The sequence below is a fragment of the Musca autumnalis genome, unplaced genomic scaffold, assembly GCF_047663935.1.
Source record: "Musca autumnalis isolate F117 unplaced genomic scaffold, ASM4766393v1 scaffold_3, whole genome shotgun sequence".
NCBI lineage: Eukaryota > Metazoa > Arthropoda > Insecta > Diptera > Muscidae > Musca > Musca autumnalis.
Window position 1 is genome coordinate 14,884,335 of NW_027411866.1, and position 60,926 is coordinate 14,945,260.

Consider the following 60,926-nt stretch of genomic DNA (forward strand, 5'->3'; position numbering starts at 1 on the left):
TATTCTGGGATCATTTTCGCTTTGTGGCTTTATCACCCCTAATACATCATATTAGAGGATTGGTGCGAATGGAAAAAATATTCTACATTGAATTTCAATATAGGTCACCAAACACAAGAAGTCGCTAGATGTAATAAATATCCATGAAAATATGTCAAACTATTTTGATGTTAAACAAGGAAAAAAATATGGAAACATTTTTAGGGTTATGTTTACAATTGCGCTAAAATTTTTCACAATTCTTTACTTTAGAGTAAAGGTACCAAAGAGAAAGTTGTTCTATGTCAAATTTCACTATAAGTCACCGAAGGCGGGAAACCGGTAGATATTCTAAATGCCCCCGTTAATATCGAATACTATTTGTGCTTAACATTTGTTTGTTTGTTCTGGGATCATTTTCGAATTGTGCCAATTTCACCCCTAATTTATAATATTAGGAGATTGGTATCAATGGAAAAAATATTCTACATTGAATTCCAATATAGGTCACCAAATACAAGAAGCCGCTAGATGTTATATATATCCATAAAAATATCAGAAAGAATGTTGATGTAAAACAAGGAAGAAATTTGCTGCAATTTTTTGGGGTTATGTTCACAATTTCCCCAAATTGTTGCACAATTCTTTATTTTAAAAGAAAGGTACCAAAGAGAAAATTGTTCTGTATTAAATATAGCTATAGCTCACCGAAAAAAGGAATTCGTTAGATATCATATATTTCCTATAAATATCGAATACTATTTGTGATTAAAATTTTTTGTTTATTTTGTGGTCATTTTCGCTTTGTGACTTTATCACCCCTAATACATCATATTAGAGGATTGGTGCCAATGGAAAAAATATTCTACATTGAATTTCAATATAGCGGGAAACCGGTAGATATTCTGTATGCCCCACATAATATCGAATACTATTCGTGATTAACATTTTTTTTGTTTATTCTGGGATTATTTTCGAATTGTGCCAATTTCACCCCTAATTTATAATATTAGGAGATTGGTATCAATGGAAAAAATATTCTAGATTGAATTTCAATATAGGTCACCAAACACAAGAAGTCGCCAGATGTAATAAATACCCATGAAAATATGTCAAACTATTTTGATAAAACAAGGAAAAAATTATGGAAACATTTTTAGGGTTATGTTTACAATTGCGCTAAAATTGTCCACAATTCTTTACTTTAGAGAAAAGGTACCAAAGAGAAAGTTGTTCTATATCAAATTTCACTATAAGTCACCGAAGGCGGGAAACCGGTAGATATTCTATATGCCCCTGTTAATATCGAATACTATTTGTGATTAACATATTTTTTTGTATATTCTGGGATCATTTTCGAATTATGCCAATTTCACCCCTAATTTATAATATTAGGAGATTAGTATCAATGGAAAAAATATTCTAGATTGAATTTCAATATAGGTCAACAAACACAAGAAGTTGTGAGATGTTATATATATCCATGAAAATATCAGAAAGAATGTTGATGTAAAACAAGGAATTTTTAGGGTTATGTTCACAATATCCCCAAATTGTTGCACAATTCTTTATTTTAAAGGAAAGGGGGTCCCAAAGAGAAAATTATTCTGTATTAAATTTAGCTATAGTCATATATCATATATCTCCTATAAATATCGAATACTTTTTGTGATTAACATTTTTTGTTTATTTTGAGGTCATTTTCGAATTGTGGCTTTATCACCCCTAATACATCACATTAGAGGATTGGTGTCAATGGAAAAAATATTCTACACTGAATTTCAATATAGGTCACCAAACACATGAAATCGCTTGATGTAATAGATATCCATGAAAATACGTCAAACACTGTTGATGCAAAACAAGTAAAAAAATTATGGAAACATTTTTAGGGTTATGTTTACAATTGCGCTAAAATGTTCCACAATTCTTTACTTTACAGGAAAGGTACCAAAGAGAAAGTTGTTCTATATCAAATTTCACTATAAGTTACCGAAGGCGGGAAACCATTAGATATTCTATATGCCCCTGTTAATATCGAATACTATTTGCGATTAACATTTTTTTTTTGTTTATTCTGGGATCATTTTCGAATTATGCCATTTTCACCCCTAATTTTTAATATTAGGAGATTGGTATCAATGGAAAAAATATTCTAGATTGAATTTCAATATAGGTCACCAAACACAAGAAGTCGCTAGATGTTATATATATCCATGAAAATATGTCAAATTATTTTGATATAAAACAAGGAAAGACATCAAATTTTTAGGGTTATGTTAAAAATTGCGCACAAAAATTTTCACAATTCTTTATTTAAGAGGAAAATTGCTAAAAAGAAAATTGTTCTACATCAAATTTCACTATTATTCGCTGAAGAAGGGAAACCGGTATATAAAAAATATTTCGCTATAAATATCGAATACTATTTATTTGTTACTAATTTTTTTTTTTTTTGGGACTATTTTCGAATTGTGCCTCTATTACCTCGAATACTTCATGTTAGGAGATTGTTGCCAATGGAAAACATTTCCTACATTAAATTTCAATATAGGTAACCAAACACAAAAAGTCCCTAGATATAGTATATATTCATGAAACTATCACAAACTATTTGGTTATAAAATAAAAACGAGATTTGCCAATAATGGAGGTTATGTTCAACAGTTCCTTACTTTAGAGAAAATTTAGCAAAGAGAAAATTGTTCTACATCAAATTTCGCTATATGTCGCCGAAGACGGGAAAGCGGTAGATATAGCATATGCCCCTATAAATATCAAAACGGCACATTTGAGCATTTTTAAAGCAGGTAAAAAGCAATCACTGTATCACTTTTATTTCTGGTGCATTTAGTTGCATTTTCGAGGAGCAATGCGTGAGTGTGCAGCTGAAATATTTTACAAAGAATCTGACGATAGGCTGACTTCCGAAGCCTATGTGTTAATCTTTGTTTTGTTTATTTTGGGTTTTAGGACAAATCTTGGGGGGATATGTTTGCAATTTCCCTAAAATCTTCCAAAATTCTTTATTTTAGAGGAAACATGTCAAAGAGAAAATTGTTCTGCATCCAATTTCATTATAAGACACCGAAGGCGGGAACCCGGTAGATATATATATTCTCTAAAAATATCGAAAACTGTTTGTGATTAAGATTTTTTGTTTATTTTGGGGTAATTTTTGAATTGTGGTTTTATCATCCCTAATTCATCATATTAGAGGATTGGTGCCAACGGAAAAAATATTCCTCATTGAATTTCATTGTAGGTCACCGAACACAAGAAATCACTATATATAACATATGTATATGCAAGAAAATAACACAAACAGAAAATTAAGGAAAAATTTTGGGGTTATGTTACTGAAACTTGTACCACAAGATAATCTTAGTGTCCTTATAGGAACAATATACGGATGGAAAAAGAAAAATAAATTAGTTCAAGAGAAAGGAAAGAATCAAATTGTCGAAGATAAGGAAAGTTAGAAAACTAAATATTACTTCGGAATTATAACAGAAGGATGTGTTCAAAATCATTTTAAATTTTGTTTTAAATTTTGTGTAAAATTCTACTAAAACTATTGGAATAATAATTTTTTAAGTTTTTTTTTCTGTCAGAGAATTGTAGAGGGATTCAAAAATTCCTTGTGATTCTTAGTCTTTAGCTACAGAGTTCAGTACGGGGATCATTGAAGGAAGGCCTTGGGTATCTGTTGCAGAAATTGTTTGTACCCCCACCAAAAAGTAGGGTATATACCGCCTCCAATAATATTCTACGTAAAATTTTACGCCATTACTCCCCAAATAGGCTAAAATTAGCGAACAAAATAAAATTCCTTTTTTGAGGTTAGTTTTGATCTTTTGTCGTTTTGTGCAGTTTTCATCCGTAAAAATGCATTGTAGGGTGTTAGTGGAAAAAATACTCTTCACAACTGAATCCTTATAATGCAATTTCTGTATCAATTGGGGCATATAAAGAGAAATAACTAATAGAATTTGCTGCACAATTTCAAGTGCTATATTTTTATATCTGCGGACCCAGTGTATTCATAGGCTGATATTGAAATTTAATGCAGAATATTCTACTCCTTAATATCAAGGATCTAAAATGAAGAATTATTGTAGATTTAGGCAAAAATGAAAACATAACCATAAAATTGCTATAAATCTGTTCTTTATTTTATATCCATATTGTAAGTGGTATTTTCCGTAATACTTGTTATGTATAGAGATTTCTTGTGTTCGCTGACCTATAGTAAAATTTGTCGTAGAACAATTTTTCCATTGGTACCATTTGTCTAAAATGAAGGATTAGGAGTGATATTGGCCCATATCGAAAATTGTTCAAAAATAACCCTACAATTTTGTCACATTCGATATTTTTATGCTTAATATTATATCTACAGATTTGTTTTGTTTGGAGACTTGTGGTGAAATTTGATGTAGAATCTTTTTGCCATTGACACCAAACTCCTAAAATGAAGTATGCGAAAATAGTCCAAACATTGGCCAAAGGAATATATACGCCCAGTATTGCTATCTGTATTTTATTGGTATATACCGAATCTAGAGACTTTTTGTGTTTGGTGGCCTATAGTAAAATTTTGTGAAGAATAAATTTCTCTTTGACACATTTTCAATAAAACTAAGAATTATGTTAGATTTTGGCAAAAACGAAAACATAACCCTAAAATTGTTATAAATCTCTTCTTTATTTTATATCCAATATGGTAAGTGGTTTTATTTGTTGTCCTTTTGCTATTGCTTTTAATAACCTACCCATTTACGAGTCATCAACTGTTAATGAAATCACAATTTTGTTTTAGTTATAGGTTATGTTGAGGTTATGGCCTAGAAAAAGGTTGCTTAAAATTTGTATAACTTGATAATAAGGTTGACTTGAATATTGCTTGAAAAAATGATATGAAAAAACAAACCAACTGAAATTAAGACAATGGTCATTGCTTTATTGTAATTACTTAATGTTATATACCAACTATATATAAAATTCCCTAAGAACTCCAATATATAAATATACAAAATAAATTAAATTAAGATCATGTATCAAAAAATTTTTTTCATACACCTGATACTCAATTAACTGCTTTTTAATCGTTTTTTTTTAAATAAAACATAAATTGGTTTATTCTGAACTTAAATTAAAGTTTTGAGGTGGAAAGACAAAACTTGCGGGAATTTGTAATCAAAATAAAACATATTTTTAATATATACAATTTATTACTTATTATTTAAGTAATAATTAAAATACAAACATTGTTTTTGTTTTTATTGTTTCAACAAAATTGTTATTTTAACATCAAATATTTTTTGCTATAAATTATTTGTATTTTGCTATAAATTATTTGTATTATTTGTACTTTAAACATTTGTATAAATTATTTTTAATTATTATATTTGTTTAGCTGTTTTGTTTTTAAATTACATCATCATCGTCATCATTCTCCCTTTCTTTACGCCAAATAAGTCATCCACAATTCTTGTGTAAATACAATATTTCTTTAGTTTTTTTTTTTTTTCTAATTCTTAGCCTTGTTCATAAATACTCATAACGTTTATTTTTGATTTAATATAAGAACAAACAACAAACACATTATTCAAACAAACAATAAACTATTTTATAAGTAAAAAATCCATACAATAAGAGAAAAATATTATAAACTACATATTGTAATGTTTTATAAAATTTCAAACAATTTAGCATACATGTAAAAATGCCTTACAAGATATTAAAAAGTATATAAACAAAACATTGTATATTCACTTTTTCATTAAATTTATATCAGAAAAAAAAAACACATATAAACCAAATAATCCTTTTTCATTTAGATTATAAATAAACTAATAAAATAAATGTATAAACAATAAATAAATAAATATTTATTAACTTGAGTTAATGGAATCTTTAATGAAAATATAAAACTGCTATAAGAATAAAAAATTAAAAATATATATTTTTTAATTTATACTTCCTTTTTTTAGTCAGGAAAACCACTATGACCATTGTGGGTATAATGACAAATTTTGTTCAAGGGCTTTTTTGTGGGGTGGGGTAAAAAGGTTTTCTATGGTTAGGAGGCCATCGAAGATTTTCTTGGCTTAAGGACTGAACACGATCTTTGCGATTTCTGTGGACAGAAGATATCTGTGGCCATTTTGTGGATGGATGGCTAGATGGTCATTTAAGACCTTTTGGGGCTAGGTCACCGTCTAGATATGAGTTAAACCTTTCAGACACATTTAACGTTATATCTTTGTTCACTGTTGTTTTAGCTTATTTTTGAGATGACATGTCTGCAGCCAAATTGAATGAGGATTATTTTCGTAGAGAACTTCCTTCAATGTCCTTTTCGTCCCTTATTTTAAAAGCCTCAATAAAAGTACCAAAAGATGACGTTTTTCAGCTTCGAAATGTTCTGCAAAAATGTCGCTCAGAAAATTTTAGGTACGGCTCTCATTGACAACTAATCGACTTTGTCGCTGATGGTGATGATGAGATTTGTGGTATTGCTAGTTGGATTAGAGAGCGTGATTGCTTTGCTGAAAGTAGATAGTAGAAAAGAAAAATTTCGTAGTTATGTACCTTAGCCAAGGCAGGATAAGTGATTGACATAGTTAAGTAGGATAATGGGATCTATGTTAGATGGGAAGGTTAGAGACTTCTTGTTTGTAATTAGGGGCACCTACAAAGTAGATGTTCGAGAGTTGCTATCTCCTCTAAATCTTCACATAGCCTGTAGTAGTCAATGCCAGTGTCATCTCATTTTGAAGTTAGAGGTCACAATCTGCAACGACCCGTTGTCGTGATCCATAACTTGTCGAGGTGGTCACGGGGTGTATGAGGGAAGTTTCCCTTGTCCCGTCTGGGATGTTTGTGGAACAATTAAAAAAAGTTGTGATGAAAATGTCGGGTTTTTTGCAAAAATTAGTTGGTCGACTTGTTAAATTTATAAATAAAAAATAAAACGCCTGTTAGACTATGAACTTATACTATGATTTAAACTGTCAATCCCATACAATATCCGTCAAATAAAATCCAGTGGATTTAGAACTACGATTTATTTGACGTACATACATATATACTATGGAATTGACATTTGAAATCGATTGGATTTATAAGTCTAAACGTACTATTGGGCCCTTTATTACATGTGCTCTTTTACTATCTAATGGATTCAAAAATGTAAAATAAACTAACTTGGAGGCATTAAAAATATAATTTTCAAATTGAAAGTTAATGACATGAAGCTCCTCCCTGAAATTCCATCATCACTTTTAACTTTAAGTTAACCGGAACGCATAAATCTGTTCGGTAAATCCAAACTATAACAAAAGAAGACTTATAATAATGGGGGTAACCCTGCGTTTACAAAAGACAGGACAGTTGACTTCATGTATTGATTGTCAAAAACCCAAAACTTGCCTCTGTGACGTAGGCGTCCAGACAACTGCAAAAACAGTTGTAAAATTATGAATAAAATCATAGATTTCCTTTTGTTTTCCGTTCACATATTTTGTTTTTGTACCTATTCTTTTGTTTTCAACACATTTAAATTATCATCTCACTTCTTTTTTCACAAAATGTCAAAAATTTGTTAACCCTACTGTCTATGAAAAAATGATGGACAGCTGGGAGACGAACGACAAATGTACATATGTATGTGTTAGTAAATCAGAGTTGCATTTGAAGACAAACTGTCTGGTGTAAACGCCTAGTTAGTTCAACAATAATAACCAAAAGAATAATTAACATGTAATGCAAGGTGTCAAGAAAATGTTTTCAAAATGTAATTAAGTCCCAATTTACATTGGGCGAGTTTACTTGCGGCAATTGTCATTTTGTAGGAGAGAGAGGTGAGGCACATGGTAACCCTTTGCCTCTCAGCACCCTCTCTCACCTACAAACTGACAATTGCCGCAAGTAAACTCGCCCAATGTAAATTGGGACTAAGGTTCGTTCCAAAATACCCCATGTTTTCCGTAAATGCTTAAAAATTATTACATTTTATGAATTTTATTCTTAATAAGGATTAACTACTAACAAGCACAGCTGCCAGATTTGACGATTTATCGTCATTTTTGTTGTAAAGTATGAATTTGTAAAAACTTAGTTGATTTTAAAAATGAATTGTTAAACAATAATCACAATAATCGTTATTTTTGAACGTAGAAATTTTGCCAGAACATATATTTTAGCTTTATGTGCCAGATTTCATCAATGGTTACGATATGTTTGGGTGCATATGCAAAGGAATTTTTAACTAGAACCAAACTGAATTCAACAAGCTAAATATGTATGTATCCAGAACCTGCAACAATCTCCTATTTTTTGGTAAATTTATAAAGGAACAAAAAGTCAAAATTTCAACAATAGTGGATTCTGTTCTGGGCAATTAACTGTGTTATATTGAGCTTTGTGCAGACATTTGAAAAGTTTAATAGGTTTGGTTTTGAAAATAGTTTTATTGATTTTTCGACATCCTTAACGAACTTTCACATTTTGTCAACAAGAAGGAAAAGCAAAAATTGGATTCAGAATTTCGTGAACTAAAGCTTTTGGATTTTGAGGAAATGTTTGAAAATAATGAAGAAGATTTATTTCGCATTTTAATATATGATTTGGAACGTGTTGATGGTTCACATGTTTTTTCCTATAATAACAAATTTTTTAAAGAAAATAATGATAGGTATTACCACGTTCGCCAACAAATGTTAAACGTGTTTTCAGCCAAGTATATCTTCACAAAACGAAATATGTATCGAACTTCTTTTCATAAGGATTCAATGTGGAGTTTACTTAACAAAATAAATTGTTTGACACATTGATTAAACACGACTTGTTAAGAATGTTAACTCAAATATTTATTTACAAAATCGTTTAATTAATCATTTAATTTAATACCCATTTGAAGTAAAAATAAGTTTACTAACTCGAATAGCCATTTAATGTTTATTTTATTTAAAATTATATTTAAATATAACTTAATATTACCATTTTAATTTTTGACGATTTTGTAAAATAGATTTGACGATTTTAATTTTAAAAATCGTCATTTTGACGATTTTCCATAAAAATAATCTGGCAGCCCTGCTAACAAGTATAAACAATATGTGTGTTCGTTTACTCAAAATTTGTACGAATTGTTACTGGATGTTGTTCGTTTACTCTACAGTACAATAAAAAAGACAAGAAGTTACTGGACTTGTACAAATTTGTACAAATTATCGAGTAAACGAACACACCTAATATTAGGTATGTCCCAATTTACATTAGGCGAGTTTACTTGCGGCAATTGTCAGTTTGATGGAGAGAGAGGTGAGGCATATGGTAACCCTTTGCCTCTCAGCCCCCTCTCTCACCTACAAACTGACAACTGCCGCAAGTAAACTCGCCTAATGTAAATTGGGACTATGGAATATCTCTACTAAGAGGGTTACCATATGGACCAAGGGGATACCAGACATGTAAACAATAGGTCTGTACGATAACCCAAAAGTTTGTACAAATTTGCACAAACTTTTACAAAATGCTGTTCGATAACAAACTTGTTCAGTAAAAGAGAATTGAGAAGTCGTGCAAGTAGTTGCAAGAACTTGCAAAAACTTTTTACTTGCAAAGTTATCGAACAGGCATAATGTCCTATGGGTTTACCAGGAATGACTGCCATCAATTACAATAAATATTACCTATAGCAGAACTCGATCAGGAGGGTTGCCAGATCTACGAAAACATAACACCTTCCATTACATGTTAATAGGTCTGTACGATAACCCAAAAGTTTGTACAAATTTGTACAAACTTTTACAAAATGCTGTTCGATAACAAACTTGTAAAGTAAAAGAGAGCGAATTTGGAGAGAATTTTGGAGAGTTTTTGCAAGCAAAATTTTGCTTGTAAGAATTTGCAAGTTTGATCAGCTGATTTAAATTCGTATGTTTTGTGGCGGACTTTGCAAATTGCAATTCTGGCAAAAACATAAACAAACATTTGAGCTGTGTTCCTTTACTTACCTGAGGTTACCATTTTTACCATTTGTTAACATTTTTAACCTGCAAAGCGTTCCTTAACCCCAAAAAGTGGTAAAACTGGCAGCAATTTTTAAGAGAGTGAGAGAGGAGGGAGCGCACATATGCCTTTCTCTTCTACCACAGGCTACCAGAAAAATTTCTGCAGGTAATTTTTCGACTTTTGTTTGACGATTATTTCACAATAAAGAAAAAAATGGACGAAAAACAGAAGAGAAAGTAGAACGCTGACAAAACTAAATTAAAAACTGTGAAATAAAAGACGAAAATTGATTTTTTATGTTTCTTTTTGACATTGCTACCAGATCTACCATTTTTCCGTTCCTTTACTTTTCTGGTAAAAATGTCCATGAGAGAGCATTTTTGAGAAATTTTGACACTTTTCTCTTTTACCACTTTTAGCATTAAAAAAGTAAAGGAACAAAGCTAATATTACCTACAGCAGAACTCGATCAGGAGGGTTGCCAGAACTTCGAAAACATGACACCTTGCATTACATGTTAATTATTCTTTTGGTTATTATTAACTCTGTTCTTTACGTGCAAGAATCTTCAAGTTCTACCACTTTTTACTCGAAAAGCGTTATTTTTCTTCAGACATCATACAATTCATATGAGTGCACTTTACAACTTATACTACTTTTGCCGGTTTTACCACTTTCAAAAGTAAAGGAACAGACCAATTGTTGAACTAAGTGGGTTAATGTTTTATTTATCCATTCAATTTGGTCTTAAACAAGTCGACATTTTTATCACAATTATTTGTCATTTTTTACTAATTAATGCATGAAAGTGTTCCTTCACCTTCTAGCCCTTCACCGGCTTAGCCACCACCTATGTTTTCATCCGGTCAAAACACACAAGAATTTCGTTTATCAGCAGAAGCAACATTTTAACATACACAGTGGATTTCAACTGTCAATTCCAATAGGGGATTTAATTTGACATATGCTAAGTTTACATTTACGAAATCCACTCGATTTCAACTGTCAATTCCAAGCTCAAACGTCAAATGAAATCTCATCTGGATTTCATATGACGTTTAACCTGTGGATTTGACAGTTGAAATCGAGTGGATTTCGTAAATGTAAACCAAGCAATATACGTAATGGCATTGACAGTTGAAATTCAGCGGATTTTGTAAAGTAAACGTGTTCCTAGCTCTTATGTTACACGCTAAAACTTTCTCTTATGTTACACGCTGAAACTTTCATACGAAACTTTCCCATTATTTTGGCGTTCTTAGGTCGAGTTCCCCATTACAGTAATTTCATAAAATTACTTTTGTATGGAAGTCGATCTATGAACGCCAAAATAATGGGAAAGTTTCGTATGAAAGTTTTAGTGTGTAACATAAGAGTTTCATACGAAACTTTCCCATTATTTTGGCGTTCATAGATCGAGTTCCATACAAAAGTAATATTATGAAATTACTGTAATGGGGAACTCGACCTAATACCCCGGTTACACTATTGAAGGTTAACCCACTGGGTCTAATAGATCCAGTGGGTTAATCTTTGCTGGTTACACTTTGCTTTTCGAGGATATAAACTGTCAGCTGATGTTTGTTTACGCATACATACAAAATAACTACTAATGTCGTGTTTTACACTTTTACAGTTTCTCGTATGAGATATCGTCCCCTCTTTGCTCATATTGGCATATTTTACACACAGGGATACATTTTTGTATCATGGTATCAAGCGTACTTTTTGCTAAAAAAGTGTCTAATGTAAAAAAATAAATAATTTTATGATTTTCAAATAACTTTAGATTTATTAACTCCATAAAATCTCATGTGACCAATCGTAAACGTGTAAAACACGACTAACTCTGTTGCAAAAACAGTTGCAACTTTTGGTACTTTTTGAGAAGAGTTGGATTTTTGTGCACAAATACCGAATACAACACTGCATTTTTGGTGGATTTGTGCCGGATTTAAAATAAACCCAGTCGTGAGAGGATTTAATTTTTGTATGGCAAATCTGGTCAGATTTGACCAGATTAAGCAATAAATCCTCATGAAGTGGGTTAACCCGGCAAAAAGCTGTAGTGTAACCGTGCTATAAGAACGCCAAAATAATGGGAAAGTTTCGTATGAAAGTTTTAGCGTGTAACATAAGAGTAGGTGCCAGTGCAAATAATGCTAATGCTAAGTTTACATTTACGAAATCCACTCGATTTCAACTGTCAATTCCATAGCTCAAACGTCAAATGAAATCTCATCTGGAGTTCATTTGACGTTTAACCTATGGATTTGACAGATGAAATCGAGTGGATTTCGTAAATGTAAACATAGCATAAGGTTTAAATTAACCATTGGACACACATGTTCACATTTGTTTCAAGAATGTGTTTAAACAAGTTAGCGTTACTATCATTTAATAAATGCCAGTATAAACATACTTTTAGAAAATCCCATTCCAAAATCCAACAAAAAAAAATAAATAACACCAAATATAATAAATAGATAAAAACAAACTGTATGGCATATTGTGTTTATAATGAAAAGATAATATAAAATATTTGTAATAAAAAGACAAAAAATCGTCATTGGCAATCGCAAGAAAATATAGAACGATACTTGAATGGAAGTAAGACTATTTTAAAGTCTTAAATTGGCAAAGAACAACAATTGTAAAGTTTTTATTATCAATATAAAATGCTTGCTTTATATAAGTTAATTTAAAATTTATATATGTATAATTAGAGCACGTTTCGACTAGGGATCATTATCTTGATAACGGCTTTATATCGATTTGTTTTATAAATGTTTTCAAATATTTTACGTCAAATAAATCGATATGATGCCCTTTATCATCATATTATGCTAGGTTTATATCGACGAAATCCACTCGATTTCAACTGTCAATTCCGTCAAATGAAATCCAATGTGTTTCAAATGAGATTTCATTTGACGTATATGCAAAGGAATTGACAGTTGAAATCCACTCGATTTCGTAAATGTAAATTTACTATTGGGTAATACGTCTAAACGTGTCTTTAAGCTTCTTTTTAACAAATATAGTTTACACGAGTACTCACATATGTTTGTTTTAGTTTAGGTTAAGCTTGTTCTGCAAACAAAAATGTATAAATATAAATTTGCCAAAAAAATATAAGTACATATAAATTTATTTACTCGTTTCGTTATTGTTTAGCGATATTGTTAATGTTTGTGTTTTGCTATATAATCATAAACATACATATATAAAAAAACTCAGTTTAAAATATATAAATCCACATATTTATTGTCCTGATGACCAATTCCTATTTTAACTTCCATAATATGTAAACTCAAAACCCCATGTTAATATTATTATATAAACTCCTCAAATGTAAACAGACCAAAAACACAGCGCTATGTATTTAGAAAAAGAAAAAATTATCAATTTTTTATAAGAAAAATAGAGGTTATGTTTTCAAAAAATTGTTTTTTATAAATTAAACCCAAAAATAAAATTAGAAAAATAAAATCCAAAAAAATAATTAATAAAAGCCCAGCCAAATTCGAACTAGGTTGCCCTTTGTCTTTTATTCTTTTACCAGTAATAACGCAAAACTTGACTCAAACGTTTAAGTCGAAAACACATCCAACGTTTCTGTAAAGTTGGGCTTCATTTTGAATTTTTCTTTGTTATTTTATCAGAAATGATGTTCAACTTTACTGAAACGTTGGATGTGTTATCGTCTTCAAACTTCATCTAAATTGGGAAATATTTCTACCACAAACAAAATTCAACATTTAATTTTATTATAGGTGAATTAAGTCCTTAACACATCCAATATTTGAGTAAAGTTGGACGTCATTTCTGATAGGAGAATAAAGAAGAATTCAATCTATGTTGACCTTATTCTTTTATTCTTCTATCAGCAATGACGTCCAACTTTGTTGAAAAGTTGGATTTGTTTACAGCTTAAAAAATAAAATCTGTACATTAATCATAACCTCAAATTTTAATTACATTCTTTTGAAAAGTTGATTTTCATTGGGCGCTGTGTACTGAGTTAATTACAAATTTAAATTGAAATAAATTAATAATAAGAGAAAATGATTTATACCAATCAATAAATAAATGACATTTGAAAAATAATTAAGCAAACGTAAATAAAGAAAAAGACAAATAGTTAATTTAAAGCATTGTAATGTAAACACATATATTATGTTTAGAACTAACTGAATTGAAATAGACAAACTAAAGAGCTCGGCACATAGGGTCCGGTCCGTTAAGTGCCGCGTTGCAGCAACCACATGAAAACTTCAAGAACAATCTTGGCATCACTTACACATTTTTCATGTGTTTCCTGTGTAACAGTGTTTATTATTCCCAGCTAAATTTGAAGGAAGGGGTTCTATGCGATGACGTGATTTCATGGCATTTTATGCATTGGTTCAAAGCAAGTGGTGAAAGATCCGATTTTTTCATTAGAATTTAAACCCATGCAAAGGAAGTCGTGAAAGATCCGATATTTTCATCAGCATTTGAATCATTTGTACAGATCACTATAAACAAACAAGTCGATTTGTACAAACAAAAGAGTATACATTTCCAAAATGTTTGTTATAAAATTACAAATTAAATGTAGGTTCACGAACTAGAAATTCTTAAAGGAGTGCTGTTGGAGTCCATGTCGAAATCTGAACTGGTGATGAGAAGATAATAGAAAAGCTTTTGTAGGATGAAACAATATCAGTGGCTGAGAGTGGACGAAGTAAACTCTGTTGCGGTGCAGCGGCGGTGATAAAATTGAAATTTTGGGTGTAAACTTTATGCTGATAAATTAGTTCTAGTTATTTTATGAATTAATAGAGTTTGGTTTGTCATGAACATCATATTTCAATACAGAATTTTCTATTTTCCAAACAAGACATGAAAATGTCATGTCAAAGGGTAGGTGAAAATGACATGTCATCTTAAGATCCGAAAATGAATGTCATCTTATGGTGGTCACGCTCATATAAAATTCATGAGTGAAAACGCTAAAAAGCATCCTTGGCATCGAAGATTTTGCTGAGTATTGTCCTCCCACTCCAGTTCAGATTTCGAAATGAACACCAACTTCACTCCAAAAATAATTTCCGTCTCGCAATGTTCACAACTTTAGTTTGTATTTCTTTATTTTTTCACAAATTTGGAAAAATGACTGCGACATTTTTGTAGGGATAAACAAACTGGCTTGCATGTAGGGACTTTTAAGCGAGTGCTTCTAAAGTGTTTCGAACGGAGTGCATTTTTCATAACTATAACGGTGTAGATTGCATCGAATGGCATAGTGAAATCATAACTCTGCGTCGCATTACATCCAAACTTTTTTGCTGGGATGTTACTCAAATATGATTTATTAAAAAAGCGGCACTCATGGTATGTTTACATTTACGAATCCACTAGATTATATCTGTCGATTCCATTACGTAAAAAGTCTCTTGAATTCCAGTGGATTTCATTTGACGTATACGCAATGTAATTGGCAGATGCAATCCAGAGGATTTCGTAAATGCAAACGTATCCTAAATGGCGCTTCATTCATTTATTAAAAGTCATTTGAGCCTATTTACAATTTCTTTGTATATCTGTCAAATAAATAACGTATATGCTTAAAATGCATGTTTAGGTGCCAGTATAAATAAGGTGTTAAGGCCTGCGTACATAAGCTGCCTTGCCTGAAGGCCTGCGTACATAAGCTGCTTTGCCTGATTGCCTTGCTTACCTGCTTCATTTCTGACGTAATAAAAATAATAGAATAAAGACGAAATTTCGAACTGGGTTGCCATCAGTTGGAAATTGGGTCGGCCTTCTTTGTTCTTTTATTTTTTTATTGAAGCAGCAAAGCAAGGCAATCAGGCAAAGCAGCTTATGTACGCAGGCCTTGATTGCCTTGCTTTCCTGCTTCGTTTCTGACATAATAAAAATAAAAGAATAAAGGCCGAGCAAATTTCGAACTGGGTTGCCCTTTTCTTTTTTATTCTTTTATCAGAAGCAAGCAAGGCAAGCAGGCAAGGCAGCTTATGTACTCATCCCTTAAGGCCTAACAACATGTTCAGAAGCTTACAAATATTTCTTCCTTAAAATGTACTTGCAAATGAAAAAAATATAATTAGTTGCCTCATTCAAAATTCTTTAACCTTATTCATGTTTATTCGCGGCTTTTAGTTTTTATTGAAGAGTTTTTCTTATTTATTTTTAACTGTACAAAGCAAAAACAAATTTATATCTTTACCCATTAAGTGAATAAAATAATTAACTTAAGTTACATAAAACCTTTCGAAATACAACAACTGTATTTAATGATAAATATAAAAATAAATCAGTTATTTTTATACAAAAACTTAGAAGACTGATGTTTTATTTGAAGAATATGCATTAACAAAGCGTCATTTCTGATAAAAGATGTTGATATGTTGCCCTTACTCTTTTATTCTTTTATTAGGAATGATGCCAAACTTTACTGATACGTTGGATGTGTTTTCGGCTTAAGTTCCGGCCTAAACACAGTCAACATTTGTGTAAAGTTTTGCACCATTTCTAGTAAAAGAATAAAAGAGAAAGTTCAATAAAGTTCGATTTTTCTTTATTTTTTTTATCAGAAATGTCGCAAAACTTTACACAAAGGTTAATTGTATTTTTGGCTCAAGGCAAAAAAAATTATGAAATGTCAAAATCAGCATACCAGCATATCGTAAAAAGTAAAAAAAAGTTTCTAAAGTCCCGGTCCACACTAGCGTGAATTTCATTAAAAAATTTCATGAAATTAGGTGTTCTTAAATCGAACTCCCCACTACAGCAATTTTATGATTTTACTTTACTATGGAGGTCGATCTAGAGACGCATAATTTCATGCAATTTTTCCAATGAAATCACTCTAGTGTGGACCGGTACAAAGAAAAAGCTATTCAATTCGACATTATTGTTTAATGTGGAACGAACATTTTCTAAAGGTGTGAACACAATGAAATACGCTGCTTTTTTCACGCTCATTTTATGTAAAAGATTAAAGGCCAAGTACTACCTAATTCAAATGCTGCCTAATTCATTTGAATTAGTTAGTACATGGCTTTTAGTCTTTTACATGAAACTGAGCGTGAAAAAGCGGCGTATTTCATTGAGTTGATACCTTAACTTTTTGGAGTACGGAAAAAAACTAGCAACAAAATTGAATCCAAAAATGCAGTTCAATCACCATTAGGCTGCAAAACATCCAACGTTGGGTGTAAGTTCTTATAAAAAAGTAAAGAAAAAAATCGATCTATGTTGCCCTTGTTCTTTTATTCTTCTATCAGAAATGATGCCCAACATTACAGAAACGTTATAGTATGTGCTTACAACTTTACAAGCGAATCCACCCTTACGAGGGTCACTAGAAAACTATCTGGCCTAGGCAACACGCAGTGTCGCCAGGCGTCATTTGACATTTCTTTGGAAAGTTTGACAGTTTTTCGCCTAAGCGTACTTAGGACAGTTTGACATACGACAATGTGTTGAGTTGTTTACAGTGACTAGAAAAAATCACTTCGCAAAAAAATGGAATTTATTGTGAACATGTTTGTCCGATAATTTTTTAATTTTTCGACGTGGATAATCATGGCACAAGTGCATCGATTAAATTAAATCTATGTATGTCGATAAAGGACCAACCTATAGCACTATGAAATACTGGTTTAATGAATTCAATCGTGTCTGACACTCGCCAAAAAACGAAGTTTGTGAGGGTCGTCCACGGCCGTTGTGTCAGAAGAAATTAAGCCGTGAGATAGAGGTATCCTTGGGCTTTTAGTCCACCAACTAATGGCTATATTACACTATATGTTTGACATCAGCTGGTCTGTATATTAGTATATCCAAAGTGACAACATACACGTGAAAAAGCATATGGTGTAATATAGCCATAACATTTGATATTGCATGAACACTTCGCGACAAAAATGGGGTTTTTCTCGTTGGATTCCGTGTTGCTCGGTGCAAGAAATTTGGAGAAAATACGGTCACGGTGCTTCAAAAGACTTTTATGTGATTGATCCAGGTGACGAATCAAGGAACTATGCGTATGAACCCGAAAAATATGAGCTATCGTCAGAAGATGCTGTAACCATGTTTTGGAGGTGTCTCAATCAAGCCACTGCACTATGGTCTCATTCAAGAAATTTTTGGCCAAAACTATTTTTTGGAGGTTTCAAAAATTTAATTATTCTTTTCGCAGTATAATAAACAACACTTCAATTTAACAGAAAATAATTAGTTTTTGTTAATACCGATAGATGTCATTAGTTGGTGCAGTGTCAAATTGGCACTTTTTTTGTAAAAAAATGTTAAAAGAAGTTTTTGTGTTGTAAAATATACTCTTTTTATTATACTGTGTCCTTGCATAAATGTACAGAAGTGAGACAAAATTTATTATGAATAGGGAAGCTAATGGTGAGTACTTTCATAATATTTAAAAAAGAACGAACATTTTTATAAAATTAGCGTAATAAAATCAATGTTTTTATGTACATTGTATACATTTATGATTGAGGTCATCCAGATAAACCTCCATCGGAGCGAAACGGCAACTCAACCCCTGATGGATAAAATATACAAAGGTAATATACACATCGAGCCTTGGACCATAAAGAACAAGGTTTCCGGACTAAACCACATTAATTACCAACTCTTTTACGCTAATACAGGAAACCGACCGAGGACCTGTATTATATGTTATAAAAACTTATGCAATCTTTTCTCCCCAGAGTTGTCAACCTCGGACGCCACAGTGTTGAAGCAAGGGAATGGTAATATATACCTAGCATCAATTTACCTGCCGTTCGACTCGCCGACATTACCACCTTCGTCGGAGCTGCAGCAACTGGTGAGGAAAATCAAGCAAACAGGTAACGAAGTACTAGTAGGTAGCGATGCTAACTCTCACCACATTTCGTGGGGTAGTACTAACACTAACAAGAGGGGCCAAGCCCTTCTAGAATTTTTGAATACTAACGACCTGATAACCCTTAACATAGGAAATACACCAACCTTTGTTAACAGAGTTAGGGAGGAAGTATTAGATGTAACAATATATTCAGAAAATCTAATAAACGAGGTACATGAGTGGAGGGTTTCAAAGGAACACTCCTTCTCTGACCATAGGTATATTAGGTTTAAAATATCAAGGCCATCGCCGAATCCGATAACTTTCTGAAATAAATCCAAAACAAATTGGACTAAATTCGGTAAACAAGTTAAAGATAGACTAGGGAAAGAAGTTGAGGTTTGGTTAAGCAAAGAAGATATAGATAGAAATGTCAATAACAGAGGCTCTAGTAAGGTCTTTCGAAGAAAGTTGTCCACTTCGAGAGAGGAAATCTGCCTACGAAAAACCCTGGGTGACAGGGGAAATTCGTAACAAAGGCAAAGAGGTCCGAAGACTTTACAATAGGGCAAAACGTAAAAAAACAGCTGTATTCTGGGACAACAACCAAACAAATCTAAAGGAATACAACAAAATGACAAGAAACGCCAAACGGAACTCCTAGAAACTTTTTTTGTGAACAGGTAGATAGCGTAAATGACGTCTCTAAAATTAAAAAGTTCCTATATAAAACTCACTCACAACCCGAGCTTATGGTTGATGAGACGGGTAAAAAGTTGGAAACAACCGAGGAAACTCTTAGCCTTTTGGTGAGAAGGTACTTCCCGTCGAGTACTACGACACACACAGTGTCACCGATGGAGATAGCTTATGCATCAGAAGAAGCACCAAAAATCGACAACTTGATGATTAAGGAAGCAACAATGAGCTTCTCACCATACAAAGCAGCGTGACCAGATCAGATTTTCCCAGCCTTACTTCAAAGGGAAGTGGACTACATTTCGTCCAATCTAGTCGAGATTTTCAAGGCTTGATAAACCCTGCACATACTCCATTGGCCTGGCAAGAGGCAAGGGTAGTATTCATTCCCAAGCCCGGCAAGTCAAGTTATGCAATACCAAAATCTTATAGTCCGATAAGTTTAACTTCATTCTTACTCAAAACAATGGAACGGACGGTCGACACCATGATAAAGAGTAACATCTCCAACGATATGCTCAAATACAAACAACATGCATATGTAAAAGGTAGATCAGTGGAAACCGCATTACATGAGGTAGTACACCATAAAGAGAGAACCTTCGAGATGAAGTTGTATACACTCGCAGTTTTCATCGACATCGACATCCGCTCCTTAGACGAGTTTCAGATAAACCGGGCCTTGAGACACTGGATAGACCACATGCTAAGGAATTGATGGATAAGCTGTGAGCTACAAGACGTAACAAAAAGAGACAATGATGATGTTAGCCTAACCAGCTAACAAAACGATCGTCGCATAGTGGTTGATGTGTGTGTATAGGACTTCGCTAGATATCAATTTTTCAATGTAATCTCCTTAGGTCATAAAAATCTCGATTAATTAAATTAAAAATAGACAAAGTTGGTCAGGGGACGCCACAGGGAGGAATACTATCACCTCTTATCACCACCATAAATAGTCTACTAAGGATCTTAACCGACGAGGGATTTGAACCCATCTGATATGCAGACGACGTTATAATACTTCTTAGGGGAAAGAATACAAATATATTCTGTAGAAGGGCCGAAACGGCTCTAAAAATAGCTTACAACTGGGCTAGACCAAAAGGTCTAAATGTCAACCCGGAAAAAACAGAAAACGAAAATAGGAGCTTACGAAGAAGATGATAAACATTTCTCCAACAATTAAGTACCTGGGAGTAATTCTAGACAGGAAACTTAAATGGAAAGACCATATTCAGGAAAGGGCTAATAAAGCCCACAGATGTTGGTCAACCTGCAGAAGGGCTACAGCCTCAAAATGGGGTTTCAATCCTAGGATGACACACTGGTTATACAGAAGCGTAATTAGACCGATTCTAACTTACGCTTCTGTGGTATGGTGGACAGCTACGGACAAGAAATGCAACGTAAAAGTACTACAAAAAGTCCAAAGAATGTGCTGCTTAAGTATTAGCGGGGCAATGCGGACTAGGGCTTTAGAGACAATTTTATTTGTCCACCCAATAGAAATTCAGGTAAGGTATGAGGCAGCCATCGCAGCTATAAGACTTAAGTCGATGAACGAGTGGATCGTAAGAGACCACCAAACATACCAACGGGTGAGTCAATATATCATACTGTATCAGGCCGTATACTTGAAACAATTGAAGCCGCCTTGTGTAAAATTTTAATACCGGACAGAGACAAGTGGATCGATGGAACCCTGGATGCCAACTGGAAGCTGTGGTTTCACAGATGGGGCTGTTATTGGTGGGGGAACGTGTCTGGGTCTATATATCGAAGACCAGGAAACTAGAATCTCCCTTCGACTGCCGGATCATAATACGATGCTACAGGCCGAAATCCGAGCGATCACAGAGTGTCTGAACTGGTTTAAAGCTAACACAAGGCTAATCACTATTAACATCCTAACGGACAGTAAATTAGTAATTTAAGCAATAACAAGCAAGACGGTGAAATCAAAAACTGTCCTGCAGTGCAAAAAATCAATCAACGACTACTCCCACGATGGTTCGGTCAACATTATATGGGTACCAGGACATAAAGGGATTAGGGGTAACGAGATAGCTAACTCTTTGGCAAGGCATGCCAGGGAGCAAACTACGATAAGCCTAGATAATGGCATGCCTTTAAAAGCGGCGCGTCTAGAGTTATTTGCCGACAGACTGTCTTGTGTATACTCCTAGTTAGGGTAAAAACTGTTATAATTTTCAAAAAAAAAAAATGTCAAATGACGCCTGTCGACACTGTGTGTTGCCTAGGCCAGATAGTTTTCTAGCGACCCTCGTAATAGCTTTGCTCCTAGTTATGCTTTTTCAGCAACTTTTTGAAAAAAAGCGTTACCGTACTAAAAAACTAGCAAAACTTATACTTTTTAGACTTTATTAATCCGATCTTACAGTTCCTAATCGTATACAAGCACTGTCCTTTAAAGTACATATAAGCGCATAAATTTACATCCCTATCATAAATTTTTCCACAACCAGTAAAGAAATTCTTGTTCCCATAAATGGCCAGCAAATGTTATTAATTGTTTTAATAATCTACCCTTTCTCCTTCATCTTCTATTTTCATAACCAACCTACCTTTAAGTTTACTCCTCCCTAAACAAAAAGATGACCTAAGAAAAGTACACAATTATAAAATTGGTTGTGATTTTTAATTAGTTAACTTTATAATAAGGACGAATGCAATATTTAGTAGTGTTATAGAATAACACTTTTAATAACTATTTTCAAAAGTTTTACAAGTAAAAAAATAAAGTTTTCAGGGGGAAAACTTCGCTTCTTTTAAAAGGTGAAAACACAGAAAGAAATTAATTGGTTAGGTAATTATTTTTCAGAACAAAAGTTAGGTTATGATTAAAAAATGTGTTTACAACGAAATTAACAATTACAAAACAACGTTTGGTGTGCATAAATGTGCTCCTGATCATGTTTTGAAATAAATTTTTTAGCTTTTACTTGGGAGAAGTGTTGTTGGAAGGCACCAATAAGGCAATTACCTAATTAATTGGGTGTACGTGTGTAGGTTATTGAAAACATAAGTTAAATACATATTTTTCAATGAATGTTACTCAAATACATATTGCTACGTACACTTTAGTTTTTATGACGTTACTCATACGTTTTGGAAACTAGGAAATAGATTCCCCAACTGTACTCTACATACTTTTTCCTCAGTGTATAACTATTTGTTAGAGAAAGATTGCTAATTATGATTACAATAACAAAACAATAAACTACAAAAAACAACAAACATAATTTCTAAAGCATTGACTTATTTTATAAAAAGGCTTCCGTGGTTCCGTGATTTTCATTCTGCAAATTAACTTTGAAGTCAGTTCTAACTAAATAAAAAAATGGCTAAAGAAGTACTGAATAGTAAGACGGCAAATTTATCGGAATCAAAAGTTTATTCTTTTAACATTTTCCACATCCACAGATTCAAAAGTTCCAATAAAAAAAATTGTGAAAACAGTTCAAAGAGTTCCCAACAAAACCGTGGCTACGAAGCAAGCTGTCTCCTATCTTTATGGTTGTTTTCGCATAATGGGTATACACATTCCCAAAAAAAATCCACATCTTTATATTGTCTACTCCATCATTATCAACTGTTTGACTACACTTTTTACACCCATCAGCTTTACGTCCAGTTATTTTATAAAATCAAATGCCGCCGTAAGTTTTGATATTAAATTATCCTCCATGCAGGCAGCGATAGATGTCTATGGCTGTGCTATAAAAATATTGGTTCTCATCTATTACAAACATAAATTGGAGGCGGCCGAAAAACTGATGGATAAAATGGATAAACGTTGCCAGGCCGAGGATGAAGTTCAGGAATTATATAATATACGCAATTTGGGAAGGCGTATAGTTGTTGGTTATTGTGCCGCCTATTGGACATATACAACGATGACACTTATTTCAGCATTTGTATCTGGTGCACCATCGTATTCCATTAATCTTTTCATTATCGATTGGAGACATTCAAAAATCGAATTTTATTTGGCTTCATTTATTGAATATTTACTGACAAGTTGGACTTGTTTTCAACAGGTCGCCAATGATTCGTATGGTACCGTTTATGTTTGCATTCTTCGGGCTCAAGTACGCATACTGTTGCTGAGAATACGTAAAATGGGTTCGCGTCTGGAACAATCGGCTGAGGAAAACTTCGAAGAGCTGAAAAGTGTTATACAGGATCATAAGGATTTGATAGAGTAAATATTTGTGTGTGTGTTTTTTATGGAAAATTAATCGATTTGTGATGCTATTAATATTACTAAAACTGCATCAATTGGCATCACTAATATGTTGAACAGAGAGAAAGAGAAGCGGAAGTTTAAATCAATGTGATGTCATTGTAGCGTTTTTAATACGCCTTTGCAAACCATAAGAAGTTAAAAATATTCAACATAAAAAATATTATTATGAATTCTCTGCTATATCAGTGAAGAAGTTATAGAGGATGTACAGTAGAACCTCGATAATACGTAATTCAATGCAATTTTATACGAATTATCGAGGATTTCGAATTAGCGTGGTTAAAATGCGAAGAAAATTTCTTCAAGGGACCGATAGATTATCGAAGATTACGAATTATCAAGCTACGAGTTCTCGCGACTCTACTGTACTACATTATTATTGTTATAAACATCTAAATTTGTTTCTTAACCCTTAATTCTCCCGTAAATCGTTCTCCGTTATAATATTAATATGGATAACTTAGGTCTCGGCACATACGGTCCGTTGAGTGACGCGTTGGGACACGCGTTGTCCAAAAAAGTTAAATTAAATTGCCACCCGAAGGCCATGCAGCCGAACTACTTTACTGCGATCTCGAGATCCGGAACCGAAGTCCACCAGATCCGAAGAACAGTACTCCCCCACAGTCTCTGATACAGTCCGCACTCTCACTATCAATAGTGAATAGCATCACTATGCCGTATCTTTATTTAAAATAGTTGAGCAGCCTCCAACTATCGATGAAGAGACCTCTATTCTGCTTCTTCAGCATCTTCACCACTTCCCCTGCATCAGAGTCAGGAGGAGGCACCCACGTTGTGGCTACAATCCTCCTGGGTATCTCATCCGCAGGCGATCATCCCTTCTGAGCTCGGTGGCTTCGGTGTCCTGTCATCAGAAGGCTGTGGGGGTATTAGACCTGGGTCGGATTTGCTGGCCTTCCCTGTAGTGCGATTCTGTAACTTTTTTGAATAACGAACCGACATCGGTAGTTAACGAAAATATTCGGTTGAGTTAACGAATGTGCTATTCTGTAACTTTATGTTAACGATTGTAGAAATCGTTAACTCATACCGACGAAAATCGATAGGAAGGAAATGTCAAATATTATATTTTAATATTAATTAATATGCCTGTCTGCGTACTCGATAATTTGTAATAATTATTACTAATGTTTCTAAAAATGACAGTTGTATAAAGAAAAAGTTGCTGAAAAATATGTTTCAGCAACATTTAGTAAGTAAAAAGACACACCAAATATATATTTTGAATCTGAAAACATTATTTCGTCGCGAGTACAAAACATAAAGCGTTTAAGGAGGAAACAATTCAGATTTTTGAAGGAATTTGGCTCAAATGTGTGTCTTTTGGATGAATACGGATGCCAGTAAAGAAGGATTTCTTAAGATGTTTTTATTGTGTGTGTGATTTAAAAGTAATAAAAGTGATAAAACCATCATTAATCTTTTTTAAAAGCGCAGTTGTATTTTTTAATTAAAATTGGGATCATATTTTGGGTTGTGGCGCTCTGTATGGAAATTCAGCTTTGATATTTGACATGACTTAAGCCCCTTCAGTGATCGTGGATCCACGTTACCGTCATTTGAGTTTATATATTCACATATTCAATTCACGCCCACATTAAATGAAATTTCTCATAGCGGAGAGTATGAAAAGTTCGAAAATCCAAGCTTATACGCCATTTTTAGCATTCTGATTGTTAGTGATGCTGAGTTAAAATCTATAAGATTATCACAGAACAAAGTAGGTTATAGTAATACTATTCACGTGTTGGCCTCAATGCTAAATTAAAGCCAACGAAAGCCTCCTAGAAAGATATTGTTACGAACATTGGTATAGGTCTTACATAGCAGTACCACACTTGTGTTCTTTTGAAGCATTAGATAACGTTTTTCCTCTTTAGTAAGTAAAACAAAGGTTAGCGTAGTCTTCATATGTAGGATAGCATGGGGCAGCTTCGCCACTGTTGCGCCTTCGCCAGCGCCGATTTAATTGATGCTACATGAAGGTGGTCTAAAGGAAATTTATGAGTTAATCGAAGATCAAAGAGAACTTTGATGATCTTTATGCAGTTTCAATAAAATCGGCGCTGGCGAAAGCACAACAGTGGCGAAGCTGACCCATGTTATCATACATAGTTAACCCTTATGTAAACGCTTTAAGAAGATTTTTCTCAATAAGGCAGAATTTACCTTGTGCACTTCCTCATTAACATAACATATGCTCATATAAAAACGCCGTTTTTAAAAGAAATCAACAAAATATTGCAATAATGTACTGTCGTTAAGACTTAACAACAACTTTTTTTTGGTTGTTAACTTAACAATAATTTTCGGTAATTAACGACAAAATTTACCGACAAAAATTGTTAAAATTGGTATACAGAATAGCACTTACCGAAAATTATCGTTAACTACCGACATTCGTCGTTAATTCTGTCGTTAAGGAGTTACAGAATCGCACTACTGGTTGAGCCCTTCCTGCCTTCTTATGACCGGTCCCCTGTGTGTACGAGTCCATGTGGTTGCTCGGTCGACGATCCACCGCCCTCTTAGCAACAGGATGTGATCTTCAGAAGACCTGACCCTCATAACGCATTCCTGCCCAGATGTCTTCGAATGTCCGCCCTGTTTCGAGGTCGATGGTCCATCTCCCGCCACTGCCCTATGGCCCCTCACACTGTCAGCACTGCTCTTAACACCAGAAGGATGAGGTCCAACAGGTGCAGATGACTTTACAGTGGTCTGTTGCCCAGTCCTCTGCACAGTCGTCGCTCCTGTTCGATCTACCCCGGCAGGTCCGGTAGCAGCCACCGACGAGACAGTCGAGATAGGCGGTATCTTTGGCGGCTATCTTGCTTGTGGTTGCAACTTTTCCTGCGCCAACTTCGAAACGGGAGGGATCACACCAGTGTTTTCCTTACGTTTCGTCGTCTTCGGGGCAAATGGAGCCGAGCTGACCAATCCAACCGCGGTCACCAAAGATGTCCGCAAAGGACTCGTGCAGTTCAACAATACTGGATTTATTTGTTTCCCTGTAGAGGTTGCCTTTGTCGCAGTCGCTGGGCTGGAAACTGCAGCCTTTACAGGGGTCGGAATTTTGTCCACTGGAAGGAAGATCTTCTCAATATGAGGGTATTTCCGTTCGAAACGCCTCACAAATTGGATCTTCAAACCAATCTCCCTAAATTCCGACTGAGTAACCTCGGAGGGGTCCTTGCCAATGAATCTTTGGAAGTAGAAGATGGCTCTGCGGTAATTTACCTATCTTCTTCTTCCTAGACCTTTTTGCCTTGGTTGAGGGGGATATGGGGGAGGCCGTCGTCGTTTCCTCCTCCCCAACCTCTTCCATCAAAGCATCTTGCCTGCATAGGGAAGGCTTGACGGAACCGACCGACACTTCAGCCCCTGAGGGAGAAGGATCCCCGACCGTAAGGTTGGAGCTCTCCAAGGCGCAAGAGAGAAAGCTGCGTTGGACAACTGATAAATTCTTGCATGTAGTTTTTAGTTGCAAAGTTATCGAACAGATCTATTATCTCCATTTATTTGGCATGTATTGTATGAAAATGACAACTTAAATGCACTGGATTTGCTAAATCCAGCATAGTCTAAATGTACTGTTAGATACAATGAACCAAGGCAAATTTATATGTCGAAGTCGGCCAACCATTCAATCAGAAGGTGTCAACTATGTATGTTACTATTTTTACACGCTCAAATTTGTCGTGCAAAAGTTTTTTTAAAGAGAGCGTCATTCAGCGTCATATTTGTTTAAAGAGAAGTGAACATTTTATAACTTGTTTGTGCACGGAAAAAATGTGTAAAAGTGGTAAACATTTTAAAAACTTTTTAGTTCTGGAATAAAGCTATTAAGCAATTTAACTTTTTAACATTATTTTCCGTGCGGAAAATTCCGAGGGAAATATTCATTCAGTCCCTCAACGGACCACTTTTCGCAATGTGTAATTTTCATTCCAAAGACTGACGTCATATGGAAGTTAGAAATAAATGATGCCAATGATCATCATTGAATGATCGGCCGTGTTGAACATTGGGACAGCAACAATGGTCCATTCAAGAGTTATTGAAGCTCTGTTTCTTTTTCAGCAAGAATTTTCAAATTCTGTTATTTTTAAAAAAGCGTTGCCTTACAGCAAAAATAAGTTGACAATTGTATTAAATGTATGTAAAATAAATGAAGTTTTTGCCCCAAATACTGCTTTTAAGTGCAAGTGCACATTGCATTACTATAAAATGTAATGCCAATGTAGCGTTTTTTACTTTTGTTTGTATATTTTTATACCGGACTAATTCGGTTTTTTAGTTAATAACGTTACGCCCATACATAATATTCAACGCGATGTACGAAAATAATTCACCATCCTACTCAACTAAAAGAAGAGAGTGAGAATACTCACATAGAATTTAAGTTCAAAAAAAAAAGACTACATACCTTGTTTCCACTTTCCACCACTCTAATGTGAGCTTTGACATTTTTTCTAATAAAATTGCAATTTGTAGGCTTTTACACATTTGATCTTTTACTTTTTTTTGGCCCTCAGAAAATAATCTAAAATCTTAATGAAAAAAAAAACACATTTTTACTTTTCTCTTTCCATCTAGGTTGCACAATGCAATCTCGCCCGTTATCTCACGTACCATTTTCTTACAATTTTCTATAACAGCTGCTATGCTGAGTATAACACTTATAAATATTGCTATATTTTCCACACATATAGCAGCGACGGCAGCTTCATCAATCTACGTTGTGGTTGTACTTGTAGAAATATTTCCCCTATGTTATTATGCTCAATGTCTAGTGTACGATAGTGATACACTGGCAACGGAAATCTTTCATTCATCATGGATTCTAAAGGATAAACGTTATCGCAAAATGTTAGTATTCTTTATGCAACGCACGCAGAAAAGTATGGAACTATGGGCTGGAAAAATTATTCCCGTCAATTTGAGTAGTTTTATAAGTGTAAGTATGTTTGGATGGATGAAATGTGATTCAGATAAATATATCGTTTGTAGGTTTCATTTAATTGTATACTATATTGTTGTTGCAAATATTTGTATATTTTTCAGATTGCCAAATTTTCTTTTTCTCTCTACACTTTAATAAAGCAAATGGGTATAAAGGAACGTCTGGGTTTGCATTAGAGTTTTTTGACCGGTAAACTTCCGTTGTGAGGAATTATTTGACGTATACGCAATGGAATTGACATTTGAAACCCGGTCGATTTATAAAATCCGGTTATATGCAAACTTAATATAAAGGATATGATTTAAAAATTTGTTAAATTATTTTGGAAATAAAAATATTTTAATAAGAACCAATATTTTTTAGACAAATCTTATGATTTAAAGTTTACGATTAAAGGCCTCGACACATAAGAAGCATGGCATTCTTGCTGAAGTCATATCTGATAAAAGACTAAAGATCAAGTTTGACCTAATAAAAAGAATTTAGAATCACATTTGAATTAGGTCGCACTTGGCCTTTAGTCATTTACCAGATATGACTTAAGTAAGAATGCCATGCTTCTTATGTGTCGAGGCCTTAATGGTCTCAACATCACTTGACAAAACTTTAAACCTTACTTCAATGGACTAATAGTACAAGTGGGATTCTCTAATGCTTAGTTAACATTCGACATCGTTTCGTGATATCGCAGGCGGTTCGTGATTTCGCACGAAATCAAGCAAAATTTACCATGATTTTGCATACAAAAATGAAATCGTCTCATTTCGTGATTTCAGCGAAATCAACATCGAAATCACAGTACCACTCATGATACGCAACCCCGTTTTTTGCCTAAAAAAGCACCAAAAGTTGCAACACTTTTCACGTATCACAACAAACAAGGCAGATGGTGAATTGCTGCAACAAAAAATTTCAATATCAAATTTTTTAAACAAAGTAAAAAATTAAATTACTTTGTTACAATTGGTCTGTTCCAGAATTGCAAGAATCTACTTATTTTTATAGCACGGTTACACTACAGCTTTTTGCCGGGTTAACCCACTTCATGAGGATTTATTGCTTAATCTGGTCAAATCTGACCAGATTTGCCATACAAAAATTAAATCCTCTCATGACTGGGTTTATTTTAAATCCGGCACAAATCCACCAAAAATACAGAGTTGTATTCGGTATTTGTGCAAAAAAATCCAACTCTACTCAAAAAGTACCAAAAGTTGCAACTGTTTTCGCAACAGAGTTAGTCGTGTTTTACACGTTTACGATTGGTCGCATGAGATTTTATGAAGTTAATAAATTTAAGGTTATTTGAAAATCATAAAATTATTTATTTTTTTACATTAGACACTTTTTTAACAAAAAGTACGCATGATACCATGATACAAAAATGTATCCCTGTGTGTAAAATATACAAATATACCAAAGAGGGGACGATATCTCATACGAGAAATTGTAAAAGTGTAAAACACGACTTTATTAGTTATTTTGTATATATGTATGCGTAAACAAACATCAGCTGACACTTTAAATCCTCGAAAAGCTAAGTGTAATCAGCAAAGATTAACCCACTGGATCTATTAAACCCAGTGGGTTAACCTTCAATAGTGTAACCGGGGTATACTGTTTTTTCCGATAACATAAAGGAAAAAATGTTATCGTAGTAAAAAATTGTAGCTTCTTGCAGGTGCTGGAACAGCCAAATATTAATTTTTCATTGTGTTCCTGTACTTTTTTCGTGGCAAAATTAGCAAATAAGCGAAATGTCAAAAGATACTATCCTATACAAATTCGTTCAAACAGTGCGGGAACAGAAAACTGACGGAATGTGCAAAAACTCTAGCGGAAATGTCAAAATCAACGTATCAGGCAGCCAGATGACAACAAACAAGCTGCTAGTTTCTACTCGGCCAAATTTGTATAACAGAAAAGTTTATTCTGCTCCATTTTTGGATGCAAACTTATTGCTGGGTAAATATACACTGGATTTACTTAATTCAATACTATGTAAACGTACAGTTAGTATGTCTATTGCTTCAGCAAATGAAATTAATTGTTTCAATAGACTAGACTTTCTTACATCTAGTCTTTCACCGCCTTCGCCTTCATTTTTCAATATTCACAACTAACCTATCCTTAAGTTTACTCCTATCAAATAAAAAAAGACACAGATAAAGTTAACCATAAAATTGATTGTGATTTTTAATTAGTTAACTTTATAATAGGGGCGTATGCAACATTTAGCTGTGTGATAGAATAACACATTTAATTACTGTTTTCAAAAGTTTTACAAGTCAAAGGAAAAAAGTTTGCCGCACTTCTTTTAAAAGGAAGAAACTATTTAACACCTGATTTGTCTAGGTGGGGGAGGGGGGTGGTAAACACAGAAAGAAATTAATTGGTAAGGTCAATTGCTTGTGCATTGTCTTTTATTCTTTTACCAGAAATGACGCAAAACTGTACTCATACGTTTATTGTCTTTTCGGTTTTATTCTTTTTTTCAGCTTCAGTCTGTTGTGCGCCATTTAATAACCTATTTAGATATGACTTCATTAGACGGATTTAGCACATTATCAGGTTTTATTTGCTAAATCCATCCAAAATCTACCAAATTTCCCATGCAAAAATAAATCCTCCTATTGAGTGGATTTGTTTTAAATCTGCCATAAATCCTCGTATACAACTCTGTTTTTTGCAACATGTTGGTAGAAAATACAAAAAGTTGCGAGCTGGCACAAGAAACAAGGTAGATGCATCGGTGAATTGCTACATTAAAAATGATTTAAAATGTAAAAATTTGTAAACAAGGCGGAAAAATTAAATTTGTTTTGATTTACAAAGTTGTTTTTAATCAACCAAGGCTAATATTTACGATGTCTAAACGATATAATAATTAGTTTATTTATTTTAGATGGGCAAACTGCGATAAAATAATTCTTTATTTGCTCTTTAGTTAGCAATAGTAACATAATGTGCTAACATTTTCAGTATTAAACAATAAATTTGTAATTTGCCGTATGTTTTTTGAGACGAACTCAATTTGCAAAAAATTCTTTTGACGTTTCAAATTCGATCAGACGGGCTGATGCATCTACCTTGGTAATTGTGCTATGAACAAAAATCAGCTGACTGCCATTTAAATTCTCCAAAATGTATATCTAATGGCCCCGGCACATACGGTCCGTTTTGTGACACGCTGCGCGTTGAAAACAACAACCACATGAAAAATGTGTAAGTGATGCCAAGTTTGTTCTTGAAGTTTTCATGTGGTTGTTGTAGTTCGACGCTCAACGCGCCGTATGTGCCGAGGGCTTAAATGCAATGAGATTTGTACTGGATTTATTAAATCCAGTCGAATGAAATATATATAATGAGCTATAAGGCGTTACAACACCAACCTCATGTAAATTCCGCCAGTGATGCCAATCTCATCTTTTTTCATTATTTCACGGTCGTTTTTTTAACGCATTATCCCCCGCCGGGGATAACAATCTTAGCGCGATGCGGGGGCTAGATGTCACAATCCTCTTGCAACTCATAGTGTATCTCTGGACTGAGTGACATATATTTGCTAGCGATCTCCTACCAAAGTAATGGTGAGATCCCCTAACACCGGGGTGTAATGCAACCTCGTGCCCATCGTTGTTCCCAAGGTTGCAGTTAGGGTAACAACTGTATTAGAACGGAGCCTCGTGTGATACCTGGGCGCCTCAACGAGTATTAGAGCCCTAGTCATGATAGAGGAGGGCTATGCCATGATTGTCCTTAACTCCCCCATTACTCAAATAATCAACCCTCGATATCGACCTCAGCTCAACCTGTCTAGACAAGATGCCTTGGTAGAAGGGGTTGAGGAGGAGGAAGTGACAACCGACACCCCGGCCCAAGAAGCCAAGAAGAGTGGGTCTAGACAGCGTAAGGATAGATACAACTATAAAAGAGCTTATATTACTGTACTAGGTTCATAGGCAGTAATCCCACTGAGGTAACTCTGGCGGAGTTTCGGGAGATCGGATTGAAGCTTTGTGAGGCGGTTTGAGCGCAAGTACCATCACGTTGAGAAGATCTTGCTTCCGATCGACCAACTTCCAACCCCTGGAAACGAAGCAGTTTCCAGCCCAAAGGCTGTGACAAAGGCTACATCTCCAGGTAATAAAGGAAAACCGGTAGTACTAGGTTTCTCGAACCCTTTGCGGACAACTTCGTTGTCTGCGGTAGAGTCGGGCAACCTGATACCCTCGGCCCCTAAGATAGCGGATCGGCCAAAACCCGATTCGAAGTTGGCGCAGAAAAAGGGACAGTCGCAAACCAACCAGCCGCACAGGGTGTTGCCCACTTCGGCTGTTTCGTCGGCGACTGCCTCCGGCTCTGCAGGGGTAAAGAAGAGCGGAGTTTTACCAGGAGCTTTGATTGTGCGGAGGACTGGCTCACATACCACTGTAGGATCGCCTGCACCTGGTAAGTCTTGCCCTTCTGATGCTGTGATAAGCGTTGGTACAGCGGGGAGGCAAGTAATTAGTACGTCAGACGGGCCATCGACCTCAAAGCAGGGTGGTAAATCGAAGACATCTGCGCAGGCATGCGTAAAGAGGGTAAGATTTTCTGAGGACAAACACCCGACTGCTAAGAGGATGACCTTCGGGTCGCGATCATTGATAGATCTGATCCGGACGGCATGATCGATGACGACCACTGGCTCCTGGTGGAACGTCTGCTGAGGAAAGTCATTACCTCAGACGAGGCATATGCCAGGAAGACCGGCTTTGGCAGGGCAGTCTGTCCACATGGGCATCAAGGTCCTAAATTGCCAGGATGTGGAATGCAAGGACTTCTTTATCCAAACGATTGAGGGCTCTGGTGCACTGTGGGACAGCTGCAGGCTAGCCGCGGTTCCTGTTGACGAGATACCTCGTAGGATCGCAGCCACGACATAGGTGCCACCTCCGGATTCAGACTTGGCAGAGGTATTAAAGATGATGAGGAAGCAAAGCAGAGGACTTCTGACTGACAGCTGGAGGCTGATAAACACCTTCAAATGTGGTGGAGGAACAGTGATGAATTTCACGATGGACAATGAGAGTGCGAATTATATAAGGGAAAGTGAGCGATTGCTGTACTTCGGGTCTGGTGGTCTTCGGTTCCGGATCCCACAGCTGCAGTAAGGAAGTTCGGCAGCATTGCCTTCGCGTGGTGCAAATTAATTTGCATCATTGCAGGGCCGCGGCTGCCGAAATTCTTCTCTCCCTCACAGAAACCGAAATAGACATCTCCTTCGTCCAGGAACCCTATTTATACAAAAATAGGGTCTCTTGTCTAAGCGATTGTCGTTACTCTTTATTTTATACAACCAATGAGGATAATATAAACCTGTATTGTAGCCAAGTAAAGTCTTAATCCTATTCAACTCTACAATTAGAGTGATGGCGATACGACTGTAGTGAGGCTATAGAGGTGGATACCGGAAGGGCCTTATTGCTAGATTCGGTCTACATGAGGCACCCGACCCGCCCAACAGATTGTTGCGCAAACTGGTGGAGGAGACGATGGGCAGTTGTAAATTGGTGATGGGCTGTGATGCAAATGCTCATCACTTCCACTGGGGAAGCAGTGACACCAATGTGCGAGGTGAGTCCGTATTCGACTTTATTTTGGTTAATAATTTGCGAGTATGTAATAGGGAAATACTGCCACCTTCCAGAATAGGGTAAGGGAGGAGGTTATTGATCTCAGCCTTAAAATATGGAGGATACTTTTATAGCAGACTGGAGGGTATCGGAGGAGTGTTCCTTTTCGGACCATAGAGCGATACACTTTCGAGTCTGTTTTAGTAGTAAAAGGCAACCGCCTCATCGTAATCCTAGGAGAACCAAATGGGAAACTACAATTCTCTTGTTTCTTCGAGGTTGCGTGAGCTTCCGGAGCTTCACACAACAGAAGAAATTGATAGACAGGTTGAAAGTCTCGCAGGTATTCTTCGGAGTTGCTATGAGAAGTCCTGCCCATTAACATATCCTGGTAGGAGAGCTCAGCCAGAACAAAGATTTGGCCAAACTTAGGAAGAACAGCGGAAAAGCATATAACAAAGCTAGTAAATCTAAACTCAGTACCGATTGGGATCTGTACAGAGATGCCGTTAACAAGTACAAGAGTGAGATTGGGTGAGATTAGAAAGGCCACAAGAAACTCATGGATAAACTTTAGCGAGGCCGTAGAGGAGGTTAGTGCAGCAGCGAGGTTCCGTAAGGTGATCTCAAAGGACCCCAAACCCATTGGGAGCATTAAGCAGAGCGATGGTACCTGGACTAACTCTGCTTCGGAAACTCTTGACCTGTTAGCAGAGACCCATTTTCCAGGGTGTGAGGATGCCAATCCAGGCCCGCAAAGGGTGGTTTTGAGCAGGACCTACACCTCGGGGGAGGCGGTCCTTGTTGACGAGCTAACTTTTCAGCCCTACAAGTCTCCTGGACCTGATGGTATAATTCCAGCGATGCACCAGAACGCACCGACTAGTTTGGTTACCATACTGCAAAGGATCTTTAGGGCCTGTATTCTACTGTCGCACATACCGGCACTATGGAAGTAGGTAACTGTGACCTATATTCCCAAAGCTGGAAAACCAAGCCACTCGTTACCTAAGGACTATAGGCCGATAAGTCTTTCTTCCTTTCTTCTAAAACGTTGGAAAGGTTACTAGATTTGGAAATTAGATCATACATGAATCATGACCTTATAAGTAGTTCACAACATGCTTATACCAAAGGTAAATCGGCAGAAAGAGAGGTAAATCTCAGGGCGTAGAACTGCGTCCCTTCTCTCACTTTGCAAGTCAGAAATCAGAATCGCTACAGGAGTCATAACTGGCCACTGCAGAATAAGATCTATGACATGCAAGTGGGATGATGATATCATTGAGTATTTCAATAGCCAGGATGATCACAATGGACCTCAAGGTCTCCGAGTGGAGTGGCTGCCAGCACGGCAGTTGCGCATCCTTAACCTAACCTATCGCATTAAAACGACCTTCAGCGTAGCCATACTGTTGCTCCCCCAAGAGTCACAAGAAAACTGAAATCTAATATTTATTTCTTTTAATTATGCACAATTTAGGAAATATATAAATTCCTCTACATACATTTTTTCTCAGTGTATAATTATTAAAAGAAGATTGCTCGCTATAATTACTATAATAAAACTTTACCAAACAACTCCTACTTCAGTTAATAGAAAAACTACAATAGCAAACATATGTAATTTTTAAAGCATTGACCTGTCTTATAAAAAGGCGTTTTGTTTCCGTGGTTCTCATTCTGCAAATTAACTTTGATGTTGGTCCCACCAAATTAACAAAATGGCCAAAGAAGAGATTAACGGTAAGAAGACAATTTATTGCACTTAAAGTTTATTCTTCTAACATATTCTACATCTGCAGATTCAAAATTGCCAATAAAATTTGTGACAACAGTTCAAAGAGTTCCCAACAAAACGGTGGCTACTAAGCAAGCTGTATCCTATCTTTATGGTTGTTTCCGCATAATAGGTCTACACATTACCAACAAGAATCCACATCTATATATTGTCTACGCCATAATTATTCACTGTTTGACGACACTTTTTGTACCCATCAGCTTTACGTCCAGTTATTTTGTAAAATCTGATGTCGCCGTTAATTATGGTGTTGTATTATCCTCCATTCAGGGAGTGATAAATGTCTATGGTTGTATTATAAAAATTATACTTCTTGTCTATTATAAACGTAAACTGGAGGCGGCTGAGAAACTCATGGATAAAATGGATAAGCATTGCCAGGCCGAGGATGAAGTTCAGGAACTACATAATATACGCAATTTAGGAAGGCGTATAGTTGTTGGTTATTGTGCCGCCTATTGGACATATACAACGATGACATTTATTTCATCATTGGTATCTGGTGTACCAGCATATTCGATAAATCTTTTTGTCATCGATTGGAGACGTTCAAAAATGGAATTTTATTTGGCCTCATCCATTGAATATTTTCTGATAAGTTGGACTTGTTTTCAACAGGTCGCCAATGATTCGTATGGCACTGTTTATGTTTGCATCCTGCGGGCTCATGTACGCATACTTTTGTTGAGAATACGTAAAATGGGTTCGCGTCTGGAACAATCGGCTGAGGAAAACTTGGAAGAGCTGAAGAGTGTTATAAAGGATCATAAGGATTTGATAGAGTAAATATTTTTTTAGTAGTTTATAAATCGTAGCAAAATTCGAAAAAGACTTGGAACATGTTCTTAGAAAATCGATCGATTTGTGATGCCAATATGATTCTTTAAATTATTGATCTGTTCCAGAACCTGCTACCATTTTAACTACGATAACATTTTTTCCTTTATGTTATCGAAAAAATAGTAAAAATTAGTAGATTCTTGCAGTACGGGGACAGACCAAATTTTACTAAAAATGTCAAGGCACTACATAATTAGTTGGCATCACCAATATGTTGAATAGAGTGAGAGAGAAAACAAGCGGAAACTTGAATCATCGTGATGCCAATGTAGCGTTTTTTATACACATTTACAAACCAGAAAGACTTAAAAACATTAAAAAGAGTCATGAAAAATATTAATAAGAGGTAGTTTACACTAGATACCAATATCATATGACCCGAAATAACTTTCCATATCTTTCCCCGTTGGCAATTTGGAGATAGTGTAAACAACCTCTAAGAATTCTCTGCTATATGAGAGGAGCTTCGACTAATTTTTCTAATAGAATTGCACTTCGTGACATTTACATTTTTGACCTTTACTTTTTTGACCTTTACTTTTTAGCCCTCAGATAATAATCCTAATAGAAATATACACTTTCACTTTTCTCTTTCTCCCCTTCGACTCCACTCCAGGTTGTACAATGTAATCTCGCCCGTTATCTCACGTACCATTTTCTTACAATTTTCTATAACAGCTGCAATCCTGAGTATAACACTTGTAAATATTGCTATATTTTCCACGAATATAGCATCCAAGGTCGCCTCGTCATTTTACTTTTTGGCCGTAATCGTCGAAATATTCCCTTTATGCTACTATGCTCAATGTTTACTGTACGATAGTGATACACTGGCAACGGAAATTCTTCATTCATCGTGGATTCTAAAGGATAGACGTTATCGCAAAATGTTAGTATTCTTTATACAACGCACACAGAAAAGTATGGAACTATGGGCTGGAAAAATTATTCCCATAAATTTAAATAGTTTTATAAGTGTAAGTTGGTTGAGATGGATTAATTGTGTTTTAGATAAATCATTTGTGCTTTTCATTTAATAATTTACTACACTATTGTTGCACATTTTTGTTTAATATTTTTCAGATTGCCAAATTTTCGTTTTCTCTCTACACTTTCATAAAGCAAATGGGTATTAAGGAACGTCTGGGTTTATAAAGGAAAAGAATAAAATTTTTGTTAAATTACTTTTGAAATAAATTGATGTTTTTTGTAAAAACTAATATTTTTTTAAACTAAACTTTTAATTTTAAATGTTAGGTTATTTTGAGGTTAGTTTAAGTTTATGGTCTTATGGTCACAAAATCAATTGACAAAACTATACACCTTACTCCTATAGGCAACTAAAGGCAAAATATTTCACCAGTTTTCCATTTCATGCAATTTTGTACTTTTTTATTTTAAGGTTAGATTGAAATTCAACTTTTTTTCTCCAGCGTTACTGTTATAAATCCTCTGAATTCTTAATAACTACTAATTGCTAAAATTTCTTGCTTTGTAAAGGACATTTTTCGTCTTTGATTCATTCACAGTTCAAATTATTATTCATTGTTCTTTTTTGTTTTTGGTGTAAATTTTAATTACTCTCAAGACAATTGAATTGGTAATTTTTTGCATTTTTAATATTGCAAGAATAAAACTTATTTTTGTAATTATTTTACAATTCAAAAGAAAATTTTTCGCTTCATGTACCTCACACTCGCATTTCACCTGGCAGAAATACACGGTGAAAATTGCTATAGGTGATGATTTTATGTGGAATTTTAAGTTGTTTTGTATTTCCAGAAATACATAAGGCAATTTTGCTTGCTGTAATCTCCAGTTGGTTGAAGAGAGAGGTGAGACATAAGCGAACCCTTCACCTCTCAACACTCTCGCCAACCGATAAAATGGCAATTGTCGCAAGAAAAATTCCCAAAAGTAAGTCCATATATTTACATTAGGCGACTTTCCTTGCGGCAATTGTCAGTTTGTGGGTGAGAGAGGGTGTTGAGAGGCAAAGGCTTACCATATGCCTCACCTCTCTCTCCTTCAAACTGACAATTGCCGCAAGGAAAATTGCCTAATATAAATATGGACTTTATGTGTACGAAATATAGGTTATAGTAAGTTTACATTTAGCAAATCCACTGGATTTCAAAGACAAGTTTTTAGCATATACATCAAATAAAATGCACTGGACTTATGATGTGGATTTATTTAAAGCATACGCAATGGAATTGAGTATTAGGTTGAAAAAAAAAAACTGATGATACGAGTAATCTCCTGTTGTGAGCTCTAGATCAAAATTTAATCATTCTAGGAATTCTGACCTTGGCGAAATCCCTTAAGTTTGTAAAATCGTTTGCCCTGTTTTGTTTAAGTTACAAAAGCTAAAAACACATCCAACGTTTGAGTAAAGTTTTGTGTTGGGCGGTGAGAAAAAAACAACAACAAGAGGGCGACGCCGACACCAAAGTCCAGCGTTGATCTGTTTGCCTGCATATATTTTAAATTAATTTGAATTTTTCGGCATCATGAAAACAGCCAAAATGAGACAAAACTTTACCCAAACGTTGGATGTGTTTTCATCTTTAGTTCTCCAAGAACTGTGTTTACACGTTTGCGCAACCTGGGCAATGACAGAGAAAGATTCCCAACTTTTGGTCTTGGACTCGGCATGCCCTACATTCACTTTCCTGTACAACCTGTTTTGTGCAGATGCACTTGGAACGTTTTGAAAGGTGATGGTCCTTCAAAATATTATTTTCAAAAACACACAAAAGTCCATCATACACCATATTATGGCCTTTTTTTCTATAGGAAACCAATATGGTGATCCTCTATTCTATAGAAGACCCCAACGGTGGCCTATATTCCATATAAGACCCTTATATTCAATAGAAGAGCCCTGCAGTGGTCTATATTCCATAGAACACCCCACGGTGGTCTTATATTCTACAGAAGACCCCTATGGTGATCCTCAATTCTATAGAAGACTTCAATTCCGTAGAATACCCCTACTGTGGTCCGTACTATAGACGTCCACTATGTTGCTCTACGGTAGTATTCTTTTCTAAAGAAGACGCTTTCGTCGTTCTTATTTTCTGTGGAAGACCCATACGGTCTTCTATCTTGTATAGTAGTAGGTTCTGTGTTTTGTCATCATCCGGGGTTCTCCACAGGATTTTAATGTTTTTTTCCCTATTTCAAAGGACACTTTTTGCTTATGATTTTAAATCTAGACGCGCTGAATATAGCAGTTTATCAATTTCCAGGTTTGACGTAGTTAAGGTAGAAACACAATGATATACGCCGCTTTTTTCATGCTAAGCTTCATGTAAAAGATTAAAGGCCAAGTACTACCTAATTCAAATGCTACTTAATTCATTGAATTGGGTAGTCCTTGGCCTTTAATCTTTTACATGAAACTGAGCGTGAAAAAGCGGCGTATTTCATTTTGTTTCTACCTATAGTTCTTTGGTATTCTTTGACATGTCGTTACATGCAGTGACCTGCATGTCATGTCCTGTGATTGGACGAAAATATCCCATTAGAATCAGGGGTGCCAAGTTGGTAGTTTTCCCGCTACAAAAACAACTGTTTAGACAGGAATGTCAACTGTTTTAAGGTAAAAATCGCTACAAACCTATGGTGCGTATGTGGCTGTAGCGATTTTTAACTCGGAACAGTTGGCATCCCTAATTAGAATAACTTGAATGTAAACATAATAACGCTGTTAGTTGGCATCACTGATATGATCTCTCAACGAACTTTTGATGACATAAACGAAGAAAAAACTATTTCCCTTTAACATTCCCGAAGTCAATTAAAAACCGAGTTTATTTACATGAAAATTCCCGTTTCTTTTTATTTCTCCTCGGCCAGAATCTACATTTTCTCTCCACACGACAGTCATAAGAGAAACGGAAATAAAAAGCAATGTGTTGTCAATGTAGAGTTTTACTAAAGAATGTAATTGTACTTTGACATTAATTTTTAATGGAAAGACGTGAAGTAAAGGCTTGGGAATCTTACTTAATTGAAACTGCTATATAATAGGAATATTTAACAAGTTAATAAGATTCTGATTATTAGAATGTTGTAGCCAAAAGCAAAATGAAATTCCAATACTTTGGCAATGAGGTTCAGGTAGATAAACATAGTGACGCTGTTAGTTGGCATCACTGATATGATCTCTCAACGAACTTTTGATGACATAAACGAAAAAAACTATTTCCCTTTAACATTCCCGAAGTCAATTAAAAGCCGAGTTTTTTGACATGAAAAACCCCGTTTCTTTTATTTCTCCTCGGCCAGAACCTACATTTTCTCTCCACACGACAGTCATAAGAGAAACGGAAATAAAAACAATGTGTTGTCAATGTAGCGTTTTATTAAGGAATATAATTGTACTTTGGCATTAATTTTTGATGGAAAGACGTGAAGTAAAGGTTTGGAAATCTTACTTAATTGAAACTGCTTTCAATAGGAATATTTAACAAGTTAATGAGATTCTGATTATGAGAATGTAGTATCCAAAAGCAAAAGGAAAGACCAATAATTTGGCAATGAGGTTGACGTAGATTGAAAGACTTGAAACTTGACCTGTAACAGTAGCACCCAATATTAGTGATATGATATTATAGAGGAAGTATGGATACCTTTGGAAACAAATCTTCTGTAATGCTAAGAGTTAGCTAACAAGTTTTCCAGCCACAAAAATGTGAACTTTTAACTCTATTGAATGTTGTAACAATGTTGCTCTTCCGTGCAAACTTTGGGAATAAAATATTGAAATAAAATCAATGTGCAGTGTGGAGAGGATGGAATTTGAAGAATTTGCTTCATTTGACATTAACCACAAATCCATAAGATTCAGCCCCGTTTTTGTTGTGGAGAGATAGTTGAATAGATACTGAATATGGTGAGGACTTTGATGGCAGGAAGGAAAGCAATTTAGTGTTGTCATACTCCTACTTCAGTATGGTGAACTCTGCTAAAGATCATTTTTTTTCAAAGAACCCCAATCTAAACTTTTTAAACTTGTTTTCGTTCCATCTTGGAAATTTCTCACTGTGCAACATTCAGCGCTATTAATAAATTAGCACAAATTAATAAATCCGAAAAGTTTTTCGTTTAGCAAATTCTGGAAAAATCCGTAGAAAGAGTAGCGGTGATGAGTATTTTGCCAAGGATGCGGTTTTCTATAAAAGCAGCAGGACATGGTATTAAAGGTTTAGCTAAAAACTAAGGCGTTTTGAGAATAGAGTTTGCAAAAAATGGCTGAAGAAATACTCGTGCTGCCGCAGCAAATTCGAGAAGAAAATCCAGAAAACGAAGCAGCAACCAAAAAGAACCCCAAAGCGGCGGGCCATAAAAACCAATGGGGTATTAAAAATAAAAAAAAAAAATAAGAATCAAACAAATGTTTAAAATTTTTTTCTTTTCAGATGTAAATCAAGAAGAGCCGGTCCAAACCCGCCTAGGTTTGCGTTATCTTTACAATGGTTTTCGTTTTTTGGGCATTTACTTTCCCCAACGAGGAAGAGCTCTATATCTGCTATGGTCCATAGTTGTCAATCTGTATGTAACCATTTATTTACCAACAGGATTTATAATGGGCATTATTCATGTTACCGATGAAAATGTGGAAATTGGAAATTTACTAACATCACTCCAAGTTGCCATAAATGTTGTGGGTTGTTCAATTAAAATCATTCTCATGTATTTCCTATTGCCACAATTACTTAAATGTGAACCGATTTTTGAAAGATTGGATAAACGTTGTACGAGTCCAGAAGAAAAAGAATTGATACGACGTTTCAATCATGATGGTAATCGTCTGGTTGTTCTGTTTGCCATTGCCTATTGGTCCTACTCAAGCAGTACTTGTATTAGTGCAGTGATATTTGGCCGCTTACCTTATAATACTTATAATCCGTTTATTGATCCTCATGCTTCAAGGGGTAATTTTATATTGGCAGTGCTAATGGAAATGGTACCAATGGATATTGCATGTTTTCAGCAAGTAGTTGATGATTCATATGCTGTAATATATACCCAGATATTGAGGACTCATCTACAGGCATTGTTAATACGATTGCAACATTTAAATAATGAAGATGATGATGACGAGAATGGGGAGCATTATAGAGGTTTGGCTGCGGAGGAAAGAAATTTTGAAAAGTTAAAACAGTGTATTATTGATCATAAAAATATTATTGAGTAAGTATTTTTTAAAAAAATATTGAACATAACTAGGAGGGTAGGCGTTTTTTATTTGGGATTTCTTTTCAAAATAGTCAGGCTTAATCCCATAGTCGTTGTGTTAATATTTTATTAAAACAACTTTTATTTATTAGTGAGAAAATTTGGCAATGTTTACCAAGGGGTAAGGCAGGGAAGACTATAGTTTCGGATCTCGCCACAGATACTCATCAGTTCCCTAAACTCTGGGATTAAGCTTGACTATTTTGAAAAGCAAAATTTAACATAACCTCAAACTTTAAAAACACAATTGGCGGTAGTTAAGGTCCTATTTTTTAAAATGAAAACCCCCAAACCAATAGCAAATTTGCTTGAATTTGATTCCTTTTCTTTTACGATTAGATATATAGAAATATCCAAGATTTCAAAGCATTTTTTAATGTACATTTCATCTGTTTTTCTTTATCCCTCCAGACTCTATAACCGTGTGGCTCCCGTCATATCAATAACAATTTTCGTGCAATTCACCATAACTGCTAGCTTGTTAGGTTCAACATTGATAAATATTTTGATATTTGCAACAAATACAGCATCAATGGTGGCTTCATGTTTTTATGTTCTCGCCGTGGTAGTGGAAGTTTTTCCTCTTTGCTATTATGCTCAATGTCTAATGGATGAAAATAATCGTTTATCGGAAGTTATATTTCACTCCAATTGGATATATCAAAGTAAACGCTATCGTAAAATGTTAATATTTTTTATGCAACGTTCACAAAAGGTCATCGAATTTTCGGCAGGAAAACTATTTCCCATTACATTGAGTAGTTTTTTGAGTGTAAGCAGAGGGGAAGAAGGGAACAATTTTTTTATATTAAAATTTTTATTTCGTTTTCTTTTTACAGATTGCCAAATTTTCATTTTCTTTGTATACGTTGATAAAGGAAATGGATCTCAAGGAGCGCTATGGTTTAAATTAACAATATTTATATGTAGTTTGAATAGATTGCTATGAAATACTTAATAAAAGTTGCATTACAAAGCTGTCCTTAGAAAAAATTTTATCTTTTAATTTAAATTGTAAGTTTTTGTCGGTTTATAGTACAGCTAGAAAATTCTTTTGTTTGGTGACCCATAATAAAATTTTGTATAGAAAGTGTTTTCCCTAGGCACCATGTCCATAAATTGTAATATTATAGTAGATTCAGGTTGAAGTACATAACCTATAAAAAGCTAAAAAAATATTTTTCCAAAAATTGAGGTTATTTTATTTTCATAGCTAAATAGTATAACAATCGATTTCTTTTGTTCAGTGACATATAGTAAAATACGACGTAGTATCTTTTTTTGAGTGACAATTTTTATATAAAATTAAGAATTATTGGAGATTCCACATGAAAATTTAACCTCAAATTCTTAATGGAAACAAATTGTAAGAGCTTTTTTATTGATAAATATTCTAGCTATCGATTTCTTTTGTTCTGTGACCTATAGCCAAATTTGATGTAGAATCTTTTTTCCATTAACACATTTCCAATAAAATGAAGTACTATTGAAGATTCTGGCATAAAAAAAAAAAAAACAAAAGGAATTTTAGGTATAAAGTTATCTACATAAATGTTTAATAAAAAAAAATTAATTATAAAATTACCTTTATATATTGTTAATATAACTTAATTTTCATTATAAATGCATTTTCAGTATAATTTTGAAATATCTTCATATTGTACTTTGTCAACAATACGCCCTTTCAATGGTCCGCGGGCAATTTCAATCGTTACACAATAATGTTTTTCATCCAATTTTCTTAAAATGGCCTCAGAGCCTCTATAGGCGCCATTAACCACCAATATGGGTTTGTCCAGGGCTGGTATAACGGTTTCTAAATGAGCCTAAAATAAAGAAAGATATTTATTTAGGGCCTGTTTATGTATGTCGATAAGAAAACGAATGCGCAAGAAAAACTACCAAATTTGAGTGTGTTTTTCAAATTTGTTTTTTGTTTTGATGTAAAAGCAAATGAAATAAAATTTCAAAAACTAAAGTTTGGGTGTCTTTCATGCGCACACATTTTCGTTTCGAAATACATAAACTGGGAGTTAATATAAGGGCCTGTTTATGTATGTCGATAAGAAAACGAATGCGCAAGAAAGACTACCAAATTTGAGTGTGTTTTTCAAATTTGTTTTTCGTTTTGAAGTAAAAGCAAAGGCAATAATATTTCAACAACTAAAGTTTGGGTGTGTTTCATGCGCACACATTTTCGTTTCGAAATACATAAACTGGGGGTAAATTTTTTTTTTAAGGGCCTGTTCATGTATGTCGATAAGAAAATGAATGCGCAAGAAAAACTACCAAATTTGAATGTGTTTTTCAAATTTGTTTTTTGTTTTGAAGGAAAAGCAAAGGAAAAAATATTACCTAAACTAAAGTTTGGGTGTGTTTCATGCGCACACATTTTCGTTTCGAAATACATAAACTGGGGGTAAACCTCAATAACAGCCTGTTCATGTATGTCGATAAGAAAATGAATGCGCAAGAAAGACCTCCAAATTTGAGTGTGTTTTTCAAATTTGTTTTTCGTTTTGAAGTAAAAGCAAAGGCAATAATATTTCAACAACTAAAGTTTGGGTGTGTTTCATGCGCACACATTTTCGTTTCGAAATACATAAACTGGGGGTAAAACTTGCCTGATCCACCTTAACTTTCTCTCCCGTTTCCAAGAATTTCACTTTGGCCACATATTTATCCACCACCTCTTGGATCACAGCCTTTTGTTTGTAGAACTTATCACCCAATGATTTGCTAATGAATTTCACCACAATACCCTCGTGTAACCAATAATCCTTACGATTGACCTTTTCCTTTTTTTGCTCCTCCATTTTCATTATTTCATCCAAGGCTGAAGTGGAAGATGTTGACGAACTATAGGAGGATGATTTGTGTTTATTGTTCTCCAACTTAATGGACTTGGGTTTCTTAAAACCCTCTGCATCTTCTTCACACTCTGAACCGCTGTCTTCATTATAATGTTTTTCTTCTTTCACCCTCTTTTTCGCCAAGGCAGATGTGGCCAGCAATTTTGTTTCAGGTTGAAATTTCTTTTCCAAACGTATATCTAGCTTTAATGGCTGTTCTTCATCTCTTTTAAGTTCAGTATATTTCTCCTCCTCATTGCTGGGTTCGCCTTCTTTTCTCTTGGTCTTTTCAATTTGTTTTTCAATAAACTCCATCATACGCTCTTCATCATCTTTTTCCATTTTCTCCTTACGTTCGGCCTTGGCTTGACGTTCCAAAGCCTCGGGACTGCGATCTATATAGGTAACATACCAACCTTTTTCGGTTTCATCCGCAACAACCTGCCCCGTTCTACCCAACCATTTTACATAGTCGGAGAGTGTTAGCCATCGTGTGGCATTCATGTGTATGTGATTCTTGTCGGCAATGTACTCCTGATATACCTTATTGGCATTTACGCGTTTGGTACCAAAACGCCTTCGTAACAGTTCCATATAGCCATCTGAAAACTCTTTGGAGAAGCTGTGCAAGAATTTCCCTGGTGCATCGGCGAACAGTAGCAATTGGCGTTGATGGCTTTCACTTGTGGTATGACATTTGAATCCGTTCTCATCACGACATTGTTTCTCACACATCTGACAGTACCAACGCAGTTTCTGTAAACCCTTGGCTTTCATTTTATTGGCCAAATATTTGGGGGTTCCAACTTCTGCTCGTCCCATTTTAATGGATTATTTCGATTACTACCTCGATAGCTTTTGGAGATGATAATAGAAGATATTATACACAAATTGTCTAAGGTTTTTGGTTACCTAGTAGCTCTTACTAAATTAGATAAATTAAAAACTATTTTTCGTTTTTAGAAGGATTGAAAGGATGTAAAATAATCAAAACCTCTTGCCCACTTTACTTTGCTGAATGAAGATACAAATAATAATATAAAAGAGAGTAACCAATAAAAATGAGTAGCCAAAACAAAACTGTAGAGAACAAAGCAGAGTGATTTTACGGCGGCGGCTCACCAACGTAGACCTATCGGCGGCGCTAGCCGAATTTCGACGTATTTGTGATTACTAAAATTACCTAGGCGTTTCCACAAGACAATTTGTCTCAAAATACATCCCTGATTTACTAAAACAAAAAATATACGTTTGTCTCCAAACTGTCCATAATTTTTTCACAGACGGTAGGGTTAACAAATTTTTGACATTTCAATAAAGCAAGTGTTTTAAAAACAAAAGCACATTTCTGGTAGATGTATAAAAGACAAGTTTCTGTTTCTCTTTACTCTTTTACAAGAAATGACACAAAACTTTACTCAAACGTTGGATGTGTTTTCAGCTTTAGAGCTTTTTGTCGGGTTTAAGGCACATTTATAGAAGGTAGAAGTGACAATCAGCTGTATTTTTACTTTTTTGCAAATTTGGTTTTCAAAATGTAGTAGTAGAGTCTACTCATAAAAGCTCTGTTCCTTTACGTGCCTGAGGTTATAATTTCTTACCATTTTTAACCTGCAAAGTGTTCCTTTACTTTAAAAAGCATACAATTTATATGAGACCAGTTCACCACTTTTACCATTTTTTGCCACTGTTACCATTTTTAAAAGTAACTAGGCGTTTACACCAGACAGTTTGTCTTCAAATACAACTCTGATTTACTAACACATGCATACATTTGTCGTTTGTCTCACAGCTGTCCATCAGTTTTTCACAGCCAGCCGGGATGACAAATTTTTGACATTTTTGTGAAAAAGAAGTGTGATGATAATTCAAATGTGCTGAAAACAAAAGAATATGTACAAAACAAAATATGTAAACGGAAAACAAAAAGAAATCGGTGATTTTCATTCATAATTTTACAACTGTTTTTGCAGTTGTCTGGACGCCTACGTCACACAGGCAAGTTGTGGGATTTTGACAATCAATACATGAACTCAACTGTCCTGTCATTTGTAAACGCAGGGTAAAGGAACAGACCAAAAATTTGAAACTTCGAGATTTGCTATCATACGCTATGTTTACATTTACAAAATCCAATCGATTTCAACAGTCAATTCCTTTGCCTATACGTCAAATGAAGACCTGAAATCGACTGGATTTCATTTGACGTTTGAGCAATGGAATTGACAGTAGTGATAAAATACTTATTTTCATCCTAAAGTCCCTGTTTATACAGGGAAAGTTGATGGGAAAGAAAATTGAGTTTATGGGCGAGGGAGTAGAGAGGAATAAGAGGGGGTACACACACCTCTGTACTGGCAAATTCTGTTTTGTTTCGTTTTTCTTCGTATACAACCTGAAGTTGGCTGCAGATTTGTTTTTGCATTTTCTTTCATTTTATTTTCTCTGTCGAGAAACAAACAACAGCGGAGACAATTGAAAAAAACCATTTGGAGGAAAAACTATTTTTTAAGCAAAAACAATTCGAAATACGTGGAAATATCAAAATTAAAATGCAATTCAAGGGTTCCTTTAATAATTAATTGTTTATCACACACGTCCATTTTTAAGGCCTGGGTACATAAGCTGCTTTGCCTGGTTGCCTTGCTTTCCTGCTTCATTTCTGACATAATAAAAATAAAAGAATAAAGAAGGTCGAGCAAATTTCGAACTGGGTTGCCCTTTTCTTTTTTATTCTTTTATCAGAAGCAAGCAAGGCAACCAGGCAAGGTAGCTTTTGTACGTAGGCCTTTACTTTTCATTACAATTTTTCCTTGGATTTGTTTTTGAACGGCGCAATGAGAAAATGAGTGTGAAGAAGAATAAGAAAAATTATAAAATTGACACAAACATGATTTCCGTGTCTAAACAACAAGGAAATTTTAAAATAAACTGAGAAGAAAAATTTTCTTTCCAGTTTGAATGTCTAAACACGGTCAAACGTGTAATGACAATGAAATGAATGGCAGTTCTGAATGCTTTGTATTTACATTTTGATTCACATTTGTTCTATTTTAGTGAAATTTAAAAATGTATTTATGTGTTTCTTGGAATAGAAAGACCCTATTATTCAATATTTTCTTTGATATTTAGTTTTCAATAACAACAATTTCGTTTTTGTAAATTTGTTAGTTGTTGTAATTCATGCATCTACCTTATAAAAATATGCCTTGACCGGGTTGAATTGGAATTGACAATTGAAATCCAATATGTTTATTAAATCTGTGGCCTATTTATATGATTATTCGATCGAGAATTTTCTCGTGAATAAGTTTTCGATATGATAAAAAACGGCATGATAAAACTAGATTAAAATCGGTCAAGCAATGTTATGGATTTTTTCGGTAATCGAACTATAACGCAAAAAGCAAATGTAAATAAACTTCATTTATTTCTAGGATTTCGTAAAACGAAATCATATAAGGCGCTAATCTAATAGCACGGTTACACTACAGCTTTTTGCCGGGTTAACCCACTTCATGAGGATTTATTGCTTAATCTGGTCAAATCTGACCAGATTTGCCATACAAAAATTAAATCCTCTCACGACCGGGTTTATTTTAAATCCGGCACAAATCCACCAAAAATACAGTGTTGTATTCGGTATTTGTGCAAAAAATTCCAACTCTACTCAAAAAGTACCAAAAGTTGCAACTGTTTTTGCAACAGAGTTTGTCGTGTTTTACACTTTTACAATTGATCGCATGAGGTTTTATGTAGTTAATAAATCTAAAGTTATTTGAAAATCATAAAATTATTTATTTTTTTACATTAGACACTTTTTTTAACAAAATGTACGCTTGTTACCATGATACAAAATTGCATCCCTGTGTGTAAAATATACCAATATGAGGAAAGAGGGGACGATATCTCATACGAGAAATTGTAAAAGTGTAAAACACGACTTTATTAGTTATTTTGTATGTATACGTAAACAAACATCAGCTGACAGTTTATATCCTCGAAAAGCTAAGTGTAACCAACAAAGATTAACCCACTGGATCTATTAAACCCAGTGGGTTAACCTTCAATGGTGTAACCGGGGTATAAAACAGCTTTAAGAACTCTTTCATTTATATTATACTTATAGTACATTTACGAAATCGAGCGGATATCAACTGTCAATTCCTTTGCGTATCACTCATCTGAAATCCATTAGTTTAAGCAATGAAATTGACAGTTGAAATCAGGTGGATTTCGTAAATGTAAACCTAGCATTAGTATGATTTCATACCATGGTATAATATGAAAGGTATGGCAGAGCTCACAACTGATTACAATTTTTTCCATTGGTGACCGACTTGTGTCAAACCCATTTTGATATGTTTTGTTTTTAATGTCCAAATCGTATCCAAATAGAAGATCATCCGGAAGCCAGGGCGAGTATGGATCCGCATCAACGTCGATGATATGCACTACTGCGACAGGCACTGATTGCAGCGGAAAAACATCTCCCAGTGTGTCTCCAACTTTTTTGTGTATTTTAGTCCCAATTTACATTAGGCGAGTTTACTTGCGGCAATTGTCAGTTTGTCAATTGTCACCTCTCTCTCCTACAAACTGACAATAGCCGCAAGTAAACTCGCCCAATATAAATTGGGACTTAAGAATATGAAAATATCCGCCCTAAATCCACTGTCATACTCACAGTTTATACAGTTGGCCATTCAGAGTTCTGTTAACAACATTTGACAACAAACATAATAGATTGTTCATTATTGTGATTTGATTTCCTTTGTATTTTATGTATTTGACAGCAAACTAAATAGTCAGGGCTAACTAGTTTGGGCTGAATGGCCAACTGTATAAACTGTGGTCATACTGTTCATCACTTGGGCGTGAGAAATGAGGCTCCCACTGAACATATTGATGTATTGATTCCGACCACTAACTACCCCAAAATATTGGGTGTAACGTTCGATAGCATGTTTAAGTGGTCCGCGCAAGCCACAGCTATTTGCGATAAGATTAGAAGTAGGAACAAAGTCCTCAAGTCGGTAGCCGTCAGCACTTAGGATGCTGATCTCTTACAACGCAATAGGCCGGTTTGCGGTAAGCTATGCGGCGCCAGCGTGGAATGCAAATGTTAGACAGTGGAAGAATATTCAAACCTGGCAATATGTCGCTCTGAGAACGGCAACAGGTTGCCTCCTCATGACACCAGTAGACCATCTTCATGAGGAGACTTTTACCGGTGCGCCAGCCCAACATAATGTTGTTGATGCAGTATCTGCTTGGGTGTTATGGCCGTTATCATCTCTGTCAGGATTAAATAGACAGGCTTCCCTTACCCATCCACATTAGGATAGATATTCATGATCTGGAGAGAGGGGTGCTACGGTATAAAAGAGAACCTCTAGACCAACGAGCCTATCTGGCAGGCTTGGATATCATTCACACTGATATGGTTGCACAGGCAGTACAGAGATACAATGCCGTACTCGGAGACAACCCACTATCCATCGCAGCAAAAGAAGGCCAGCCCAAGGCAGACACGTCTGTCTCTTGATACTTTATAATGTAACCACTCCAGTAGGCATATTCTGTAACTTCCAACAACTATCGATATTGTTTAAATTTCTTTTGTTTTTGTAACAACATTAAAACAAACAAGTGAAATTGTTGTAAAATCAACAAGTCCCGGGCCACACTACAGTAATTTCACTGAAATTTCGATATGAAATTATGCGTCTCTAGATCGACGTCCATAGTAGAGTAAAATCATAAAATTGCTGTAGTGGGGAGTTCGATTTAAGAACACCTAATTTCGTGAAATTTGTTAATGAAATTCACGCTAGTGTGGACCGGGACCAATGAGTAAAGTTGTTAAAAAGTTACAGAATATGCCCTCAGGTTGCAGACTTTTTGAGTCTGGATACAAACTGAAATAATACCCAAAAGAAGATATTTGCGTTGCTACAACAATAACAACCACACCCCTGTAGCACAACGTTTTAAAGGCCTGCGTACATAAGCTGCTTTGCCTGATTGCCTTGCTTACCTGCTTCATTTCTGACGTAATAAAAATAATAGAATAAAGACGAAATTTTGAACTGGGTTGCCATCAGTTGGAAATTGGGTCGGCCTTCTTTGTTCTTTTATTTTTTATTGAAGCAGCAAAGCAAGGCAAACAGGCAAAGCAGCTTATGTACGCAGGCCTTAAGTTCTACCTTCCTTAAGGCCTACGCAAGGCAAATTCATATAAGGTATGTGCATGAATTACAACAACTAACAAAGTTACAAAAACAACATTGTTTTTATTGAAAATATTGAATAATAGGGTCGTTCCAAAATTTTTTTCAGGAAAAACATAAATACATTTTGAAAATCATCTAAAATAGAACAATTTTGAATCAACATGTAAATATAACACATTCAGAACTCTCGTAGGTAATTTTTATTACACGTTTATGACGAAAATAAGTATTTTATGGTAGCAAATTTCGAAGTTTCAAATTTCACGAGTAGACCCTATTACATTTTGAAAACTAATTTTCAAAAAAAGGAAAAATACAGCTGATTGTCACTTCTACCTTCTATAAATGTGCCTTGGGCATGGTACAATAATACAGGTAGCATTATCAAGCCAGCTGATGGTAACATAATGTGTCAATTGCATTGAATTGATGTCAAATTTTGACATCTTATGTTACCAACAATTGCTGATGCGGCTACCTGTGTATTTGTACCATGGCCTTGGGCCTACGTACATAAGTTACCTTGCCTGGTTGCCTTGCTTGCTTTTGATAAAAGAATAAAAAATAAAAGTGCAACCCAGTTCGAAATTTGCTCGGCCTTCTTTATTCTTTGATTTTTATTATGCCAAAAATGAAGCAGGAAAGCAAGGCAACCAGGCAAAGCAGCTTATGTACCCAGGCCTTTATAAAAAATTCACCCACATTGATTATTGATTAATTAACGATTACAGCCCTTACTAATCTTTTAATAGTTATTTATGACTTCGGAAATTTTGAAAAAATACGTTTTAACTTTTTATTTGTCGTAAAGCAAAAATAGTCGTACGATATGAAATTGCAAAATAAGAGTACTTGACGATGACGTCTTTAATAGGAATTTCTTTCTTATCAGTATATATTTTTTAGGAGAAATATTTATTTCTATTGAATGTTTTCTTTTTTATATAGTAAACAAATAACACGTCATTATACAAAAAACGTGTCTGGAATACAAAACAACAATGCAAAATTTGTGTAAGTTCACTACAAAATGGCTTGAGATTTATTTTCTGCTGAAATGCAATATTTAAAAAAGTCATTTGTATGAATGTGGGGGCTGGTCAGAAATTTTTACATTAAGAAATTACATACATATGTATGTACGTCCCCACATATGTATGTATGTATGTAGTACATACGAATATACACATTTGTACATTCATTTTAATTTGAGTCAGCAAAAAACTTAATTTGCAATATCAACAAATATTACATTTAACAAGTATTTTCAAAATGGTTTATTTTGCGTTTTCAATAGCAAAAGAAAAGATATAGGAGTATGTTCTGAGACACACTTCACCTCTTGTGCAAAATGAGAGGAATTTTTTGACAGCCTTTACGCTTAGTTTTCAAGAGTTTATGGAAGTACTAGAGTGTACACTTCTTTTTTAACACCCTAATGAGTTTTAGCCTCAAGAAATTTACATAAAATAGGAGGTAATGGATTGAACAAAATGCTTGAGGCGTGAAGTGAGAGGTGCAGTGTGTCTCAGAATAATGGCCCTTAGACTTGAAAAGTATTCGTATTTATTGTCTGTAAAAGTCGTAGTTTTTCCTAATCATATAGAGGTTTTTGCAAATTTTAATACTGATTAGGGGATTTGTTTGAGGCAATAATCTACACCGGGTAAATATTCACCATTTCAAATACGTAAACAAATATATTACAAGCGTAAAAGAGTAATGTTATAAACAATCTCATAACAATATATAAATGAACAATCAATAACCAACCAGTGGCAGTCAATAACAAACTTGAAAGCTAAGCACAACAAAATCAAATCCAACAATAAACGGTAGTGAAACAAAATTTTAAAAGAAAAGGAATAAACTTAATTCTCTTTGAAGATCGCTCCATATTAACAAAATTTTAAAGAAAACACAACAGTGAAACAGTTAAACTCTGCAACTAAAAATGTTTCTAAAGTTAACAATTTGCGTAATATTTTTAATTTGCAGCTTTCAGTCATTAAATGCAATGAATATTATAATAGAAAATCAAGAGATAAATGAAAATTCCGAACTAATCAAAAATCGCGAACGTCGTGAAATATCCGATTGGTTAATCGCCCCAAATACAAAATGGTGTGGGCGTGGTAACAATGCTAATGACAGTTATAATAATTTGGGAGGTGCATCCGTTGCCGATAAGTGCTGTCGTAAACATGATCATTGTAAACTGTTTATACCGACAATGAGTAGCCGTTATGGAATTTTCAACTTTCGTCCATACACAATTTCACATTGTAATTGTGACCGACGTTTTCGCACCTGCCTGAAGATGTCTAGTGATGAATATTCCAAAGCAATTGGTCAATTCTTTTTTAATATTGTCCAAATGAAATGTTTTACACTAACCAAGGAGGCGATTTGTGAACAACGTAATTCACAAGGAGAATGTATCAAGGAAAATAGTAAATACCATGCTCGTCTTAGGGATAATAAGAAATTTTAAGAATTTATGATAAGAAGAAATGTACCTTAAAAAGTATCGAACTTAAAAAGAAGTCTTGAATATGTATAAAGCTATAAACAAGTCATTAGAAATTTCCCCAACATGTACTCCTAAAATGAAATTATTGGTATGTTCCAGAACTGCAAGAATCTACTAATTTTTACTATTTTTTCCAAAAACATAAAGGAAAAAATGCTATCGTTGTAAAAAATAGTAGCTTCTTGCAGGTTCTGGAACAAAGCATATATAAACCGAAGATAAATTAGGTATATTGTTGTCTATATCAGTATTTCAAAAAGTAATTCATAAGAAAACCAATGTAACAATAGAATATTCTTGGGCGAATGTTTAACTTAACAGCCATATATTTTTTATATTACTCTCTATAGCTGTATATATTTAATATACTTTAGTAATTATTTATCAATTATTTACAAAATAAGATATATAAATCAGATCTCTGTAAAAACTAATGGCATTTGCTTATAATTTGCAAAAGATGAAATTCCTTTAACCTTCTTAGAATTTTAACTTGCGCTAATCGATGTGTAAAACAATTTTCTAGTCATAAGAATGTTATTCATCTTCTTATATATTAAATTAACAAACTTTTATATCGTTCAAATGTATTTAGATTAATAAATTTTAAGACATAGCAGATATACAGTGACTGTCACTTAAAATGATGCAACCTGAAATAAAAAATGTAAACGTTGATAACTTAGTAACGAGTTGAAATTGTTTAACAATTCAAAAAAAAATTTGTAGACTGAAATGTTGTCTTGAAGATGGCATATAAAAATATTCCGTTTACAGTACCGCTATACAAAAATTTTACCGGACAACAAAAAATTGGCATTTTTAAAATGATGCACCACAATAATCGATTAATAATTTCCAAAGTTTTCGCTTTGTATGCCATTTTAGGAATCAGAATGGTGGAATAAATAATTGGTTCCCTATCGTTATAGCCCATTTAAATATGACTTCATTAGCCGGATTTAGCACATTATCAGGTTTTATTTGCTAAATCCAGCCAAAATCTACCAGAGTTCCAATACAAAAATAAATCCTCCTATTGAGTGGATTTGTTTTTAATCTGTCATAAATCCTCTTAAACAACTCTGTTTTTTTGCAACATGTTGCAAGAAAATACAAAAAGTTGCAAGCTGGCACAAGAAACAAGGTAGATGCATCGGTGAATTGCTACACTAAAAGTAATTTAAAGGGCCTGTTTATGTATGTCGATAAGAAAATGAATACGCAAGAAAAACTACCAAATTTGAGTGTGCTTTTCAAATTTGTTTTTGTTTTGAAGTAAAAGCAAAGGAAATATTGTTTCCAAAACTAAGGTTTGGGTGTGTTTCATGCGCACACATGTTTGTTTCGAAATACATAAACTGGGGTAAAAAGTAAAAATTTGTAGACAAAACATTTGTTTTGATGTACAAAGTTGAGTTTAATCAACCAAGAAAAATATTTATGATGTCTAAACGATAAAATAATTCGTTTATTTATTTTAGATGGGCAAACTGCGATAAAATAATTCTTTATTTGCTCTTTAGTTAGCATTAGTGCTAACATTTTCAGTATTAAACAATAAATTTGTATTTTGACGTATGTTTTTGCGACGAATTCAAAATTCTTTTGACGTTTCAAATTCGATCAGATGGGCTGATGCTAACTGCCATTTATATCCTCCAAAATGTGTATCTAAATGCAATGAGATTTATACTGGATTTATTAAATCCAGTCGAGGATTTATGGCTAGTCTAAATGAGCTAGAAGTCATATCTGATAAAAGGCCTCGTCACATAAGAGGATTTCTGGCTTAATTCATTAATGCTCTGTTCCTTTACGTGCCTGAGGTTACCATTTCTTACCATTTTTAACCTGTAAAGTGTTCCCTTATTTTTAATAGCATACAATTTATATTATAGCAGTTTACCACTTTTATAGTACGTTTATATATAACCAGATTTAACAAACCCACTGGGTTTTAAATGTCAATTACATTACATATACGTCAAGCAAATCCTCATAAAGAAGGTTAACCCCGCAAAAAGTTCTAATATAAACAGCATATTACCATTTTCTGCCACTGTTACCATGTTTAAAAGTAAAGGAACAGACCATAAGTTGCATGTTCCTCCGCTTTGTCCCAATTTACATTAGGCGAGTTTACTTGCGGCAATTGTCAGTTTGATGGAGAGGGAGGTGAGGTATATGGTAACCCTTTGCCTCTCAACACCCTCTCTCACCCACAAACTGACAATTGCCGCAAGTAAACTCGCCTAATGTAAATTGGGACTTTAAGTCAAAAGTCAAAGTATACGAACATGGTAGAACAAATATAAGGTAAAGTAAATACTACAACAAATACAACTCGAACAACCCCCCATACCATTGCTATCGCAAACGATCCGTTTTCGAATGTTTTTCGATAGTCTTGCGGATATTTTGTTCGAAAACGACACTCGAGAACAAATTAAAAACGATTCATTCGTCGCTCAGTTTGTGGCAAAAAACCTTCGAATTCGAATGTCGTTAATAATATTATTAGCGAAGGAAATATGATAGTTTTTACGATAGTGCCGAAAAAGCATTTTTGGCGGAGTTTTGATTTTATGACATGTTTAACTTTATCTGACGTCTCTTAATTGTTCTGTTATGTACCTTTTCTTCTTTGTAATGTTTGCGATTCAATGCGTGTAACAGTTTATAAACATTGTTGTCTTGTATTTGTAACCAAGCTATTTTATGACATGTTTAACTTTATCTGACGTCTCTTGATTTGTCTGTTATGTACCTTTTCTTCTTTGTAATGTTTGCGATTCAATGCGTGTAACAGTTTATAAACATTGTTGTCTTGTATTTGTAACCAAGCTATAGCTCTGTTCCTTTACGTGCAAGAATCTTCAAGTTTTGCCACTTTTTACTCGAAAAGCGTTCCTTTACTTCAGACACCATACATTTCATATGGCTATGTATGCCGTATGTATGCCGTTTACAACTTTTGCTACTTTTGCCGGTTTTACCATTTTCAAAAGTAAAGGAACAGACCATATATGTTGTGTTTATCATCACTTCTTGTTATACCCCGTTTATATATAACCGGATTTAACAAACCGACTGGGTTTTAAATGTCAATTACATTGCTTATATTTCAAACAAATCCTCATAAAGAAGGTTAACCCTGCAAAAAGCTCTAATATAAACAGCATATTAATTTTACAAGTAGCATTTATATCGAGAATATTTGAAAAAAGCAAATGGGAACTTTTCACGAACTACACAAAATTATTTTTTAAAACGTAAAAAGTTTCCGAAGTAAAAAATGTTTCTCGAAAAAATTGTTCTTGTAAGAAAAAACATTCGCAAAATGTTCAAAAATGATATCGTTTTTAAACTTTTGACGAACAAAAGAACAACGTGCTTGTGTACACCCGAAAAACATTTGCCAATCCTTCGACAGTGATATCGTTTTCGAAAGTTGTGCCGGACATTCGAATAATATCCGCACATGGTATGAATATGAACAAAAACAAAATATAAGAACCATGGTTTAATAAGAAAGGTTAGCCAAAGCTTCCTGTTAATTTAAATTTTTTCTTTCGACTATTCCTAAAACGTCAAAACAATGTACACAATCTTTGTATGTGTGTGCTGTTTGAATAATATGCCAAACAATTTTAAAAACAATCGAATTCAATGGTTTTTAAATTTGTGTTTAGACTATTAATATGAAAGAAATTTGTCAGCTTATATGCCATTTAGATATGACACCATTAGCCGGATTTAGCCCATTATCAGGTTTTATTTGCTAAATCCAGCCAAAATCTACCAGATTTCCCATACAAAAATAAATCCTCCTATTGAGTGGATTTGTTTTAAATCTGGCATAAATCCTCGTATACAACTCTGTTTTTTGCAACATGTTGCTAGAAAATACTAAAAGTTGCAAGCTGGCACAAGAAACAAGGTAGATGCATCGGTGAATTGCTACACTAAAAATAATTTAAAATGTAAACATTTGTAAACAAGGCGGAAAAATTTAATTTGTTTTGATGTACAAAGTTGATTTTAATCAACCAAGACTAATATTTATGATGTCTAAACGATAAAATAATTCGTTTATTTATTTTAGATGGGCAAACTGTGATAAAATAATTTTTATTTGCTCTTTAGTTAGCATTAGTAGCATAATGTGCTAACATTTTCAGTATTAAACAATAAATTTGTAATTTGACGTATGTTTTTTGAGACGAATTCAATTTACAAAAAATTCTTTTGACGTTTCAAATTCGATCAGATGGGCTGAGGCATCTACCTTGGTAATTGCGCTATGAACAAGAATCAGCTGATTGCCATTTAAATCCTTCAAAATGTATATCTAAATGCAATCAGATTTGTACTAGATTTATTAAATCCAGTCGAGGATTTATGGCTAGTCTAAATGAGCTATTATCATTGAAACAAACATTTTATCATATCCGAAACTCGATTATGTGGAGAAACCTTGGCCCTTCATTCATTTTTCGTGTTTTTTATAAAATGCTCAAAATTGGTATTGTAAACAAACCCACATGTTGCTTTTGTGTTTACCAATTTTGATGTTTTAGGAATTCAGGAAAAACAAGGGTTTTATAGATTTTTTTTCATTTAAGTCTACCTCTTTACTTATACCATGATAAGAACGCAAAATAAAAAGAAGTCGATGATTTTCTTTCATAATTTTACAAGTGTTTTTGCAGTTGTCGGGACGCCTACGTCACATAGGCATACATTAACTCAACTGCCCTGTCATGTGTAACGCAGGGTAAAAATAAAAAGCACAAGATACCAATTGTTATGAAGAAAAAGATCTTTTCTTATTAATGCCCGTAATTTCTACGCGTAGTTATCTATGAGTTCATAGATATTAGTGTTGGGCAATCTCGTTCATTGAGCGGATCGTTCTTTTTCATTCCGTTCACCAAAAAGATCCGGGTCGTTTCGTTCGTTCGTTGGCTCTTTTTCGTTCAACAATACATTTGAATGTATTATTTTCTTTTGAAGTCGTTCGTTCTCTGCTGCATATGACTCCGTCGTTCTTTTCACTGAATCGTTCTTTTGATAATGTTCGGTCACGAATGACACAACTGTTGTGTTACTTGCTTGTTTGTGTGCTAATGGGGGTGGTTTTGTTTCTGAACGTAGTGATGGTGGTTTTGATATGAAAGAACCAGATGAACGAATGATGCAAAAGAAAGATATGACCGAGATGTGCTACTGAATGAGGTGAGTGACTGAGCGAGAGTAGCTCTCTGAATCATTGTTTGTTTTGTGTGGAAATCTGTGCTGCTTGCGCTAACGCAGCGTTTGTTTAGAGTTTGACTGCAAAACCAATGCTGCTAATTTTGTAAGCAGCAATGACTCGTTCATCGGGGATCTTAATCAATGGTGGGCAAATTGCGAGAGACTCATTTATTTTTTACACTTTTTTGTATGAGGCCGAGCATTTCTGCCCAACAGTGATCTAAATGAACGATATAAAAGAATAAGCTGGATACGGATCCGTTCGTTCTTTTCACGGAATCGTTCATTTGAGCCGGTTCGTTCATGAACGACGCAACTCTAATAGATATCCCCGTGTAAGCAAAATTTCATAATTTCAATCAATTTCGAAAACGGCCGTGTTACTTACACCAAGGATTTTGACTGGTTGATCGTTGCCAATGTGTTAAAAATTGTAAAACACTTATATTTGGCAATGTTTTTATGAAATAATGAATGAAAATCACCAATGTTACAACAGGTTTTCAAAATTTACACGCCTCGGTAAATGGCACGTAGAAATTACCAAACGCGTAGTTAAAGATAACTAATAGGTAGCTACCTACCCGGTTACCTAGGGCTAGAAATTACGGGCATAAGCCATAAATACAACAAACGTTTCAGTAAAGTTGGGCGTCATTTCTGATAAAAGAATAAAGAAAAAATCGATATAATGCTTGGTTTACATTTACG

The 60,926-nt window shown here is 34.5% G+C and overlaps 5 protein-coding genes across 6 annotated transcripts; 4 read left to right on the forward strand and 1 right to left on the reverse strand.

The window, feature by feature from the left end:
* Nucleotides 1-22,928: 22,928 nt before the first annotated feature.
* Nucleotides 22,929-29,003, forward strand: LOC141396633 (odorant receptor 7a-like). The gene is made up of 4 exons (XM_073972255.1): nt 22,929-22,950; nt 23,012-23,792; nt 28,461-28,821; nt 28,929-29,003. The coding sequence occupies exons 1-4, from the start codon at nt 22,929-22,931 to the stop codon at nt 29,001-29,003; spliced, it is 1,239 nt and encodes a 412-aa protein (XP_073828356.1).
* A 6,878-nt stretch (nt 29,004-35,881) lies between these two features.
* LOC141396952 (odorant receptor 7a-like) lies at nt 35,882-38,303 on the forward strand. The gene is made up of 4 exons (XM_073972691.1): nt 35,882-36,191; nt 36,251-37,028; nt 37,703-38,063; nt 38,170-38,303. Exons 1-4 carry the CDS (start codon nt 36,170-36,172, stop codon nt 38,239-38,241), a joined length of 1,233 nt encoding a protein of 410 aa, XP_073828792.1. The 5' UTR covers nt 35,882-36,169; the 3' UTR covers nt 38,242-38,303.
* A 3,284-nt stretch (nt 38,304-41,587) lies between these two features.
* Nucleotides 41,588-44,338, forward strand: Or7a (Odorant receptor 7a). Its single transcript, XM_073976803.1, has 4 exons — nt 41,588-42,453; nt 42,516-43,290; nt 43,747-44,107; nt 44,175-44,338. Exons 1-4 carry the CDS (start codon nt 42,345-42,347, stop codon nt 44,247-44,249), a joined length of 1,320 nt encoding a protein of 439 aa, XP_073832904.1. The 5' UTR covers nt 41,588-42,344; the 3' UTR covers nt 44,250-44,338.
* A 175-nt stretch (nt 44,339-44,513) lies between these two features.
* On the reverse strand, nt 44,514-47,210 carry kin17 (kin17 DNA and RNA binding protein). 2 transcript variants are annotated; one of them, XM_073976805.1, is made up of 4 exons: nt 47,114-47,210; nt 45,960-47,042; nt 44,921-45,161; nt 44,514-44,830 (listed from the first exon to the last, which is right to left on the reverse strand). In XM_073976805.1, the coding sequence occupies exons 2-3, from the start codon at nt 47,007-47,009 to the stop codon at nt 44,967-44,969; spliced, it is 1,245 nt and encodes a 414-aa protein (XP_073832906.1). In that variant the 5' UTR covers nt 47,010-47,042; nt 47,114-47,210; the 3' UTR covers nt 44,514-44,830; nt 44,921-44,966. The 2 variants fall into 2 exon arrangements, with proteins under 2 accessions (XP_073832906.1, XP_073832905.1); XM_073976804.1 differs by lacking the exon at nt 44,514-44,830 and having other exon boundaries at nt 44,870-45,161.
* Nucleotides 47,211-54,325: 7,115 nt separating this feature from the next.
* LOC141397059 (acidic phospholipase A2 PA4-like) lies at nt 54,326-55,648 on the forward strand (the record flags this gene model as incomplete). The annotated part of the gene is given in 2 exon segments (XM_073972907.1): nt 54,326-54,479; nt 54,481-55,648. Coding segments are annotated over 2 exon segments (591 nt in total), but the record flags the coding sequence as incomplete, so codon positions are not given.
* Nucleotides 55,649-60,926: the final 5,278 nt, after the last annotated feature.

Bases quoted from the DNA above. Each gene is read 5' to 3' on its own strand.
- LOC141396633 (XM_073972255.1), top strand. From the start codon at position 22,929: ATGGCTAAAGAAGTACTGAATA. The intron at 22,951-23,011 runs GTAAGACGGCAA...CCACATCCACAG, and splicing joins GGCTAAAGAAGTACTGAATA to ATTCAAAAGTTCCAATAAAA. The intron at 28,822-28,928 runs GTAAGTATGTTT...TATATTTTTCAG, and splicing joins ATTTGAGTAGTTTTATAAGT to ATTGCCAAATTTTCTTTTTC.
- LOC141396952 (XM_073972691.1), top strand. From the start codon at position 36,170: ATGGCCAAAGAAGAGATTAACG. The intron at 36,192-36,250 runs GTAAGAAGACAA...CTACATCTGCAG, and splicing joins GGCCAAAGAAGAGATTAACG to ATTCAAAATTGCCAATAAAA. The intron at 38,064-38,169 runs GTAAGTTGGTTG...AATATTTTTCAG, and splicing joins ATTTAAATAGTTTTATAAGT to ATTGCCAAATTTTCGTTTTC.
- Or7a (XM_073976803.1), top strand. From the start codon at position 42,345: ATGGCTGAAGAAATACTCGTGCTGCCGCAGCAAATTCGAGAAGAAAAT. The intron at 43,291-43,746 runs GTAAGTATTTTT...TTATCCCTCCAG, and splicing joins GATCATAAAAATATTATTGA to ACTCTATAACCGTGTGGCTC. The intron at 44,108-44,174 runs GTAAGCAGAGGG...TTCTTTTTACAG, and splicing joins CATTGAGTAGTTTTTTGAGT to ATTGCCAAATTTTCATTTTC.
- kin17 (XM_073976805.1), bottom strand. From the start codon at position 47,009: ATGGGACGAGCAGAAGTTGGAACCCCCAAATATTTGGCCAATAAAATG. The intron at 45,162-45,959 runs GCAAGTTTTACC...TCTTTATTTTAG, and splicing joins AGAAAGTTAAGGTGGATCAG to GCTCATTTAGAAACCGTTAT.